At 44.8% G+C, this 72,089-nt stretch overlaps 2 long non-coding RNA genes across 2 annotated transcripts; one reads left to right on the top strand and one right to left on the bottom strand.

The window, feature by feature from the left end:
• Positions 1 to 18,452: 18,452 nt before the first annotated feature.
• On the bottom strand, positions 18,453 to 42,624 carry LOC309606060. Its single transcript, XR_014231635.1, has 2 exons — positions 42,544 to 42,624; positions 18,453 to 41,461 (listed from the first exon to the last, which is right to left on the bottom strand). It is a non-coding gene; the product is annotated as an uncharacterized lncRNA (long non-coding RNA).
• An 18-nt stretch (positions 42,625 to 42,642) lies between these two features.
• On the top strand, positions 42,643 to 55,424 carry LOC309606059. Its single transcript, XR_014231634.1, has 3 exons — positions 42,643 to 42,751; positions 43,530 to 47,268; positions 52,627 to 55,424. It is a non-coding gene; the product is annotated as an uncharacterized lncRNA (long non-coding RNA).
• Positions 55,425 to 72,089: the final 16,665 nt, after the last annotated feature.

Below are 72,089 nucleotides of genomic sequence, written 5' to 3'. Positions count from 1 at the left end.
CAATGAAGAAAACCTTCCCTGACATATTCCTGGCACCCACGAGACTAGTTACCCATTTGTAAATCTTGACTTAGGAATGCATGTCCTGTTTCCAAGCACCTACCCCCATACCCTAGGTTAACCAGAAAATTGTCCCAGTGGCCCCTTGGCAGTGCGGAGTGCAGCTGGGAATGCTTCTGGATCACTGTCTGCCTAATCCAGATCCCACCCTGTAAGTTACCCTATAATAAACTGATCCATTGACTTTATGGAGCTGCCTGCCTCATTTTTCGGTCTCAGTATGCTTTCTCAGTTCGGTGAGCAATTTTCCTTCTCTCTGTCCTCCAACACTTTCTCTTCCATGTTGCAAGTTTTTCTCTCTTTTCTCCCTGGGGGCTCACTTGTTTTTTAGGATGAAGCAATAAAAAGGTGATGGAGAGCTATGTACCTAACTCATTGACTGGTGAACCTGGTCTCACTGTCAAAGGGCAAGGAGCTAGTTTTTCCACCAGGAGGCTCTGAAATGACAGGTTGAGGAGCCCACGGACTTCATGAGTGGCCACAGCACAGGCCTGGGCAGCCAGCATATGCCATCCCCATGGCCACAGTGATTGCTTCAAAGTAGGCGCTTGGTCCAATGAGACTCAACTCTAGGAATTCTACTGAGACCAAAGGAGAAAGCAGCTCTTTCTACTGGGATTTATGACTGTTTAGAATAATGCAAATCAGTACTTGCCAGATGCCACCTTGTAGAGGGCGTCTGTTTGAGACACAAGCCCACAAAGGAAAGCAGAATCCAGAGGTGAGAGGAAATGCCAATTCCTGGATTCAGTTATGCCTGAAATCAGCCCAACCTTTGGTTACATGAGTCGCTGAATTTTTTTTTTCCTTGTCTTATCCAGTGTGAAAAAGAAATTCTATGACGTGCAACCAACAGAGTCCCAAATAACGTAACTAACCAGTTACCTACTGACCTTTGGCAAGTCCTTCCTCCTTTCAAAACTCAGTTTCCTCATCTGCAAAATGAGGGTGAGTATCCCTGCCTCCCTCGAGGACTGCAATGAGGGCCGAGTGAGAGGCCGAGCGTGATCACCCTTTAAAAACTGTAAAATGCTCTAAAGTGCAAGCAATTGACACTGCAGTGATTCATCCTTTCATTTCATCCCTTTGGTGGAGTAGGTTTTTCTTTTTTTTCCAGCCAAAAGCATCGCTAAATCTTTGTTTCTATGGAAAACTAAAACTAGCTAAACCAAACGAAGAGGACTTGGCCTTCCAGCTCCCACTGGAAGGAAGAAGGCTTGGGCTGGAGTATTAGGCAGACGTGCTTCTCCAGGAGGTAGCTGGAATGATGGGTTTCTTACTTAATATTTGTTCAGTGCTCTGGGCCTCTGAAGGGCCATGGAGTCTCTAACTGGGCTTGTTATTGATGTTTAGTGAGCCATAAAACTCCAATTTCCTGCCTGCGCCCCCCCAGCCATAAAATCACTATTTGCTGCAGCCTGTAAACACCCCACGGTCAGCGGGCCGCACTCCCGGTGCCACAGGGCTCGTTAACAAACATCCCGCAAAGGCCTGCTGACAGCACCTCCCGCCCCTCTGTTCGGCCTTGCAGGCTCCTCTGACTTGCTCCCCAGCTGTGGACTCGACAGGCCTGGTTCTGCCACTGACTCATGTCTCGAGCAGCAGCCTTGCCCCCCAGGACGGGCGGGACTGTGTGTTGGGAGCAGTGGTCTCGAGGGCCCGGTGTGTCTGACCCCGAACACGTAGCATCAACCCCCTCCGCTCGCCACACGGCGCTCGAGTCAGCCCATCTCAGGGCGAAGGGACGGCAGGAGCCGCCGACCCCAATAACGCCTCAGCCTTGATGACGCTTTGCTCAGGTCGCACCCCTTGGCCTCATGTTAGGAAGCCCCACTGGGGTGAAAGGTCTCAGAAGCCTGGCCCACACCTTCACCTTCTCTCTAAGGGCCCCTGTCTCCGGCAGCCCCTCTGCACACACCCCTCTACCCTGCAGCTTCTACAGCCTCCACTGGAGTCAATCCTGTTTTGTGCTTTCCCACCAGGTGGGGTGCTAACCGCCCACCTGAAACAAGAGGACAGGCCTAGGCGCCCGTGTGGGACCTGCCTTCCTCTGCCGGGTTGAGGGCGCTGTAAGGGCATCCAGCTTGTCTTATTTATCCCCGAGCCGCCAGTGTCGGGCTTCGGTTCAGGTACTCGATGACTTTCTGAGGGAGATAGAGATGGAGAAAAGGAAAAAGATAAAGGTAGAGTAGAAGCAAGGAAGATCCTGAGCCAGATAGAAGCCACTGGGTTTCTAAGACAGACCCACTGGGTATTCTATGGTGTCTTGAATATTGTTTAGTTCCTGGAATATATTTCTCTGGGGGATACGATTAAGAGAAAGTTTGGTGTACAGTTGAGGGCACACTAAACAGCGAGCCAGGAGTCTCTGGGTGAACTCTGGCAAGCCACCCTCTTTTTAGGGCCTCAGTTTCCCTGCCCGTCAAGGAAGAAGTTGGCATTTCTCTCTTGAGTCTTCTTTGCCTGACACTCTGAGAATGAATAAAAGGTGGCCAATGAGGCTAGTCTTTATTTGTTCATGTTTCGAGCTAATAATCATTTACGAAGCATCTTTATTTTCAGCAGCTCAAGTTCCATGAGCTCCGTTATCTGGCCAAGGCGGGTATTTGTGCGTGCATTTGCCATCAGCTCCATTTCACAGATTGGAGACACCCAGGCCTGGAAAGGCGGTGTATAGGCAGCCTCCTACCGCATCACTGACCACAGCCCAGGGGGGCAGTTTGGAGCACAGGCTCGGAGTCAAGCAGACCTGGGCAAATCCAGCTCCACCCCTTACTAACTACAGGACCCCTGGCAAGAAGCTTGTCTCAGAGCCTCAGTTTCCTTATCTGTAGAATGGATTAATAATACTTACCGCATAATTGTTGTCAGGATCAAAGGAGGCAATATATGAAATGTTCTTAGCACATGGCCTGGCACCTGGTTAGCAATCAGAAAATGGTAGCTAGCAATACTAGTAGTGGCGGTAACCGGTGGTGACAGTGGTGGCATTGGAATGGGGCAGGAGATGTGTGATTATCCTGTGGATCCTCTTATAGGGGGCAGCTGAGATGAGCAAAATTCTTGGACTTCTTGCAGACCCTCAGAGACCTGCCACCAGTGTCTTTTTGCACATGTGACACCAGGCAGTGTCCCGACAGTGATGAAGAAGCCACAGTCTGTGACGGGTATTGAGGACTCGGCATGTAAGGCAAGAAGAGGTGTCTGGGGTGAGCTAGAGGTCCAGACAGTTAGAGCCAGAGGGACCTTCCAGGGCACCGTCCACCAGGACGGCTCCCTACAGATGTCGGTAGGACTCTCCTGAGAGTGAGGATATTTGGTCCAATTCCCTCCAAAGACATTGGGAGAAGTGATGGTGGAGGCTGATTCTGGCTCATTCCAGCCTGAGGAGAAACTTCCCACATCTGAGCACCCGCCAACAGGACAGTCTGCCTTGTGGGCAGTGATTCCTCTGTAATTTTAAGAGACAAGGGACAGAAACCCATCTGAGCCTAGTTTAAGCAAAACAGGAAAACTGTTAACTCACCCACCCTACCCAACGAAAGGCAGGGGCAGAATTATCCTGAGGGTCTCTGGGATCCAGGGGTGCAAGCAGGATCAAGATCCTTTGTTTTCATCTCTCCATGTTTCATCTTGACCTCCCCTTCCTTCAGAATCCTCTGACAGGTCTGGAGGCCAATCCTGAAGCGCCTGGTTTAACAGGAAAGAACGGTCTTCTCTTTGCCAACACCCATGTGCAAAATCCTAGGGAAGGTGCCTGATTGGCCCAGCTTGGGTGGTGCACCGGCCCCTTGGACCAATCACAGGGCCTGAGGGAAGGACTGTGTGAGGGTCGGTCTCTTCATGAGAAACATGTGGAGAGGTGGCAGACCCGAGATCAAAGGAACGGCTGCATGCCTTTACCAGACAAGAGGGGACGCAAGCACTAGGCAAGTGCTCCAAGTACCTCTGGAAGCTGTGAGGGAATTTCTACCAGGGGGCAGTTGGCATAGACATGCTGTAAACCCCTTTCAGCTGCTCTCTGGACATCACATTTCATGCTCTGCGGATGGGCATGCTGTCCTCCTTGCTGTCACTCCAGAGACTGCAGAGGCAGTGTGGGGGTGGGGGATGGTGCCTGTGGATAGATGACCAGAGCGCTCTCCACAGTGGGAACCTCGGAGTTTTCACAGCAGCGAGTCTGGAGAAGTCCTCAGAGGTTAGTCTGTCCTGGCTGCAGTCACACACCCAGTCCCAGGGAGCTGTGAGCTCGGACTCGGTCATCCGTTCTGCGAAAGCAGAGATGCCTGTGGATGCAAGACCACCTCCCCGCACAGCTCCCGGGCACCGCCTTCACCTTGGAGTACAGGTATGAATGTGCCCTGGAGCTGTGCGTCACGGTCAGAGCCCATGCCGTTCTCTGCGTCGGCCCTGCTCAGTAGAGCCCTGGCCTTTTGGTTTCATTCTCAAGGACACTCAAGGTGACTCCTGTGGGGGTCCTGTAGGGCCTCCTTATGCTCTAAAGCCAACGGTGACAAATTAAATGAACTCTTTCTCTGGCTCGCTGTCCCTTATGCTGGCAAGTGGATGAGATTTTTACGAGACTGAGGTGGGGAGATAGATGGGTAATTAACATATACAGACAGGCAGTGGGTCATCCCAGGACACATTACCCTGTCTTCATCAAAAAGGTCATGTCATACACCCAAACCTTTAAGCTGCATTTGTGAGCCCTGGGGTCTGATACATGACTGCCCCTGCTAGCTGGAGGCATGGAGGGTACCTCATGGCACCTCACCAAGGAGCTGGTACAGCTTTCTCCCAACAGGATAGCGAACAGCTTGGGCAGGCTTTCTTTGTACACACCTTCTTTCTCCAAGTATAAGTCCCAGAGTGCTAGGACCATTCTAAATCTATGCTCTCCAATGGCTTCAGGTGGCACCAAGAGCTCCTGCAGGGCTGGGAGCAGGCAGTGAAGTCAGCTCCAGTTAACCTCCCAGACTTCTGGGACCTCCTTTGACTCTGGCACCTGGCACTTTCCCTTTCTTTGCTCTCAAGTTCAGCCCTGCAGTCCAGTGGAGGTAGGTATCCAGCACTCTGTGTGTTGAGGGGGAGGGGAGCTCCAATGGAAGTTCGAACCGCCATATGGACCAGAAGCCTCTCTAATCGCTTCCCCATGGGCAAGGTGGGTGGGGCTTTTCCCTCTTCTTTCCTTCCCTCCCTCCTTCCTTCCTTCCTTTCTTTTTATGGAAGCATAATTTACCTGCAGTAGAATCCACCCCCTTTTAGTGTGCAGTCTTATATGTTTTGATAAAAGCATATAATTGTGTAGATCCTCTCACAATCAAGATAGAGAACATCTCCATCACCCCAAAATGTTCCCCACCCTCTGCCCCTTTGTAATCAACAACATCCCCCTAACCCCAACACGTGGCAACCACTGGTCTATTTTCTGTCCTATAGTTTTGCCTTTCCCAGGATGCCATATGAATAGAATCATACAGAATGAAGCTCTTTGTGTCTGGCTTCTTTCACTTAGCAAAATACATTTGAGATGTATCCACGTTGTCGCGTATAGCAGTAGTTTGTTCCTTTGATTTATTTATTGTACCTGTATTCCACAGATGGTTTGATTGTTTATCCTTTCCCCGGATGAAGGACATTTGGGTTGTTTCCAGTTCTTAGCCATGATAAACAAAACATCCATGTACAGGTTTTTGTGTGAACATAAGCTTTCATTCCTCTTAGGTCATACGCTAAATATATGTTGAACAGCCAGGCTGTTTTCCAGAGCGGCTGTACCATTTTGCACTCCCACCATCAATGGAGGAAGGTTCTGGGTGCTCAGTATCCTGGCCAGCACTTGGTATTGTCAGCAGAGTGAACGTCTCAAGATGCAAGTCTGATTATGTCAGAATAATTTAATGTCGTTTTATTGCTTTTAGGCTAAAGATCTTTACATGTCCTAGGAGACCTTGCCTGACCTTGCTCTGTCCCCTCTCCTGCTTCCTCTGGCCTCGCCCCTCCGTGGCCTGTGCTCCAGGCCCGCTGCCCTTCCCCCAGCATCTATCTCCAGGTGCTTCTTCCTGCCTGGAACCCTTTACCCTGTTCTTTGTTGGGTTAATGCCTTCTCATCCTTCACACCTCAGCTCCAATGTCCCTCCCTCAGCTAACTTTTCTGACCCCCAAACTATATGTGGGTGACTTTGTGGGCTTTCTCATAGCACCCTGTGATTTCTCCATCATAGCACTTATCACAATCTGGAAACACATATTTATTTCTGTGACCATTAGATTAAGGCCCATCTCGGCCTCTAGCCTGTCATCTCAATGGCAGGAACTGTGTCCATTTCCCTTTCTATTGTTTCTCCACTTTCTTGGTCCCATAGTGACTAGTCAATAAATATTTGTCATAATTGCAAATAAATGACTGGTAAGATTCCCTATAGCCAGGATGGGCCTGGAAAGGACTTCAAACAGTTCATGACTTCTGGCAGGTGTCTGAGCTTTGTGATGTAACAGAAGTTTCCCACTATCCCAGGGCTCACCACTATCCTGTGCATCAGACACCTAAGCCAGATGAAGACTGTATTCTTCATTCTCCTTCCCGCCCCCATCCTGTCCAAGGTGGGACCAGTCATCTTGCAGTGTCCTCTCCATGCCCTTCAGGGTGGAGCCAGTCTCTGGCATTTACAAGTAGCTTTGTTCATTTTCTATCAGGTTCTGTGTTTTATTTTATGTTCTTTGTTTTTTTATTATGAAATATTTTGACATAGCAAAAATAGTACAGAGAAGAATATAATATGCTTCTGTGTTCCCACCCGCCAGGATAAGAGAGAAACCATTACTGACACAAATAAAGCCCTCTGTTCCCGCCAATCCTTATCTTCTCTCTAAAGGGAATCTGGAAAGTCTGGGATTTGATGGTTATTATTTTCATGTGTGTTGTTGTATTTTTCCTATATATGTGAGTATCCATAAACCATTTATAGTGTTTTTCAAATTTTAAAACTCCATATAAATATTATTAGACTGTATGCATTTTTTATTAACTCTGGCTTCTTCCCAATTTTATGTTTGTGAGATTTATTCATGCTGTATTTATAGCCTTGGTTCATTTATTTTTATTGGTGTGTAATCGTTTATTTTTCCAGTGTACCAAAAGTAGTTATTTGTTCTCCCGCTGATGAAGAGTGAACTTGTTTCCAGTTTTTGCTCTAATAAATAATGCTGACTTAAACATTCTTGTATGTCTTCCTTCTGCACACGTTTCTCTAGAATGTACCCGATAGTGGACGGCAACGTTGTAAGATATGCACCCCTTAAATTATTGAGAAATGCTGTCTGACAAGGTTGTACCCATGGTGGCAAATGAGATTTTCCATGGCTCTTCATCTTTGCCATCACAGAGTGTGATCTGACTCTACAGTTTTACTAATAATGAGAGGAAAATGGAAACTCATAATGCGATTTAATTTGTATTTCCCTAATGACCAATGAGATGATCATCTTTTTATCGGTGATTTTCATGCTTCTGAGAAATGTCTTTTCGTGGATTTTGCCCATTTGATGGTTGCTTGTCTTTTTCCTGCTGCTTCACAGAAGTTGTTCATGTGTCACTGACCCTCATTCTGTGTCTGTCATCTGTGTGACAGATTTCCTCCCCCAATTAGAGATCATCTTTTCACTTTGTTTGTGGTGACTTTTGGCACACAAACATTTTTAATGTTAAGATGGTCAAATTTTTTCTTTCATGGCTTGTACATTTTGTGAATTGCTTAAGAAAACCTCTCCTATTCTAAAGTAATGAATACATTACCATATTGTTATATTTTTAATATATAATTTATATATATTTATAAATATTTTATTCCAGAAGTTTTAAACTTTTTCCCCCACATTTAAGTCATGAGTTCACCAGGGTTTACTGATGTGCTTGATTGGAGGTGGGACCTGATTTTATCTTTTCCATCAAGATAATCGATTAATTGACTAGCCTGTCCTTTTCATATTGACTTGCCATGCCACCTCTGTCAAGTGTAAAGTTCCCATATTCAAATGAGAATATAGAGTTTCCATATGTGTTTCTGGGTTCACTATTCTGTTCCACTGGTTCTCGTTTCTATCCTTGCACCTAACACACTGCACTATCTTAATTATGCTGGCCTTATATTGTCTTAACACCTGCCAGGACAAACGCCACTAACTTCAAAATTGTCTTGTCTATTCTTGCTCTCCTATATGTATTTTTAGAATCCATTTGCCAAGTACAATGAAAAACCTTTTGGAGATTTTGATTGGAATTGAATCAAATTTAGAAATTAATTTGGAGGAAATTGACATATTTATGATGCTGAATCTTACCATCTCTGAAAAAAGCTTATCTCTCTGTTACTGTGGCCCTCTTTAATTTTTTTTTTTTTAATAAAGTCTCACTGGTTGCTACATAAAGCAACTTGTAAATCTTCTACTAGATTTATTTTTTGCTTACTTATTTTTGTTGCTATTATAAATGGAATCTTTTTTAAATTACTTTTTCTAGCTCTATAGTGCTAGGATATAGAAACGCATTTTATTTTTGCTGATTGATCTTATATGCAGCAATCATGGGCAAACTCTTAGTTCTAATAATTTGTCTGTAGAGTCTCGGGTTTTCTATGTAGATAATTTTGTTTCTTCCTGTTCAATCTTTATTTCATTTCTTTTTTCTTTTATTACTGAGTGACTAGAGCCTCCAATTCAATATTAAATAAAGACAAGGATAGCAGATATTCTGCTCTACTGATACAATTTATTTTCAGGTTATAACCATAAAAAGTCGATTTGGATTTTCTGTTCTTTTTTTCTTTCTTTATGTTTTATTTTACACATTTTCTATAACTGGTAGGCATTGCATTTGTCTTTCCTTTAACTAACTTTTGAAAAAAATTCAAGCTCCTAGAAAAGTTAAAAGAATAATTCAATGAGTACCCATGTACCTTCTCACCTAGATTCACCAGCTGTTAACATTTTGCCACACTGATGCCATCTCTCCATATATAAATACACACGCACGCGCACACACACACACACACAGACACACACACATTTCCCTTTTACCAAACCATTTAAAAGTGAGTTGCAAACATCATGGTATTCACCTCTAAACACCTCAGCCTGCATCTCCCAAGAATCTTCCTATTCAGCCTCATCACTTTTACCACACCTAAGAACATGAGTATTATATCAGTAACTTCATCCAACATACAGTCTATCCAAAAACTTCTCCAATTATCCTCAAAACGTATTTTATAGCTTTTTTAAAAATCTGAAATTCAATCGGATTTTACCCACTGCATTTACCCATTATGTCTCTCTAGTTTCCCCGAATCTAGAGCTGTTTTCCTATCTCTCCCAGTTCTGATTTGATTTGTTTCAACGTTCATCATGCTGCAAACTTCATCCAAGCTATTGCAGGTAGCTAGAGCTCATTTATTCTTATTGCTGTGTGATATTCCATAGTGGGTTAATGCTCCACAATTTATTTACCTATTTAAATGGTGGGCATTTGGGTAGTTTCTGGTATTTTGCTCTTATTAATAGTGTTGTTAATAATATGCTTGCACATGTCTCTTGGTGAACATGTGCATCTACCCAGGAAGGGATTTGGGGGTCACTGGATGGGTGCATGTCCAACTTCAGTAAATACTGCCAAACAGTTTTCCAAAGTAGTTCTACCAAATGCATTATCTTTATTGTCATTGTTTTAGTCAAGGTTCCCCAGAGAAACAGAACCAATAGGATATGTGTATGTTTATAAAGAGAGATTTATTTTAAGGAATTGCCTCAGGTGATTATGAAGACCTAGGGAAGAACTGGTGCTGCAGTTCAAGTCCAAAGGCTGTTTGCTAGCAGAATTCCCTCTTGCTTGGGGGAGGTTAGTCTTTGTTCTATTTAGGCCTTTAACTAAATGGTTGAAGTCTACCCACATTATGGAGGGTAATCTGCTTTACTCAAAGTCTACCAAGTTAAATGGAAATCTCATCCAAAAAGACCCTTTGCAGAAACATTCAGAATAATGTTTGACCAACTATCTGGGCACCATGGCTCAGTCAAGTTGACAGATAAGGTTAACCATCATACAATTTATTTCAAAATATTTTCTAATTTCTGTTGCTATTTCCTTTTTGACTTATGGATTATAAAAATATATTGTTTGATTACCAGGCAGTTGGTAATCTTCCAGTTATCTTTTTGTTATTGATTGCTAGTTTAATTCTATAGTAATCAGCAAATATACCTGTACCTTAAATGCTTTCAATCTTTTGAAAAAATCTGAGGCTTTTTTTAATGAACCAGCATAGGGTAAATTTTGGCAAATGTATCACATGCACTTGAACAATCTGCGGATTTGGTCACTGTCAGTTGCAGTGCTCTAAATAGATTAATTGGGTCATTTGTTAAGTGTATTTCTCAGATCTTTTATATTCTTAATTTTTTTTTTTTGGTCTGGTTGTTTTATCAGGAACTGAGCAAAGTATATTAAAGTCTCTTGCTATGATTGTGAGTTTGTTTCTTCCTATTATTTTTTGAAGTTCTATCAATTTGTGTTTTCTACATTTTAAAGTTAAGACACTGAGGACACATAGATCCAGGGCTGTAATACCTTTCTCGTATATTTACCCCTTCATCCTTACATAATGTCCCTCTATCTGGAAATGCTTCTTGTTGTAAAGTATACTTTCTTTGACCTATAGTCTTTGAGGTATAGTCACATCAGTCTTTATCTGGTTCAAATTTGCATACTGTATCATTTTCCACTCTTTTCATTTAAACGTTCTGTGTCTTTATGTTTAAGGTATATTCTAGTTCACACACTCTCTTGTGGAATTTGACTTCATGTGGGGTCTCTAATGTGACTTCCCTACCCCTTGTGTCCCAGGCTCTGTGTCCGTCCTTTGCACCTCCTGGCCTGTTAAAACTCAGGCTTTAACCACCAGGAATAAAAAAGATGTTTTTAAAAAAAATTATTTTATTTTTAGATCACTTTATTGAGGTATAGTTGACATTTAAAAAGCTGCACATATTTAACGTATACAACTTGATGAGTTTGGAAATAAGTATACCTCTGTGAAACCATCGCCACAATCTATTCTGTAAACATATCCATCACCTCCAAAAGTTTTCTTCCACCCTCTATATTATTATTACTATTTCTTTGTGAGAAGAACACAACAGTAGATGTGCCAAACTTTTAAGTATACAGTACACTATTGTTAACTACACACATTATGTAGTATAATAGAGCTCTAGGGATTATTCATTGTGTATAACTGAAACTTTATACCCTTTGACTAACACCTTCCCCCTGATAACCCCCAGCCCCTGGCAACCATTATTATATTCTCTGTTTCTATGAGTTTGACTATTTTTGATTTTCCAGATAAGTGGTATCATATAGTTTTTGTCCTTCTGTGTCTTATTTCACTTAGCATAATATCCTCCAGGTTTATGCCATGTTGTCATAAGTGGCAGGATTTCCCGCTTTTTAAAGACTGAATAATATTCCATTGTATGTATATACCGCATTTTCTTTATCCCTTTCTGTGTTGATGGATTTAGGTTGCTTCCATGCCTTGCCGACTGTGAACAATGCTGCAATGAACATGAAGTGCAGGCATCTCTTTGAGATCCTGACTTCAATTCTTGTGGATTTATACCCAGATACGAGATTGCTGGGTCATAGGGTAGTTCTAGTTTTCATTTTTTAAGAAATCTTTGAGTAAACACTGACTCCAGCACTTGCTTACCCTCTGGTCAGCATTTTCTTATAGTTTCTGCCCTCTCATTGCTTCCCTGACTTTACTGCCAGCTCAGTCATGCTTTTAAAAATATTTTGCTTACATTTGGTAGTGTATATATGTCAATGCTACTCTCTCACTTCTTCCCAGCTTACCCTTCCCCCTCCCCGTGTCCTCACATATATACACTACCAAATGTAAAATAGATAGCTAGTGGGAAGCAGCTGCATCGCGCAGGGAGATCAGCTCTGTGCTTTGCCACCACCTAGAGGGGTGGGATAAGGAGGGTGGGAGGGAGATGCAAGAGGGAGGGGACATGGGGATATACGTATATGTATAGCTGATTCACTTTGTTACACAGCAGCAACTAACACAACACTGTAAAGCAATTATACTCCAATAAAGATGTTAAATAAAAAAGAAAAAAAATTTTACTTATACTCTCTCACGCATTTTTAGATCTGTACATACTGAGAAGGGTTCCTCTGAATACTTGTTCCAAAATATTTCTGAAAATGGAAGTCTCTTCTTCATCTATTCTCTAACTGGGTTGTTTGTCATTTTCTTTCCAATATGTAGGAGATCTTTACAAGTACACTTTTATTTAGCATATGTGTTAGAAATACATCCTCCCAGTATAGTATTCATCTTTCAAATTTGTTAGTAGCATCATTTTTTATAGAGAAAAATCAAACACTAATAAAATTAAATCTGTCCCTCTTTTTCTTTATGGTTTCTGGGTGTCATACCTTATCCAATTAAGTACTTCCCACTCCTACATTTTATTTTAATTTTCTAAAGTTTAAGTTGTTACATTAAGTTTTTAATTCATCTGAAATTTATTATTGTAGACAGTGTACAGAAAGGACTTAACTTTATTCAATCCAGGTGTACTGCCAATTATGCTGGCACCATTTAGTAAATAAACTATTCAACCCGTTGAATTGAAATGTTACCTTTCTTTTGGTGGCAAAATCAGACTTATTTTCATTGTAGTGCCTTTAGGTCTAAGTTTTAATATTTCCTAGGGCAAGTTCCTCCTCACTATGACTTTCCAAAAATTTTCTTGGTAATTCTTGAATATTTATTCTTCCATCTAAACTTTTACATTATTTTTCCTGTTCCAGAGAATTATATTATTATATTTTTCATTGTATTTTATATTAATTTGGGAAGCTTTTTTCTTTCCATGCCCTTCTTTAAAAATTTTTTTCTGCTATACACATAGAGTTGAAATTGCAGAATTAATTTGCTTCTTTACATGTAATATGCCGACTCTTCTGTACCTCATTCCATTTAATTCTCACCACGATTTCTGTGAAGGGATTATTGATATCCCCATGTTAGGGTAAAAAAGAGAAGGATAGAGAAAGGGAGTAATGTGCCCAAGATGACTAGTTAGAGTGGGCAAGGGTCTAGCTCCGATATTCTATGTGACATGCCCAAGGTGACATGGGCATCTGAGAATTCATTTCCAGTGGTTTGGGATCCATTCTCAGGCCCACATCTTCTTGTTTGAGTGCTTGGCTTATTAAATGAGAAACAGTCAAAAATCCACTTTGTATAGACCAAAAGATCTACTCTGCCACCTCTTGGGACACTGATTTCATCTTATAGCCTAGACCAACTGTCTGCTGGGGTCTAGGCATTCATTCTTTCTTTCTCTCCCTTACTCAGCAGTTATGTGGGGAGATGCCTAGTGCACACAAGTGCTGATATGCATATGTCACCGTTGTGGGCACTGTCACATGTCTTTATATGTCACTGTTACCGGCACTGTCGGAGATCAAAGAAGAACAAGGCTTTGCCCCAGTGAACTTATAATATATCTGAGGACTTACAAATGTGCATAGACAGGTAAAGAGTAAAGTACAGACTAAAACAGCCAACACGGGACTAGCTGCTGGGGTTCCTGGTGAGTCCTCATGTCCAATGCAGGGCAGGTATAACATTTTGGAGAATGAAGGAATGAACCAAATCTACAACACAGGAGACTAAGGGACAAAGGGGATGAAAGGGGTCTATTTTACGTCAATGTAAAACAATTCTCTCAATTGGAAAAAGAAGCCCAATCAGGAACACATCCAACTGAGATCAGTTCTGTAAAATCATCTTTGAAATAAAGGAGGGGTCTTTTATAACAATGTTCTCATGAAGATGAAAGGAGGTGATGGTCTCTGGGCAGAAACAAAGGCAGCCCTTTCTCTCTCTCATTACCTTGTCCGGATTCCTGCCTGAGAAGAGGGCATTGCGTTGGGCCAGGGGCCCAGGAAAGGAGCTGGGACATGTGGGCTGGTTCTTGCCCTCCCCCAGCCAGGCTGGGTTTCCTCTTCCACCTGCTGGATGGCTCTGTTTTGGGGTCAGCAAACAGAGTTTCTTCTGGTTTATCAACTGCCCACTTGTCTTATAATGAGTTCATTTTTATACTGAGACAGTATCTCCTAACTTAGGACTCCTATTTTTCAAAAGTATGGTGAGTTTAAAGCTTAAAGCAAATTTAGCAATCAGCTCATTCATAATTTCCCAAATTAATCCATTGCAAATTATATTCTTTAAGATCTTAATTGATTTTCCACATAAAAGGAGGGGAACGCTCTGTGGTCGGTAAAGTTTGAAGATGTCGGATTGAAGAAAATTGGTTTCTTTACTGTAGGGCATTTTTAGGTCTCTTAACATCCTCATGTGCATTGGAATTGCAAAGAGGGGGTTACAGTCAAAATTACTTATTTGACCTTGGAACTTATTTTCCCCTAAGTTTCACCGTCTTCTTGGGATAGAGTGTTCCACAGGAAACTCTGGTCCAGTCCAATCCTTTTCACAGCTGTAAGATCTGAGCCTCAGAGCAGGGAATGATTTGCTCAAGGTTCCTCGTTCACGGGTGGCCAGTTCTGGAATGCTGACCCTGAATCTGGAGCTCTCTCGATGAAATTGACCATCCTTTCTTAGCCAGAGTGAGCTGAATGGTGGACACAGTTGACATCTAGATTTTATGTGAACTAAATAGAAAACCATGATGGCTTTACAAAAGAGAGTAGTCCAGAGAAGAATGGCGGGATCTGCTAGGTTGGATGGTGGGCTTGGGGCAGTGGGTTCACCTCCTTTCTGTGTCCCGCCCCCTCCGTCAAGAATGCTTTGTGATGGTGCCACAGCTCTGTGATGCAGGCCTAGAACTCAGCTCTCCAGTGCACATTCCCAGGGTCCAGCTGCCTGAGGCTGGCAAAGACTCTTTCCTGAGGGGGCGAGTGCCCCATGGCTGATTTCAAACCCGACTTCTGGGAGAATTGATTCTGTCTTCTACTTCCTGTGTGGCAGGGCTCCTCCGTCTATTTCTTGCTTCCTACAAAGGAACCCATTTTGACTAATATTGAAGAACAATGGAGACACAGATCGGGTAAGGAAAGCCTAGGCCCCGTTCCAGCAAAGACTGAGTCTTGTTTTCTCCCTGACTTTCTAAGTCAATTATTTGGTGTAGAGGGATACCTGGGATTGGAAAGATGAGACCAGCATCCACACTTCCAGGGAACAGACTGGGCAGAGCAGGGGTTAGAGGAGGGACTAGGGTTTCCATTCAGGGCTCACACACGGAGTGTGGCACGGAGCCTCAGGGGAAAAACCCAAATAGGGTGATTCAGTAAATCCGATCTGATTGGATTCTGATTTCTGATTGGATTCAGAAAATCCAGTCCATGGACTGGATTCTTAAGAGAGTTTGGAACAGAGTCTCCTGGACATCAGTGAACCTTGGGCATTGATTGACTTTTGTCTTGGCTATCTCTGAATACAGCTTTTCCTTTGCATTAGGGCTGATCTAGAGAGCAGCCCTGAGCCTCGGAAAGCCTCTAATCAGATATTCTAGCAAAGCCCCTGGAGGAGAGGCTCACGGGAGGAGAATCTGGCAATTACCCGCTCTGCCCAAGCAGGGGACTGAAGGAAGGGTGGAGCTGGGCAATGGGTCTCGCCACTGGGTGGCGCTGTGAGCTGCAGAGGTTGATTCTGGAGGACAAGTCTCAGGCTCCCCGCTCCGAGATGGCATCTGGTCTGCATCCCTCATCTGCCGTTGTGAGGCTCACAGGAGAGACCACAGTGCAAACGACTCCGCATTGTACGCGAGAGCCTCACTCTCACCAGTGGTCATTTTATCCCGTATGCGAATTCCTGGGGCTCTCGGGGTCTAATCTGAAAGGAACATTCTTCTAGGACTCCTATAAGACCCCTTTGCTCCTGCCTTCATCAGCTTGCCCGGAGGAAGCTGAGGTGGTGCGGGGCCCCCTTTCTCGTAGGAAAAGGTGGGTCATTGCTCCCCCTTCTTCCCTGATCCGTCCTCCTAGCAGGTGACACGGAAGGGGAGCCTCTAGAGAAGGGGATGTGAAAGGAAACCTTAGGATGAGGTATAGAAGGGTCCTGGGAAGTCACGGGTGTGGGGTATGTGACCTCGACCAGGCCCTCCTGTTCCCGTCCTGATTCTGGCCACAGCTGTGTATCCCGCAGACACACACATGGGGAGCAATGCCCCATGTGAGGGCAGCTTTCTGCAACAGTCGTGGCAAGATCCCTGCTGTGAGGCGTGCGACAGAGGGACCGGCTGTCCTTTGGGGGGCTCGTGATGGAGCTGATCCCGCTGTGCCCCTGTCGGCATCCCGGCTCCTCGGCCTGAGCCTTCGCCACCACAGGCCACTTCACCTCCAGCCTCCACCTTCTCCCGGGGCCTGAGCAGCCCTTCACGGAGCTTTGGTTCTCAGTCAGCAAGCGGGGCCTCTCTTCCACCAGCGCGCATCTGCCTCCGGACCTCACATTCTTCACCTCCACGCCTTGACTTTCCTCTTCACCGACCCCAGCACGCACTCAGCTCCTAGAGCCTAAACCCCGCCCAGACCCCACCCATCTCTGGGCTCCGCCTCCTCAGCTGACCCCACCCGCTGTCAGGGTCTCAACCTTTCACCGTAAGGAGCCTCGCCGTGGATCTGACTGATTGGTTTGCCTGTCATCACCCACCACCAACCCTCTCCCCACTGCCAGACCCCCACTTTGAGTCATTCAGGCTGACCTGGTCCCATCTGCTCTGTCCCAACAATCCCAGGCAGGGACCACTCACGTCTACTGTTATTAATTTTCTTATTTTCTCTAGTCTTGATGTATCTGTGTCCTTGCTGGCCTGGGAGAGTTTACCCCTCCTAAGGGTGGCCAATTCTTAGACACAGCAAATGACTCGCCTGTGAGAGACCGAGTTCCTTCATTTGCACCTGCTCAAATGTCCTATTTTTAAAACACAATACCTTCTCATAATACAGTCATTGAAAAAAAGACAAAAGAGAAAGCTAGCATAAAAACATTCATGGGCTTGTCAAAGTGAGAGCATCCAGTAGACCCAACCCCAAGACTGGCTTACCCAGTCCGTCCTCTCCAAAACTTTGTACAGCTGTACCGGTGGGTAGGGTTGCACAAGAAAAATATGAAGAACACTTTGTTGATAGTGAGAAATTTAGAGTATGCAATACTTCTTGGAATTCAATGTTAATAATATCCAGTTGACACAAGAGTTAGCAAATTTACTTAACTTGGCCAAAGTTTTGAAACCGATATGCTTTTGTTTTGAAGCCATATCATTCCTCTGAAAGATGTGAACCAGTTGTGTCAACATGGATGCATATAACAAAGGAAAGTTCTTTTAAGTACTAGTTTTAATTATTGGAAAACTTTTTTTGGTGGTAAAATAAATATAACAAAATTTTTAACCATTTAAAAAGTATACAGTTCAGTGGCATTGAGTACATTCACAATGTTGTGCAGCCTTCACCACGATCTAGTTCCCGAACATTTTATTTTCCCTAAAAGGAAACCTCACACCCATTAATCAGTGATTCCTCATTCCTCCCATTCCCATGACCCAGCATCTGACACCTACTACTCTGTTTTCTGTCTCTGTGGATTTTCCTATTCTGGATATTTCATATAAATGAAATTATAAATTATGTGACCTTTTGTGTTTGGCTTCTTTCACTTAGCATGATGCTTTCAATGTTATCCATGTTGTACCCTGTATCAGTGCTTCATTCCTTTTTATGGGTGAACAATTTTCCATTGTTTGGATAGCCTACATTTTTATTCATTCATCAGTTAATGGATATTGGGGTTGTTTCCACCTATTCGCTATTGTGAATAGTGCTGCTATGAATTTTGTATACAGGTTTTGTTTGAACACCTGTGTTGAAGAGGCTATTCTTTCCTCCATTGAATAGTCTTAGAACTCTTGTGGAAAATCAATTTACCATATATGTATTAGTTTATTTCTAGACTTTCAATTCTATCCCATTAATCTATATGTCATCCTTATGTAAGTACCACACTGCTTTTATTATTGAAGCTCTGTAGTAACTTTTGAAATCAGGAAGTATGAGTCCTCCAACTTTGTTCTTTAAAAAATTTTTTTGACTATTTGGGGGCCCAATTCCATATGAATTTTAGGATAAGCTTTTCCATTTCTGCCAAAAATGCACCTGGGATTTTGAAAGGGATTTCATTGAATCTGTAGATCATGTGGGATTATTGCCATCTTAATGATATTAATTCTTCCAATCCATAAACACAGGCTATTTTTCCATTTTTTTAGATTTCCTTTAATATCTTTCAGCAATCTTTTTCATTTTGGGTGTACAAGTCTTCCCAAAAATAGAAGAGATGGGAACCTTTTTAACTAATTACATGAGGCCAACATTATCCTGATATCAAATCCAGTCAAAGGCATCACAAGGAAAAAAACTACAGATCAATATCCCTTACAAATACAGATGCAAAATTCTCAACAAAATAGTAAACTGAATCCAATAGCATATTAAAAGGACTATACACCATCACCAAATGAGATTTATCCCAGCAATTCAAGGATGATTTAACATATTAAAATCAATATAATACACCACATTACTAGAATGAAGGAAAAAAACACATGAATTAATGCCAAAAAGCATTTGATAAAACCCAACACAACTTTCATAATAAAAACACCCAACAACCAGAAATGGAACTCCTCAACCTACTAAAAAAGAACCCCACAGCTAACGTCATCCTCAATAGTGAAAGACTGAAAGTTTTCCCTCTAAGATCAGGTATAAGACAAGGATGCCCGCTTTCATCACTGTTATTGAATATTGTACTGGAAATTCTAACCAGAGCAATTAAGCAAGAAAAATAAATAAAAGGTGCCCAAATTGGAAAGGGAGAAGTAAAAGTATTTGTATTCTTTTGGGGGAGGTCTGTTAGTAGCAAGTGCTCTGTTTTATATTTTGCTTTTGTGGTTGAAAGATCATTTCATTAGTTGTACAGCTCTAGGTTGACAGTTTCTCTCAGCACTTTTAAGACAATATTCTACTATCTTCTGACTTCCATTAGGGTTTTAGTGAGGTCCGATGTCTCTATAATTGTCTTTCCTGTATAACAATTTTTTCTCCCTTGTTGTTTTAAGATACTCTCTCTGTGTTTAGTGTTCTGCAGATTCACTGCCGTAGATCTAAGGGGTGGCTGTGAGGGTGATCTGTGCTTCTCAGCTTTAAAAGAAAATAATTACACTGGGGAAAGTGGGCAATTTTCCAGAAAAGAGAAAGACCACAGTCATTCTGAACCCATGCAACACAAGGAACACTTGCTAAAATTATACTTGCCTCTTAACTCAATATTCTCCCTTCAGCCAGGTGAGCAAACAGCTTCTAAAATAAAGCCCAGATCAGCTGAGGTGGGCCTCTGGCGGGCGAGGGTCCCAGAAGCTGGTGTGATAAGGAGAGGGGGTTGTGGACTTTTGCTCTCTGTAGTGCAGTTTTGTGCAGGTCTGGGGATACTAGGTAAACATGCTCCATCAGCCTGGGGACAATGACACCATACTGACATCATCGTTACACGAACAGCACTTCTGGCAAGGACCTCAAACACTAGTTATTGGCTGGGTGGGGTTGGGGTCTCTAGGGGTAAAAATAAGGTCACACAGCAGACATGAAATATTATTATTCTGATGTTACCTCCAGAAGGTGTTTTATGGGCTCAAGAACTAACCCTCTCAGCTGGCTCAGAGGGCTCCCCCTGTGCTTTCTGAATACTGTGAGGGCCCCCCTTCTGCATCATTTCCAGCCCAGACACAGGTCTAGCTCAGAGCTCAGGTCCTTGTCCTGTCCTGGATCTTCCCAGTACCCCAAAAGTGCCTTGTCACCCATTATTCTTTGTTCTGGTAGTGGTGGAAAAAACAATCAGCACCATTTAGTACCACCAGCGTGTCCACACATCACTGAGTCCCTAAGGGGTATTTCCTGTTATGACCCCATTTGTCAGATGAGAACACTGAGGCTCTGAGCAGTCACATGGCCCATCAGTGTTGAAACCAGTGTAGCTGTCCTTTGTTTTTCCACCTCTATGGACCTCCCCACCCTCCTCAGCCCTGGACCCATTCTTTTTTCTCTATTCTTCTTCAACCAGATGTACCCCTGACACTTGTACACACCCCACCTGGCTCAGCCATGGAACTGACTCTGAGGGTGAAACCAATCTCCTTTCTTTTCAGTGAAAAACTACCTTGACCTTTCAACCTGATGCCTGACATTACCTAATGAGGACAAGCTGGCTTGGGCCTGAAACCAAACAAGATGATGCTACATCCTGACTGCTTTGCTGGCTGTTTCTCCCACTCCTGCATGTGGGCTGTTGTGTAACTTGCACTCCTCAGCTCTGACCAGTGATCACCTCAAGCCTGATTTTAGTGAAGCAAAATGCGGACTTTGCGATAATTGGTGGTTTCTGCCAAAAGCCTGTTTATAACAGAGAGAATTGGGGGAATCTGAAAGCAGAAACAAGTTTGGTCAAGTTGGAGAATGCAGCGTGGCAAGTTGGGCCGCCAGCCCTAGAGGCCTGAGGGAAAGGGTGACTGATCTTTCTACACTGGGGTTTCTGTTCTTGTGTTGGATGCGTTTCCACAGTTTAACCTCAGACACAACCTCTAGATGCACAGCAGTAACAGCTCCTATCAACTGAGTGCTTACAATGTCCCTGGCTCTGTGTTGAGCATGTGACATGCATTCATTTTTTGGTTGTAGTGGGGTGAATGGTGGCCCCTAAAAGACGTGTTCACATCCTAACCTCCAGAACCTGTGAATATGACCATATTTGGAAAAGGGGCCTTGGCAGACATAATGAAGTTAAGGATCTCAAGATCATTCCTGATTATCCAGGTGGGCCCTATATCCAATTCCAAGAATTCATATAAAAGACACATAGACAGGTAAGGAAGCCGATTGAGAAGAGAGGGGCAGAAATTGGAGTGAGGCAGTCACAAGCCAAGGAACACCCAGACCCACCAGGAGCTGGAAGAGACAAGGAAGGATGTTCCCCTAGAGCCTTCAGAAGGAGCCCAGCCGTGCTCATACCTTGATTTTGGACTTCTGGTCTCCAGAACTGTGAGAGAATAAATTTCTGTTGTAAGCCACCGAGCTTATGGCAATTTGTTATGGCAGCCCTAGGAAATTAATGATTTCTTCAACAAGTCTGGGAAACGGGCATTGTTATTATCTCCCACTTTGGAGATGAGGAAGGTCAGGCACAGAGCTCAGATAACTTGTCCAGGGTCCCGAAGGTGGGAAAAGACAGCACCAAGGTGAAAATCAGACAATGATGTGCCCAAAGTCACAACCTGACCCCTGTGGGATTCCATTTTTTCCATCAGAAAAATGAGAATGTTGGAATAAAAGGCTGAAACATATTCTTCCCCCAAGTTTCCCATAAACTTGTATGAATGAATTCAATGGAACCAAAGAGAAAAGGCTACAAGCTGCTTCGGCACATGGCCTCTTGCTGCCCTCTAGTGGCCAAGGTAATGAATGTCATGGCATCATTTCTCTTGGTCTTGTTGCTAGCTCCACCTGGAAGAGGTAAAAAAAAACAGCCCACTTTAGCAGAATAAAACTTCAGAAAAGAAATGTCTCTCTGTGCTCTGTCAGGGTTCCTTTGCACATATTCAGTGGCTGAAGAAGAGGGGTCACGTCTACTTCATTAGGGCACACCAGCGCTGAGCCTTGAAGCATGAGAGGAGGTGAGTTGTGGCAGGAAGGGCTGGGTGGGACTGGTGCCCCCCTTCTACTCCTGGGTGAACCTGGGCATGGTGCAGCCCTCTCAGAGCCTCCATTTCCTCGTCTGTGGAATGGGAATAATATCTGCCTCACGCTTGTAAGATTAAATAATGTAAAGTGCCTGGCATGTGGTAGGTCCTCAATGAAGGTGAATACTCGATATATTTTGTGTGAGTGAAATGCAATCACCTACATAAAGGAAAATGTCACAGTCTAGAAGAAAGAGAGCTATAAATAGTGTGTGAATGAACAGGAAGCAGGACTGTATCCTGGGGAAAATCCTGGACTTGTCAAGAGCTTTGCAACCTAGATTTATTAGCCCTGACACACACTTGCTCTGTGTCACTTCTCTGGATGCTTTGTCATCTGTGAAATGGAAAGTTGAATAACAGAATCATCTAGAAGGCACTCAGCTTCCAGTAACTGAAAACCCACAGACAGTGACTTAACCCAGTGACCAAATCTGTCTTACCATTTGTTTTCATGCAGCCCATGAGCTAAGAATGATTTTTACAGCTTAAATGGCTCGAAAAAAAGTCAAAAGAAGGAACAGTTCGTGACATGTGAAAAATATATGAAATTCAAATATCCGTGTCTGTAAATCAAGTTCTGTTGGAATCCAGCCATGCTCATTCTTTTATGTGTCATCTATGGTTCCTTTCCTGCTACAACAGCAGAAATAAGGAGTTGGCTTGGAAAGCTGAAAATATCTGGCCATTTACAGAAAAAGTTAGCCAACCTCCAACTTAACCAATAAAGCTATTTAATTATCTCACATAAGTAGTTGAAATTGACAGCACTCTGGGTCTACACTCCCACAGTTCTCTTGGCCTTTCCTCCTGGTCACAAAGTGGGAACCTCGGTTCCGTGAATCACAATCTACATTCAAGACAGGAAGTAAGAAGCAGAGGGAAAGGATTTTCTCCTGCCATGTCACTTTTATCTGAGAAGAACATATTTCCCAGAGGCCCTACCATTTGATTATAAGAGGGCAAGAGCACGGGAGAACAGAGAGGCAGTAACTGCAAGAACCTCAGTGAGTGATGGGGGGAGGGGGTGGCTTGAACTCAGAAGATGAAGATGGCGAGATGTGGACAGATTCTGGATACATTTTTGGGGAATTGCTTCTGGGCTGATTGGGTGGGGGTGGGAGGCAGAGAAAGGGGGGACCAAGGGTGTTACCCACATATTTGGCTTAAACCCTTGGGGAGCTCCTGGGATGATTGGACAAGTTTTACAGAAAAGGTAATACTTAGGAATTAATCCAAATGCACTTTTTGTATAAGAGCTCTGAGTGCGTGTGTGTGTGTGTGTCTGTGTGTCTGTGTGTCTGTGTGTGTCTGTGTGTCTGTGTGTTGGCTTTAGCTGGCAGACCTCCTCCTCTCTCACTAGGATGCTCCTGTGCCCAGCAGGTTGGGCAGGAAGCAGAGGGGTGGAGTAGTACTCACCATTAGGAGGTTGGCACAGGCTTGCCCATTGCAGCTACTTATTCCTACCTGGTCTCACAGCGTGCTCACCACATGCCACGCACAGTGCAAAGCGCTACCAATATTAAAAGATGTCATCCTCGGAACAGCCCTATGAGATAAGTGCCATTATCAATCCTCATTTTATAGATGGGGAAATTTGGGGTTCAGAAAAGTGAGGTGACATGCCCAAGGTGAAACAGCTGGTGGGTGGCAAAGCCAAGATTTGAACTCGGGCCATCGGATTTCAGAGTCTAGGCTTATCAACCATCCTTTCCAGCCATGGTAAGGGAAAGCAGCGTAGAGGGCTGAGTAGTTTATCTTCCTTTCAGCATCTCTAAAAGTAAAGGCACTTGGCAAAGTGCTGGCACATAGTAAGTGCTCAATAAACTATGATAATTGCTGTTATTTTTATTAACACCCAGGAACCAGGCAGGCTATGGCCCTCCTGAGCTCCCATGTTCTGTAGGAGACAGAAGATGCAAGTTAGGGGGAAAATACTGATTTACATCAGATGCCAAATCTTCAAAAATAACTGGCAGGAGAGGAGAGAGCAGACAGAATGTGTAAGTTCTCTCTGTTTTTCTTTATTTGTTGTCACACTATTATAGTTGAAGAGTGGAAACTCAGCAAGAAAAAGAGCATACGTCTGCCCACATTTTTCTAGATTTACATTCTTTTTGCTTATTGGGAAACGAAAAAAATAGGACCAAATGTTAAAGGCATGAAAAAAAATTCAAAAGGCAAGAAATATGGAGGGGAAAAAATCAGACTGGCAGCTATGTGGAAATTGAAAAATGCAAATGACATGGAGCTTGTTTCAATTATCTGACACCCCCGTGTTGGAATTGATTCCTGCTGTTGGGAGGGAAAAAATCAGATGAGAAAATTCTGCAAGCGAGATCCTCAAAACTTTGGAAGGAAATTCAATCCCAGACACAAAAGTGAGCCTGAGGGGTGGGTTGGGAGGTGGAGAATGTGGGAATCCGTTTAGGAGGTGAGCTGGCAAGAGTTCCTGCCTCTAGGGCTGATGTCCCTGTAGTAATAAGGATTCACCTCCAGGGGGCCATGGACTTTCTGTACTGTAAAGACGCGGCCCCAGGGCCGGCCGTGGGAAAGTGAGAGGCACTTGTTGGACCCACACGGAGTGGGGAGAACAGATTTGGAACCCCAAAGGCAGGACAGCCCTGGCTGCCCCAGCAGTGGTCTCTCCATTCAGAACGGACTTCAGCAAGGCCTTCTGTAGTCAAAACCAAACCATGAAAGAGTAGCTGTACAAAAGAAAAAGAAAGTGGCCAGTTGGGCAGAAGGGAGCCACACACTTCAAGAAAGCCATTCCAGAAGGGAGTCTGTGGTCAGTAATGTTTGCTCATGAGAACTGCTTTTCTGGGAATGACAGGCTCATAAAGGAGGAAATGGAAATGATGCCATAAATCAGAGGTCAACAAAGTTTTCTGTCAAGGGACAGTTAGTAAATATTTTAGGCTTTGTGGGCTGTTGGGCTCTGTCGCAACAGTGCTGATATAGCATGAGATTAGCCGTAGACAATGAGTAAACGAATGACCATGGCTGTGTTCCAATAAATTTATTTATGAACATTAAAATTTGAATTTCATGTTAAGAGAATGAAAAGACACGCCACAGACTGGGAGAAAATATTTGCAAAATAAGTCTGATGGAGAAACTGATATCCAAAACATACAAAGAACTCTTAAAACTCAACAATAAGAAGATTAAGCAACCCAGTTAGAAAATAAGCAAAGGATCTGGACAGACACCTCAACAAAGAAGATATACAGAAGGCAGGTAAGCATATGAAAAGATGCTCAACATCATAAGTCGTTAAGGAACTGCAACAATGAGGTACCATCACATACCTACTAGAGAGGCTAAAATCCAAGACTCTTAACACCAAATGCTGACAAGGATGTGGAGCCACAGGAACTCTCATACATTGCTGGTGGAAATGCAAAATGGTACAGCTACTTTGGAAGACTGTTTGGCAGTTTCTAACAAAACCAAACATACTTTTACCATACAATCCAACAATTACACTCCTTGGTATTTACCCAGATGCGTTGAAAATTTATGTCCACACAAAACCTGCATGAAAATGTTTATAACAAACTTATTCTTATTTGCCAAAACTTGGAAATGACCAAGATGTCCTTCAGTAGGTGAATGGATAAGGAAGCTGTGGTCCATCCAGACATGGGATGTCAATGAGCAATAAAAAGAGATGAGCTAACAAGCCATGAATATACACAAAGGAAACTCAAATGCATATTACCAAGTGAAAGGAGCCAATCTGAAAAGGCTACAGACCGCATAATCCCAACTACATGACTTTCCAGAAAAGGCAAAACTATGCAGACAGTAAAAAGACCAGTGGATGCCAGGGATTTGGAGGGAAGGAGGAAGGATGAATAAGTGAAGGCTATGTACACGTGCAGATGACTTTTACAGCAATGAAACTATGCTGTATGATACTGTAATGGTGGATACATGTCATTATATATTTGTCAAAATCCATACAATATACATCACCAGGAGTGAACACTAATGTAAACAATGGACTTTAGCTAATTATAATGTATCAATATTGACTCATCCATTGTAAAAAATGTACCCCACTAACGCAAGATGATAATAGAAGAAACTGGTAAGGTTCCTTACTGGTGGTAAGGGGGTATGTGGAAACTGTACTTTATGCTCAATTTTTCCATAAACTTAAAACTAGTCCAAAAAAAAAGCATATTTAAAAAAAGAAAAATAATTTAGATTTCATACATTTTCATGTGTCAACATGTTCTTTTTTGATAGTTCTGGAACCATTTAAAAATGTAAAAAGCATTTTTAGCTTGTTCATACAAAAATAGGATCATACAAAAATAGGCAGTGGGTGCATTTGGCCCGCAGGAGGTATTTTGCCAACCCCTATCCCTGTGAAATCGTCTTTATAAAGGTGAGTCTCCTCTGAGAGCTCGAGGCTAGGAGGGGGGACAGAGGGCAAGGGAAGGAGCTGCTTCCTGACAACACACTTCATGCATGTTATTCCTGCCACAGTCACAGCCAGCCTACAGGCTGGAGTCACCCCCACACGTGAGGGTTTTGCTGACTCAGAGTGACCATGGGAAGCTGGGAGTAGAAGGAGCATGAGCAGGGATTCCTGAGTTGGTGGCCTGGGTTTCAATTCCAGCCCTGCCACTTGCTAGCTCTGTGGCCTCACACTGATGACTCAACTTCTCTGTGCAGTGTTTGCACATCTGTAGAACACAGATGACAGTGGTCAGATCTTTTACACAGGTGTGTTGTGCAAATCAGATGGTCTATACACTGTTATAGTATATCCAGCCCCTAGCCCAGTCCTGGCACATAGTCAAATATTTTTGGAAGGAAAGAAGAGGAAACTGTATAAGTCAGCTATTTCTTCAACAGTGCTGCATAACAACCACCCCCATACTCAGTGGCTTAAAACTAAAATCCTTTATTCTCATACTCATGATCAGCAGGTCAGCTGCAACTTGGCTGGGCTGGGCTGGACCCCTGACTCCAGGCTCCCGTTTCTCCAGGTTGCAGTGTGAGTTCAGATCTGCACTGTCTCTCTTTCATCTTCCTTGGCCCAGTGGCTACTTGGTGTGGGTGGTCTGCTCTCTGTGTCTCACCTTGGTGCCCAAGGGAAGGGGCCGTGGCTACTGGGGGCATGTTGTCTTGTGGCAAACAGTGGAGCATAAGAAGACATGCGCAGTGCACAAGCCCAGTTCAAGGGTGTGATCATGTCAAGCCCAGTTCAAGGGTGTGATCATGTCACATCCACTAATAGTGTCATGTCATGTCCATTGACCAGAGCAAGCCCTGTGGCCAGGCCCAAAGTCATGTTTCCCCATAGGTGACAGAAATCCATGATCCATATTCCAGAATTGATGCTGCCTGTGTCCCTGCAGGCCTGGAGTTCCTCAGGTTCAGAGATTGCCTTTTATCTTGAATTCTGCTTAGAAGAGGTTTCCTAAGACCAAGTCCAAGAGGCCAGACACCAAGGTGCTAGACTTCTTGTTGCAGGAGGAAAACGAAACTCAGATCTGTCTGGGCCAGGACTGAGCTGGCTGTTCTGTAATTTGCACTGAGCAAGAAGGAGGGTGTGGCTTTCTGCAGCCAAGAAGTAAAGCCCTAGGCAGGGCAGGAAGGGTCAGATGAGGGAGGACAGAGGTGACAGCAAAGCACAGACAGGACACCTGAGTGTCCACCAGAGTCCATCCTTCCTTCCTGCATAGACTGCTGCCCTATAATGGCCCACAGATGGATTCTTTAATTGATTTTGCATTAAAAATAAATTTTATAGGATTTTCTGATTTCTAAAGTAATACCTAATCTCTGGAGAAAAGTTAGAAAATGCTGGTAAGCAAAGTAAAAGCAAGAAAGTAAAAATGCACCTATGATCCTACCGCTCAACAATAACCACTCTTTACATTTGCTTAGTGTCCTGGTCTTTTCCCTATGAGCACAATATATTCATATGTTTGTTTACAAAAATGGAATCACACACTGCATCTCCACTGTAACCTTTTTTTCCTCATGTGGCAGTGTATAATCAACGTCCTTTCGTGTCAACAATCTATAGTCTCATTCTTAGTGGCTATATAATATTCTGCTGTATGGGCTGTCAAAAGTTCAGAAAGAATAGAAGCAAAACAAATGAATCACTGAAGTAGTAATTAGTAAAAGTTTATTGTGCATACACCAAACAGACAGTTTGCAAAGTGGGAGCACTCAAGCCAAAACGTGGAATGAGGGTCAAAGTTATATTGTTATAAAGCAGCTTATATAGGGACTTCCCTGGTGGTCCAGTGGTTAGGACTCTGCGCTTCCCCTGCAGGGGGCACGGGTTCGATCACTGGTCAGGGAACTAAGATCTCACATACCTAGCAGTGCAGCCAAAAAATAAAAATAAATAAAATAAAAATAAAGCAGCTTATATAGTGTGGAGGCAGTGAATGTTTATTCTTCACAGTGATTGGTTACAAGATTAGAGTTTTCCTAAGGGAAAGGGAATTGGTTAGTGGTTACCTCTTTTCAATTTGGGAGAAAAATTTAAGTTTCAATTATGATTTTCAGAGGCAGAAGCAAGAAGTGATCCAGGTCAAGTTAGCCTCTTTTGTCTTGCAAAATAAGCTAAATTAAGCTTTGCTTGTATGACTAAACTGGTTTTGTCTGCTCAGGGAATTTTCAAGTCTGGTCTCTGTGTGTGTTTTCTTTGAACAGAGCATACAGTTACCTTAATTATCAATCCCTTACTATTGAATATTTAGGCTATTTCCCACTTTTCATTATTTTAAACAACTGTGACGAACATCCTTTTGGTTAAGTATTAACCTGCATCTTCATTTACCTGCCTAAGTTACACTTCTAAAGACGGAGTTACCCAATCAAAGGATATGCATATTTTTAAGGCTTTGATGTACATTGCTTAATTAACCACAAGAAAAGTAGTAGTAAATTATACCTCAGGGAGGAATATTTTAGGGGACCATGCTGATCTTCATACTCAGGATTCAGAACAAAGCTTTGCATGTAGCAGGAGCTTAATAAATATGCATGGATTGTAATTTGAGCATAATCAATTCAGACTCTCCCAAGCACCCTCTCTGCAGTTCTGCTGCTATATTCTGTTAGCTCCCAGAGATAGAACAAAGATTTGCTCATAAAAATGAGAGAAAGGGAAGAGGTCATGAAGAGGAAGAGGGACAGTATCACGGGGGAGTGATGCCCTTGGTCATTACACAGCACTTTCATTGAAATACAGGTGTTAGTGGTCCAGTTATGAACGTATCTGTTCCAACAGAAATTAGAGTCTAAATTATTTAAAACAGCCTAATGTAACTATGCCAGGCAAAAATCATGCACATAAAAGTACCAGACTCAGAGGTTAAAGACCATGCACTAAAGAACTACTGCAATATCCAACCTCGGAACAAACAACATAGAATTTCCACTCAAGAATACACTCTCCCTTCAATAGCCAACATAACCAGCCTACGGAAAGCACTTCACAGAAGTGTGGGTGCAAAAATAAAGGAGCACTTAGATATAATCTGAGCTCCCCCTCTAAGCTTTGATTTCTATTTTTTAGACTCATTTTTTTTTACAAATCCTCAGACTAGACGGCTTGGTTTGTTTTGACAGAAAAAGATAATCATTGAAAAACAGAAGGAGGTTTGGTTCAGCAGTACAACGGTTTCTATGTTAAGCCTCACAAATGAAAATCATGTTAAACTGGATTTATACAAACCCTGACATCAAAGAGAGGAGAATGAAGGAGAAAACTGTATTAAAACATGCAAGAATAATCTTTCTATAAAACCTGACATTTATAAACATAGCTCAAAGAAATACCTTAAAATTAATCTGTGGATTACAGCAATTTGGGAAGAATACGAGAATGAACAGAGGGAGGAAAACAAACAAAATGAAATGTATTGATATTCTGAAGTCTCTTTTCATTTAACAACAAATATTTCCAAAGAACACAGGGCTCTCTCAGTTATTAACCATTCACTTTTTTTTAAAGCTACATTCAATTTCGATCATACACAATAATATGAAAAATCCTCTTTAGGATTATCTGCACAAAATTGCAAAGAAAAGAATTATAAGATCATATGACAGTTTCAAAGCTGAATGACTGGCGTGTGCACCTAGCAGCAGATAAAAATGAGGGAGAAGGAGGGAATGGTTAAGTTTTCAATTTCCCCACAAGGACTTGATGTTAATTTCAATTCACTCATGTGCCATTTTGTAAAGGATTATTAAAGAAAACAAATAACCTGATGGTTTGATGATATGAAGGGAGAGGGAAGTGATTTCCCTGAGGGATTGTCACTTAGAAGCTTGGTGAGTTTCTCAGTCACTTGGAGCCTCCCTTTCTCATCTGTAAACTGGGAAATGACACTGCCTCTCCCCAGTAGGGTTCATGTGAGGATTTCAATAGATGATGGAATGCAAGTGCTGGGCACATGGTGGGGACTCGCTGAAAACCAGTGATTTTTATTGACATGAGCGTTGCAAAAATTTATTCTCAAAGTGCCTGTAATAAAGATCATCAATAAGTCTAATTTAATATACTTTTCTAAAATTCCTTTAAAGTCTTTGATGTCTACAGTGCAACCAGGGGTAAATTCTGCTCAGAGTGTTTGAAGATGGAAGACATCAACAAATAAGAGTAATTTTTATTGAATACGTACCACATGCCAGGTGCTTTAGATTTTCCTGAATAATGTTCATAACAACCCTACAGCGTAGGTACTATTATTCATCTTAGTTTGCCAATGGAAAAAATTGAGATCTATAGAAGTTTCGCAGTTTTCCTAATGACTGGAAGAGGCAGAGAGGTTAAGAGTATGGGATCTGAAGCCAGGCTGCTCCCGTTCCCCCAGTGAGGGCAATTCGAAGAGGTGGGGGCTTCCCTGGTGGCACAGCGGTTAAGAATCCGCCTGCCAATGCAGGGCACACGGGTTCGAGCCCTGGTCCAGGAAGATACCACATGCCGCTGGAGCAACTAAGCCCGTGCGCCACAGGTACTGAGACTGTGCTCTAGAGCCCGTGGGCCGCAACTACTGAAGCCCGCACGCCTAGAGCCCATGCTCCGCAACAAGAGAAGCCACCGCGATGAGAAGCCCACGCACCACAACGAAGAGTAGCCCCTGCTCGACGCAACTAGAGAAAGCCCGCGTGCAGCAACGAAGACCCAACGCAGCCAAAAAAATTAATAAATTAATAAATTAATTTTTAAAAAAATGCACATGTTAATAAAAGGAAAAGAGAAGAGGTGGGGGTATTTGTAAGGGTTCTCCAGAGAAACAGAACCCATAGGATATATATCTTAAATACATAGTATATGTGTGTGTATATATACATATACATATATGTGCATACACACGTGCGTATGGGTGTGTATATATGGAGAGAGAGAGAGATTTTATTTTAAGGAATTTGCTCATGCGAATGTAGGGCTGAAAAATGCAAAATTTGCAGGGCTGGCTGGCAGGCTGGACCTTCCAGCAGGAGTTGATGTTTCCATCTAAGTCAAAAGGCACTCTGGAGGCAGAATTCCTTCCACTTTGGGGGACCTCAGTGTTCTTTCTTAAGGCCTTCATCTCATTACATGAAGACCATCCACATTGTGGAGCGTAATCTGCTTTAATCAGTCTACTGACTTCAATATTAATCATAGCTAAACAATACCTTCGCAGCAACATCTAGACTGGTGTTGGACCAAGCAGTTGGGCATTGGAGTCCAGCTAAGCTCACACATAAAATTAACCATCACAGGTGGTAAGAATATTACCCCCTCATCAGGTTTGGGCAGGATTAAATGAGATAATACATGTACAGTACTGGTATGCCTTAAGTACTCAGGATCTTTAGTTCTTATGGACAGAGCCTGGCATGGAGGAAGCAGTTCACAGAAGTCAGCTGTTGTTGTTAAGTGACAGAGCCATATTGGAACCTAGGTCATTTGCCTCCAGAGCTCCTTGTCAACCTCTCAACCTGTGTGATCTGCTGTGATAGCCACCAGACAGATATGGCTACCAAGCACTTGTCATGTGGCTGGTGTGACTAAAATTTAAATTGAAACACTAAAGCAGGGAAATTTTTCAAATATGAAAGTGACCTGGGTTCCAGAATATGTTGGCTTAAATAAAATATTCCACCAACACAAAGTTAATTTTGTTTGCTTTTTTACTTTTCTTAAGTGTGGCTACTAGAAAAATTTAAATGACCCATGTGGCTTGCCTTATATTTTTCTTGGGTAATACTGCTCTAAAGACCATGCTTTCCTAGCAAAACACAGGCCTCTCCTGTGTACCTAAGTCCTACATAGGACAGGCTAAGCAGACCAAACCCTGCATCAACGTATCTTCATTTCAGTGAGGCTACCCAAATGCATTCTTAAAAATTCCTAACAGCAGCAACAATCACAAAGGAAAAAAAAAAAAAAAAACTGGATTTTTTTCAATTAAGAGCTTTTGTTCATTAAAAGACACTGTTAAGGGAGTGAGAAGGCAAACCATATATTTGGAAGATACTTGCAATTCATATACCTGACAATGGAATATTATTGTATTGTTATCTATCCAGGATTGATAAAAAATTCCTGCAAATCAACAAGAGAAGGGAATACAAAGCAACAGAAAAATGTGTTAGAGATTTGAATAGGTACTTAAAAAAAGAGGATGCCAAATGACCAACAAACACATGAAATGCAAATGTCAACAAATGGCTAAAATGAAAGTGACAGAAGACACCAAATTCTGACAAAAAGGTAGAACTAAACTTCTCACATACTGCTGATGGGATATAAATGGATAGAACCATGTTGGAGGATTTTTTTTTCTTATCTGTGTTTTCCAATTTTCCTACCAAGAGCAAGTATTCTTCCCTCGTCCCCACCAAAAAGGCCGTAAAATTGATCTTTAACTTAAAAAGCCAGCTTTTCAAAATATATAAAATAATGAGGCAGAGAGAAGAGGGCCTTGGGTCCTGGCGCGCTGGAAGGAATTGTCAGCAGTTAATTGAGCCACAGGGAGACGGAGAGTTTCACAAATGACAAAACACAGGGCCTGATCTGTTTAAAGTAGAGCCTGTGTGCTCCCCGCAAACTGCAGGGCATTCTTTGAGGCCAGGAACCAGAAGGGCTCTGACAGGGGCTTTGGTGGAAGCAGCAGGGAGTAGGCTGGGTGGTTACTTTCCCATTAAGCCATAAAATAATTTTCTTTGGAAAAAAAATATGTCTGTAATAAATGTCCCACGGAATTAGACCAGATCACTGAAAATTGGAAATTTGCAAAGCTTTTGCTCAGGCCTTTGATATCACACTCTGCCCTGAATCTAAGAGTTAAAAGTTATTCTTGCCAGGCAGCTGATTTTGAAGTTCCTCGGAATGTTAAGCAGTGCGTGAAGCCCCGCTGTTGCTCTTGATCAGGGAAATGGAGAGATGATTGTCATGAACTTAAAACTGGGGCTCTGGGATCAGCTTTCTCTCTGCCTGCAAAACCTGCTGCTTCCAAGCTCCTCTGCTCCACGGTTCTGCTCTCAGGGCCTCTTATTCTGGGGTCCACAGGCCCCTAACATGGTCGTGAAGGGGATACAAGGGGTCTGTGAACATGGATGGGGGAAGATATATTGATGTTCACTAACTTCTAACTGAAATTTGGCACTTTTGCAAAGTAGGCGACAAAGCATAGTAATATTATCAGTCTCTACTGTCTTCCATAGAAATCACAGATATTTTCCTATCATATTATACTTGTTGTAGATAGCTTGAAATTAAGTTTCTGCTCATCTGCCCTTCAAAACTGGTTAGAAAACCCACTGCTAGGACAGGAATAAAGATGCAGACATAGAGAATGGACTTGAGGACATGGGGAGGGGGAAGGGTAAGCTGGGACGAAGTGAGAGAGTGGCATGGACATATATATACTACTAAATGTAAAATAGATAGCTAGTGGGAAGCAGCCGCATAGCACAGGGAGATCTGCTCGGTGCTTTGTGTCCACCTAGAGGGGTGGGATAGGGAGGGTGGGAGGGAGACGCAAGAGGGAGGAGATATGGGGATATATGTATATGTATAGCTGATTCACTTTGTTATAAAGCAGAAACTAACACACCATTGGAAAGCAATTATACTCCAACAAAGATGTTAAAAACAAAAACAAAACCCACTGTTAAAACTTGTTATTTAAGATATTAATAGAGAAGCATACATACTATTCTATCACAATTTTAAAACAGATTTTGATAATAGTATTTCAGTATAACTGTAATCTTAGGTATCAAAAGCATTTAAAAGTATGATTCTGAAGTGCTAATGAGCTTTGCCGGATGGACAAAGGGGTCCCTGCAACAAAAGAGGTCAAGAACCCCTATCAGGATAAGAAGAGGCGAGATTGATTAGGACAGGGAGAACCAAGTCATAGGAGCAAGGCAGGGTGCAGGGGCTGGGCTTCAGCTCTGGCACAAAGTTGGATATGGCAAGGAGAAGCATGAAACAATCTGGGAGAGCCAGGCAAACCAGAGAGGTCCAGAAGAGCAAATAACCTGGAAGAAGGCCGCTCCTGGCAGCACAATGAAGCACAACTAAGGCAGCCCAGAGGGAAATCTCCCTGCCCTTTAAGGGGCCCTGTGGTCACTTTTTGAAGCTCCAACTTTGACTTAGGTCAGCTCTGGTTGAATCGTGGTAAACCTCAATTTCTCCATCTGTAAAATGGTAATAATAATACTTGCCCCAACATTTTGTTAATTTATTCATAAATATGTTGAACAAAGAAAGCAGTGTTCTCTTGCCTTCAGCGATTATAATTAGAGGACACTTGGAATCTTTGTAAAAATTTAGGCAGATGGTGAAATGAATTTGGTTAAGGGATCCTATAAAATGCCTCTTGAAAGCTTCCACATCTAATTCAGCATCTCAAACAAGAAATTCAAACCTGAACCTGCAAAGAACTATATAATCCAAAACTTCTTTAATTTTCAAATATTTTCCTCTGATAAATAGTGCTAAACTCATTAGACTGAGATTTTCATAATAAAAAATCTTGATTGTGGTGTAGCACTATCTCATTGTGGTTTTAATTTGCATGTCCCTAATAGTTAATGATGTTGAATTTTTTTCATGTGCCATCAGTATATCCTCTTTGGTGAAATGTCTCATGTCCTTTGCCCATTTTCTAGTTGAATTTTTTTTTTTTTTTTTTTTTTTTAATGTTCAGTTCTGAGAGTTCTTTATTCTAGATACTAGTTCTTTATCACATATATAGTTTGAAGATATTTTCTTCCAGTCTGTAGCTTGTCTTTTTATCCACTTCACAAGGTCTTTTGCAGAGCAAAAGTTTTTAATTTTAATGAAGTTCAATTTATCCTTTCATAGATCATGATTTTGGTATCAAGTCTAAGAACTCTTTGCTTAGCCCTAGATCCTGAAGATTTTCTCCTGTTTACTTTTCCCTAAATGTTTCATAGTTTTATGTTTTACATTTAGGTTTGTAATCCATTATGAGTGAATTTTTTGTGTGTAAGACTTAAATTGAGGGTTTAGGGGTCTTGTTTTGTTTTTATTCATTTGTTCGTTTCCTGTGGATGACCAATTACTCCAGCACTATTCATTGAAAAGGTTATCCTTCCATTGATTTACTTTTGTACCTTTCTCTAAAATCAGTTGAGCATATTTGTGTGGGTCTATTTCTGGGTTTTTTATTCTGTTCCATTGATCTCTGTGTCTTTCCCGCTGCCAATACCACTTTGCTTTGATAGTGTGGTCTTGAAATCAAGTAGACTGATTTTCCCCACTTTATTCTTCTTTTTCCAAAATTGTTTTAGCTATTCTAGTTTGTTCTTCCATATAATTTTTAGAATAATCTTGTTCATATGTACAAAAAACCTGTCTGAGATTTTGGTAAGAACTGTTAAAGTTGTATATCAGTTTAGGGGAGAACTGATGTCTTAGGTATGTTGACTCTTCCAATCCATGAACATGCTATGTCTTTCCACTTATTTAGATCTTTGATTTCTTTCATCAACATTCTGTAATTTTTAGCTTAGAAATCCTCCAAGTTTTATTAGATTTATACCTATTTCATATTTTTGAGTGATTATAAGTGGTATTGTATTTTTAATTTTAATGTCCAAGTGTTCATTGCTAGTATATAGAAGTATAATTGATTTTTGTATGTTTCATTTGACTTTGCAGAACCTCACTTATTAGTTCTATGAAAATTTGGGGTTCTTTTCCTTGTAGATTCCTTGGGATTTTCTATGTAGACAATCATTTCATCTGCAAATAGTGAGTTTTATTTCTTCCTTTCTGATCTGTGCACCTTTTATTTTCTTTTTGTGCCTTATTACACTGGTTAGAACTTCCAGCATTATGTTGAATAAGAAGGGTAAGAGTGGACATCCTTGCCTTGTTCTGACCTCAGAAGGAAAGCATTCAGTGTTTCACCATTAAATATGATGCTAGCTATTGGGTTTTGTCAATGCTCCTTATCAAGTTGAAGTTTCCCTCCATTTCTATTTTTCTGAAGCTTTTTTCCATGAATGGTTGTTGAATTTTTTTCAAATGCTTTTCCTGCATTAATTGGTGTGATCATGCGATTTTTCTTTTTTAGCATGGCAATATGTTGAATTACATTGATTTTACAATATTGAACCAGCCTTACATCCTTAGAATAAACCCCTCTTGTTCATGGCACATAATTCTCCTTACATATTGCTGAATTGTATTTGCTAATATTTTGTGAAGGATTTGTGTGTGTGTGTATTCATGAGGGATGTTGGTCTGTGGTGTTCTTTTTTATTTGTATGGTTTTTGTATTAGAGCAATGTTCGATTCATAAGAAGAATAGAGAAGTATTCCCTCCTCTTCTATTTTCTAGAAAAGATTGTATAGAATTGGTGTGAATTATTCTTTAAATACTTAATAGAATTCTCCAGTGAAATCATTTGGGCCTGGAGATTTCATTGTTGGGAGATTTAAAATTGCAAATTCAACTTCTTTAATAGTTATAGAGCATTCAAATGATCTATTTTATATTGCGTGAGTTGTGGTAGTTTGCATTTTTTGAGGAATTGGTCCATTTCGCTTAAGTTATCAAATTTATGTGTGTAAAGTTGTTTGTAGTGTTCCCTTATTATCTTTTTTATGTCTGCAGAAGCTGTAGTAATATTCTGTTTCATTCCTATATTGGTAATTTGTATCTCCTCTCCCTCTCTCTCTGTATGTCTTGCTAGAGGTTTGTTCATTTTAAAAAATCTTCTCAAAGAACCGGTTCTTTCTTTAGTTGCTTTTCTCTATTGATTTTCTGTTTTCTATTTTACTGATTTTTGTTCTTTATTATTTCCTTCCTTCTGCTTGTGATGGGCTTATTTTTCTCTTCCTTTTCTAGGTTCTTGAGGTGAGAGCTTAGGTTATTAATTGGGGAGTTTTCCTCTTTTCTAATGTTTGCATTTAGAACTATAAATTTCTTTCAACACTGTTTAACTCTGTCCCACATATTTTGACATGTGTACTTTCATTTTCCTTTAGTTCAATGCATTCTTTTGTTTCTCTTGAGACTTCCTCTTTGACTCATGTTATTTAGAAGTGTGTTGCTTACTTTTAAGTGTTTGGAGATTTTGCTGTCATCTTTCAGTTACTGATCTCTAGTTTGATTCCTTTGTGGTCAGAGAACACACTCTGAATGATTTTTAATGTTTAAAAATTGGTTGGAGTGTGTTTTACAGCCAGGATATGGTCTATTTCGATATATTTCCCATGGGCATTTGAAAAAAATGTACATTCTGCTGTTGTTGGCTGGAGCGTTCTATAAATGCTGATTAGATTCTAGTTGTCCTATTGATTGTTGACAGAGAAGTTTTTAATTGTGTATTTGTCTATTTCTTTTTTGGCATTTGTCTATTTCTCATTTCAGCTTTTGTTTAATATATTTTGTAGCTCTATTGTTTGATGCATGCACATTTAGGATTGCAATGTCTTCTTGGTGGATTGACCTTTTGCCATATTCTGCTCTATCTCTGGTCATTTTCTTTGCTCTGAAATCTACTTCATCTGATGTTAATATAACCACTCCTGCTTCCTTTTGATTGTTTGTATGATATATATGTTTCCATCATTTTACTTTCAATCTGCCTGTATTGTTATATTTGAAGTGAGTTTCTTACAGACAGCATATAGTTAGGTCATGTTTTTTAACGCATGCTGCAATCTATGTTTTAGTTGGTAGATTTAAATGTAAATTTAGACCATTTACATTCAATGTAATCATTGATATGTTAGGGCTTAACATATCGTTTTATTTGCCAGTTTTTGTTTGTTCTTTGTTTTTAATTTCTGTTTCTTTTTCCTGAACTTTTTCCTGAACTTTCCTGAAGTTACCTGAACTTTTAAGAATAATTCCATTTTGATTTTTCTATAGTATTTTTGATGTCTCTCTGTATAGCTCTTTTTGTGGTTGCTTTAGGTATTAAACTTTATATTTACATAATATTAGATTCAACTGGTGTTATAGTTTTATCTGTTTAAGTGGAATAAACTTATCATCCTCTGATTTCCTTTACCCTCTCGTTTATAATTGTCTTAAACATTTCCTCTACATACATTTAGACATAGGCATGCCTTGTTTTATTGCACTTCAGATACTGCATTTTTTTAAAATTGAAGGTTTCTGGCAACCCTGTGTTGTCAGATCATGGTTAGCATTTTTTAGCAATGAAGGTTTTTTTTCCAGTTCAAACTCAATATATTTTGCCAATTAATTTTCCCCCTTACATCATCCAGACCCACATGCAGAGGAGATAAGAAGTAAGGTCAGCACCGAAATATCCACTTCTCTTAAATGTTGTTCCTTGTGGTATTCCTGTTTTCTCCTTCTTTGGGATTCTTAGAGCTATTACTGTCCACATTCTTCTGAGAAGGGGAAAGGCCAGCAATAAAGTATTTTTAAATTAAGGTATGTACACCTTTTTTTAAGACATAATGCTATTGCACACTTAACAGATTACAGTATAGTGTAAACATAACTTTTATATGCACTGGGAAGCCAAAAAATTTGTGACTCATTTTATTGCAATACAAACTTTATTGCAATAGTCTGGAACCAAACCTGCAGTATCGCCGAGGTATGCCTGGGTGAGCAGGCATGGGTGAGAGGGCACTGTTTTTTGTTTGTTTCATGGTGTTGGTGTTTGTTTGTTTCATGGTGTTTGGCTGGAGTAGAGCAGTTACTGTCAAAAGTTTTTCTGTCTTGCCAGGCTGTCCCTTTCCTGGTCCTTTAGTTAGAGAGAGCAGGCTTTTGCTGGGGCTTTATTCTTGGTCTGAATCCCTTAGCACTTCTGGGCCACTGGTTTCTTCAGCTCCAATTCTAGGATATGGAGGGAAAACAAAACAAAACAAAAAAACCCAGGTACCTTGTCCCCATGTTGCTTCTTGGGTCTCATGGTTCCTAGTCATTGTGTTTTCTTTCCACATTTCAGAGTCTTCTTAGACTTGTTTTCTATATAATGTCCAGGGTTCCTAGTTGTACTTTGTGGGAGAAAGAGGGGAAAGTGCATCTACTCCATCTGCCTTGAAGCAGAAGTCCTGATGCATTTTTAAAAAGCTGGTCTATGGTTCCACTTTCACAAAAACATTTCCCTGTGAAATAGGGGCAGTATCCCAGTGTCCTTCAAAAGAAATGGAAAACAAGCTTGCCGTAGGAGACAAGATGATTAGCAAGGTTTAGACCATCCCAACCTGCCTGCCAAGATGTTACACCACTGGCAAAAAGCTAACTCTCTTTGCTAGAAGTGCCTCAAGAAAATGAGATAATGTGAACGTTGGTGATTTCATCCATTGCCCATACAGACGTCACTTGTCTGGGATCTGCATGGCTATAATCTGCCTTCCCCTGACTCCAGCAACTACCCACACCTTCTCTACTGTCCCCAAACCTCTCAGAGACTCCATTCTCTTCCTTCAGTGATCTCACCTCCTTTCCCCAGGTGAACACACACCCTGAGACCAGAAGTACCTCAACTTTCAGTACTAAACTCCCACTACCCATGGCTGCTATGGCCACTTTGTGTGAATTAGAAAGAAGCACTCTTTCCTTAATAGTCATAGTTCCCATTCAAAATTAGGATGACCTTGCAGTCAGTAGTACCTTCTGGACTTATGAAATGCATAGCTTGCTCAACAGCACAAATCCTACAAACCTCCATGTGCCTGCCGCCTTCCATCTTCCTTTCCCGGTTACTGCTTGAGATCAGCCCCTCCACCTGTGCTCTGCATACCCCCTTCTCCTCTCATCCTGCCTTATTAAGGCTCTTCCTCATAAACTACTCTTGGGAATGGGTCAGTTTGGCCACATGATCATCACCACCAAAAGTTCTTGGCTCCTTCTCATTGTCAGCAAAAAAATTAATCAATTGTCAAACTTAGAAAGAAATGGAAACATTTATTTGAGCCAACCTGAGGATTACAGCCCGGGAGACAGTCTTTGAGAAAGCTCTGAGGGCTGTTCCAAACAGGTAAGTGGGGAGGCCAGTATATATGTGATTTTGGTGAAGGGATACATGCAATCAAGCACACATCTTGGTAGAAGGTTACTGCTGGTTGTGAAGAACAGATATCACAGTTAATGGTTTTAGTGCTTTTCTAAGTATGGGAAGATGCAAGAAACTGTGTTCATAAAATTTTCTCATGAAAATATCTAACTATCTGAGGGCCAATTCCTCCAGTTTTCCCAGAGCACAAAATGCCTCATCCTGACCTCTGCCCTGAATTCCTTTCAGGGTGTATTGTAGGTCAGTGACTGCAGTCGCTATAACTTGATTCTTGTAGAACTTGATGGTGGGAAACACTCTTTTACAATCCCCTCCCTTTTAGTCTTAATTTCGACCAAGGTTTGGGAGGCATTTTGTGACCAATTTGTCCCACAGAGCTAGGAATGCTCACACCCAGGTCAGGCAAGGATTTCATTGATAGGCCACTCAATGGCTATTACTGGACTAGGCCCTACTGACAGTAGCCAAAAGCCTCTAGATCACCTGCCTTACTAGTCTGTCATGGTTCAGGAATGGTTCCCTCTTCTTGCTTCTTCCCATATCTAGAGTTACACATTACGATCACTGACCTTATAGGACTACATATTTGGCCAATTGTTTCAAGTTGCCTAGTCTTAATATTTTTATCAAAGTTTCAGTCATGTATTTGGTAATGCATGAAACAATAATCTTGTAAAATAGGCAGAATACAAGTAATATACCTAATAATATTAATAAGGTCATAGGTAAGTAATGTTATCTTCTGAAGAGTTACATAGCTGGTGCCAGAAGAAGAAAAACTGAACGTTATGGTTGAGCAGCTATTTCTGCCATTGGGGAGGTGTGCTTAATGCATAACGCAGATGCACAATGCACACTAGCTGGGAGGAAGAAGGCCCAAGTGAGGAGAAAAAAATGTCATTAAAATTTTTCTTACCTTGCCTTAAAATATGAATTTTATTTCATCATCATCAAAATTTAAACAAGGTTATGTCTCTCCAATCTTAAGAGAAAGAGAGAGAGAGAGAGAGAGAAGAAAAGAAAAACATTAATATCTTTCCTCCAGTATCCTTCTCATTTCTTCAAAGGCAACTTCTTGGAAGGCCTGTCTGTGCTGTTTGTCTCCATTTGCTCACCATCACCCTCACCCCTCAACTCACTCTAAACTGGTCTCCTCCCACCATTCCAATGAACCTGCTCTAGCTAATGGCAATGCCTATTTAGTCATAGCATCTCTCAATCTTCATCTCACTAACTTCTCGAGAAAAATGGCCCAGTCTACTACACTTCTTTGAAGCGCTCTTCTCTTGCTTCTGCAATGTCATATTCCCTGGGTGTTTCTCCTAACGCTACCTGATCCTCCTCTTCTTCTCCTTTAAGTAGAGAAGCTCTTGCAGGGGAAGGCTGGGCCTCTTTCCCAAATAGTATTTTCTCCACCAGGCAATCTCTTCCATGCTCCTGCTCCATCCCTACCCCCATGTACAACCTAAGACACAGACTTCCAGCTCAGGTCTCTTGTCTAGAAGATGCAAACGGGCACACCCCATGGCTGCTGAGCTTCTGCACTGGTGGGTCCCACAGGCTCAACACATCTAAAACCAAACTATTCCCACAAATCTGCTTCTCCACCTGTGTTCCCTTCCTGTGTGTGTAACTCCAATATTCACCCAGCTATCAGCCCAGAAGCCTGGCAGTCACCCAACTCTCCACATTCCACACATCCAATCCACCACTGCCACAGCATACATCCCAACTACCTCTCCAAACCTCCCTCCCTCTATTCTCTACCTTGTGGCCCTAGCCCAAGTAACCAAAGTCCAAAGAGCCTCCAAAGATGCCCCTAGACCAACTGGGGCCTCGTGCTTCAAAACCTCCGCCGGCACCACGTGGGTAGTCCTTCCGTGTCTGTCTTAGGAGTTTTGTCAGGAAGGAAAGCACCCTGTGGGTCCCGTTCACTGGGTTCTGGAGAACAGCACACTGCCCTGCACCCAGTGAGGTCAGTAAACACTCGTTAGAAGGACAGAACGAGAGAATGAGCGTGAGAGGCGGCGCTGCCTCCCCGGCCCCGCAGCAGGAGCTCAGTACCTCGCGGCAATCCCATCCGCCACACGCAACGAGGCGGCGACCGAGCCCCACGCCCGACTTCCGTTTCCGGTGCTGAGCCGGTACCACTGCCTCTCCGGTTGCCCGGGAGACCCTCGGAAGCTAACAATGCGAGGAGTCTCCGTTCCTTTTCGCTTCTATTGTTGCCTAAGCTCCAGCTCTGCCTGACCCAGCGGCCAGCGGCCTGTCGGTGAGAGGAGGGGCCGAGGGGAGGGAGGACAGGGGAGGGACGGAGGCGGGGCGAGGTGGCCGGGAGACAAGTAAGAGTAAGTTGAAAACTGACCCCGGCACAGGTTATTATCGGGCTGTTGGAAGTGGCAGATGCAATATGCGGGCAGAGATAGTGATGCTTAGTAACCAGGACTTATCTCCATAAAATGTGTGTGTACACAGGCCTTAGCAGCCTGAAAACCATTTTCTTCTCCTTTAAGATTTATTCATGAAATGGGCCAGCCACCACTCACACCTGCTGGTAAACTTTCCTCGTGTTTCTGGGGTCATGTCCAGCAAAAGAAGGGGTCTGTATTGGTTTTCATTAGTGACCGGCACCATTCTTCACTTTTCTCACCCTTTGTTGAAATGGCAGTGAAAACCCAAGGGGAGAAAGCACTGTAAAGGGGGCTGAAAAGACTGCAGGAGACCAGAGCCACTGACTTTTATTTTTAAAATGATCTCTTTTACTTGAAGAAACGTAAGGATTTTGGCTCCTGAGAGATGCTGTGGGACTTGAAAGCAGTAGACGTTTTGCTATAGATGATAAGAAAGATGGTCACCAAATGAATATCCCCCGACTTGCAGATCTAGTGAGCAGAGCCATGGTCCATCGTCCTCAGCAATGACCTTGACATTGGAACGGGCTGCAAAATCCACCCTTTCTCAACTACTCATCACATCCCCACATTCAGTTTTGCTTAGTTGTTTTATGTGGTTCATGGCCTGATTGTTTGTTTGTTTGTTTGTTTTGTCAGGGTACAGCAGAAGCTCCCAAGTAGCTGAGAAGTTCATGGAATCTTCCTATTGGCACAACTTTCGCTATTGCTTGTGTTATAGTGTGGGGTAAGGATGAGCAGACATTTCTCAAGCGCACTGTTTACGTACACAGCACGCTGTGACTTGACTTTAGAAAGTCAAGAGAAATAGGTTTGAACAATTGATGAATGTAACATAGAAAGGACATTTCGTTTGATAGCAGGAATATAGCTTTTGCGCTAATAAAGTGCTTTAAAAATTAGTGTGCAATTTTTAGTAATTAGCATGTAATTTTAGTTATCAATTGGTTCATAACAAACAGACTAATTAGATACCCCTGTCAGTCATTTATCTAAATGAAAAGTGCTGCTAAATTTTATTTGTGGGCATTGATCAAAGCTATGGGAAAAAGAGATTAAGATGAAAATCATGGGATTAAATTTTTAATTAGTTTGCCCCCTGAACAATTGCTTGCTGTGACACCATGATTGATTGGCTACTTATGCCTGCCCAGGAAGGATGTGGCTCTACTACCAGATCTCTGAACATAAAAGTGTTTTACAAAAGACTGAATATTTTATTCAGTTATCTTTCACTTTATTCCTGCTTAACAAGGAATTGAAAAGGAAGGCAACGTCTGGGATCTCATGGTCCTGTGTCTGGTAATACATATAAAGTATGAGATGGAAGCTTCAGTTAGTTCATTAATATCAAAAACTTAATGTGTCTAAAATAAAACTCTCCATTTCCGTTTTCCACCCTCTTCCCCTCCCAGAGTTCCTTATTTTAACCAGTGGTAACACCACACATCAATGTGCTCAAGGCAAAAATCCAAGAGTAATCTTGAATCCCTTTTCCTCTCATTCCACAGCTTGTCCATCAACAAGTTCAATCAGCTTTTCTTCCAAAACATATCCAAAAACCATCTGCTGTTCACATCTCTACCTTCTAACCCAGGCACCATCATCCTTTACCTGGTAAACTGCAAGCCCCCTTAATCTGGTCTCCCTGTTTCTAATCTCATGACTCATTTCCTCCAACGCTCCCCCCTCCCCAGTCCATTCTCCACATAACAGCCAAAATGTTTGTTTAAAGCATATATTAGATTCTGTAACTTCTCTACCTAGACCCACCATTATTGTCTTCCCACACTAATTGCTGAGCCCTATAAGACCCTACCTGATCTGGATTCATCTGTGACCATTCTCCACCTCTCCGCTCACTGTGATTCACCACACTGTCTGTCTTTCTTCAGTCTGCCAAGTTTGGACCTGCCTTAGGGCCCTTGCACTAGTTATTCCCTTTGCCTGGAACCCCAGGTATTTGCAGAGCTGAATCTCTCAGCTTAAATGCTGCCTCCTCAAATAGGCCTTCCTTCACCACCCAAACTAGTCTCCTATTACTTCCTATCACATCATCCTGATTCACTTTCATCCCAACACTCCTCATGATAGCTATTCTTGTATCTTTCATCCTTTGTTAATTGACTAACTCCTGCTACTAATATGTAAACTTAATGGAAGTAAAGATCTGGTCTTTCTTGTGTGTTACTCTATCTCCAGGGCCCCAAATAGTCTCCAATACATGAATGAAAGAATATATGAATGAATGGATTCTGTTGGCACCAAGCTGTTACCATCTCATCATAGGAAGGCTGGGAAAGGTCAGGGGACCAAATACCACTAGAGTAGACCTTAAGACACGAGACGGGCAAGGACACAGAATGGAGAGAGGCAAGAGGAACGTTGTCCGAGGTGGGGAGGCAGGGGATCAGTGAAGGAACATGGAAATGATAGAGTGCAGCTCTTCAGATATAGCCTAGAAATCCTAAAATGTGCGTGTGCCTACACACATACCCACACACGGTCCAGCTTGAAGAACAGCGGCTCTCAGCATCTGCTATGTTGTACCTGTATCTTCCAGAACATTTTCCTGCTAGAGATGCTTTGGCTACAGTGTCAAAAGAGTCTGAATCAGAGGTCTGGGTGGGGCCCACATGTCTGCTGCTGTGTAATGCTTGTAAGCTAGTCTCCTTCTTAGTCAGGACAATAAGGCTGCAGTAAATGCTAGCAGCTTGGAGAAGGCAGCGTGCCATCCTGCAGTGGTTCTATTAAACCACCCCGTCAGGTGAACCTGAGCAACTTTCCCTCCATGGACGCCGGTTTTCCTCAAATATAAAATGAAAGCCTTAGTTGGACTCCTGTGTAACTTTACAACTCAGACTTAACTGAAATTAAGTATGTGGGGTCTCCTCCTCCCTGAGGAGCAAGGGGGGCTACTTCTTAGAAAACCTCGAGCCGAAGGCTACATCCTAATTTGGTGATTCCACCTAAATGACATATTTTGTCTAAGAAGCACTTTACCACATTATGCCATCTAATATTTATATCGAGAACTGATGAAAATGTCAGGAGCAAATTATGCTGCTATGAAACTATGTGGAAGTGGCTCAGATTTATTCTCTGACTCAGGTGGATGGGAGGGGCTAGGAATGAAGGAGAGAAAGTGACTATCATTGGCGCTCAGGTGTAGAAAAATGAGGGAAAAATGGAGCTTGGACTTTAATCCTTTGATAAAACTTTCTCACCCCCAGCTGGTCACCAAATTCCTGGGATTAGCCTTCTCTCTTCCATTCACCCCTCGGTTGAACCTTTTGTCAGTCCTTTTCCCCTTCAAGGCTGCCCTCAACATTAAAAACAAACAAACAAACAAAAAACTGAACTGCAAACTTTATTCAGATCCAATCCAGGGCCCTACATTGCATTTCATTTTCCATGTCTCCTATTTTCCAACCTGTGCCAATTCCTCTTTGTTTCGTTGTCTTTCATGACCTTGACACTTTTGAAGAGTTCTTGTCCATTATTTTGTAGACTGTCCCTCAATTTGGACTTGCCTGATGTTTTCTCATGATTAGACTGGGGCTTTGTAGTTTCTGCAAGAAACCTTCATAGAAATGCTGTGTCCTTCTCAGTGTACCATATTGGGCTCCATGCCGCCAGTATGTTTCTTTACTGGTGATAACCTTGATCACTTGGTTTAGGTGGTGCCTGTCAGGTCTTTCACTGTAAAGCGGAGAATTCCATTTGTAATTAATGTATTTGGAAGGGGGAGAGGTTGTGAGACTCCCTCAGCATTATCTGTAACCAGATTTTCCTTCTATGTGCACATTGGGATGGAGGCGGGGCAGGTGGTGTGTTTTGCAGAAATCTTTGTTACTGTAAGAAAGACCTGTGGCTACATCTTGAGAGACATAAAGGAAAATGTGATATGGCATGTTCCTACTATGTCTGGGGTGGGGAGTGTGTACATTGTTAACTGAATGAAGTTCAGTTCTTTTTATCCATGAGTTCATTCAGCAAATGTCTGTTAATAAAGGCTAACTCTTTTTCTAGTATCTACAAATTGCCAGGCACTGGTATTAGGCTCTACCTCTGTTATCTCAGTTCATACAACACTTTAAAGTAGCTATTATCACCCATGTTACAGATAAGGATCCTGAGGTTTAAGGAAGCAAGTTGCTCAAAGGCATGTGGCAGAACTGTGACTCGAGCCCAGACCTATCTAACTCAAAAGTGTGCTATTTCCACGACACCAAGCTTGCTCCCCTCCTATGGGCCAAGCACTTTAATCAGCACTGAGGATACTGAAGCGTTAAGACACGTGTTCAGGAAGAGCTCATACTCCAGCAGAGGAGGTCTTCGGAAGAAGCACAGAAGGCCTGGGGAAGAACCATTTCTGGTGGGTATAGTCCTTTTTTTCTGAGAATCACTGAGCTGGTTTTCTCAGGTCTTTACTGAGTCACAGATTTGCCAGGCTGCCTTCAGCACAAATAGTTAACTAGAGAAGGGAGCTAAGATCGATGGCGTGCTTGCTCTGCTTGTTGCGGGCCGTGATTTATCTCAGCCACCCTATGAAGTGGGTATATTTTCTCCACTTAGCTCATGAGGAAACCAAGGCTCAAAGGGGCTAAATAACATACTGAAAGTCACCAGCTAGTAAGTGGCTAAACTGAAGTGTGATCCCAGATCCGATGGATTCCAAGGTCTTCAGGACCCCTTGATCCGCCAGGGGGGCTGGATTTCAGCATCCTCACCGCCAGTGGAACTGTGTGTCTGTTGACTTCTCCTTTGTAGAAAGGATGCTCGTGATCACATCATGCCTGATGGTCACTGACAGCATTGCATTTGTAACAAGCATTTTTGCTCAAACCAAAAGATCTTTGTGCAGCTTTTGCTTTTTTAAACCACCTCCTCCCACAGTCGATCCATGTCAACAGAAGGGAAATGGAAAGTGATGATTCTGAATCATTTGTGACATATAAAATGCGACTTTACAAACAAGCATGCTTCCCCAGGAGGTATGGCATACGGCAAGTCAGGTCTCCCTGCTCCCTGGCTTTTGATGAGAGACTTTAGTTCCTCCTGGAGTCAATGCTCAATAAATAGCATTTGCTGCTGCTGCTAATAGTTTGTGGTCTTCATGTCACAGGGCATTTGCTGAACTGTCCAGTGAAGGAGGGGCAGAAAAGGTCTGTCATTCTCCTGCCTCTTCCATTTTGACATCTCCCTAAATGGTCTTAAAGCATTGTGCTTTCTATTTTTTATTGGTTTTGAAAATGCAAAAGCAAGGTGGAGTAGCTGAACTTAGTGGTTGGAGAAGAAAAGGCCAGGGATCAGGATGGGGAGATCAGTTGGCGAGCTGACTTATTAAAATTACTTCATTTTATCTCTACCACGTATGGTTCACTGATTATCTTGACTCTGCTACTACTGTTCTAGTAGAGATGATGAGAAAGAATAACCAAAAGATGAGATGGTCAGTGGCTGTGAAAAAATACAGGGTATAAGGAATTAGAAGATGCTTTTGTTTTCCCCATCTTAGTTTGGAATCGCCAGACCAGACCCAGAGTCAAGGATTCAAGTGTAGGTAATTTATTTGGAAGCTGCAGGGACCATTGGTATGGAATTGGGGAGAATGAGCTGGAAAGGGGAAAAGGCCAATAAAGGGATGTGTTATCAAGCAAGTTGATACTGTGGTGACTGGAGCTTAATCCCACTGGTGAACCCTGAGAAATAGTGGTGTAGAGCACATGTGTCAGATTTATCCACCGTTCCCCCATCGCACCAGGGGAGGAAGTGGGGATATTTATGCACTACTTTCTGAGTGTCAGTGATTGAGGGCTGCTCCCATAAAGTGTGCTGGGCACACAGAGTGGATTCTTCAGCTTGGGAGAAAGCTCTCAGGCAAAGAGATGCAAATGCTGGCAGTCGGAAGTCCACCAGTGTGCACTGAGGTGGAAAGGCTTACGGATGTGGGCTGGGTACCAACAACATCCACTATGTTCCCGTAGAACAAAACAAAACATCCAGTCCTCCCCCAGGGTTCCCATATCATTAAACGTACCGCCATTTACTCAGCTTCTCATGCTAAAGACCTTACAATTTTCCTTGATATGTTTTTTGGTTTTGTTTTGTTTTGTGTGTTTGTTCTTGCCGCACATTCAGTCTATCCCCAAGTCCTGTGAATTCCATTTTCAAAATATATCTGAATCCTACTACTTCTCACCATCTCCATCATCATCTTTCACTAGATTTCTGCTATAGCTTTCTAGTCTGAATTTTTATTTATATTCTCATCCCCCATGTGGTAGCCAGAATAATCTTTTTAAACTTAGATCACTTTACTCCCCATCACAAAACCATGCAGGGGCCCTTTTTACTCTTAGAATAAAATCTGAAGTCCTTACCATGTTCTACATGATCTGGCTCCTGGCTATATCCCTGACTTCAGTTTCTATCCACTCTCCTCCTCACTCACAGTGCTCCAGCCAGATTGGTTTTCCGACTGCGTTCCTACCTCAGGGCCTTTGCACTTGTTCTTTCAACATAGCAAACTACTCCGTATGTTCATGTCGCTCAATCAGTTTATTCAGATAGTTGCTCAAATGTCACCTTTGTAGGGAGCACTTTTTAAAATACCCTATCCAGAAAATAGACTTTTCTCACTCTATTCTCATAACCTGGTTTTATTTATTTTTTTCCATAGCAGTGATCATGACCTGGCTGATTGTAGTTTATGTTTTTATTTATTGCCTATTCCTGAATTAGAATGTAAGTGCTATCAGTGGGGCAGACTCTGATTTGTTGCATTACCCCCAGCTCCTGGAGTAGCACCAGCACATAGTAGGTATTCAATAAATATTTGCTGAATGAATGGATTAATAACTGTTTAATGGTCCTGCTGAGATCAGTCAAGAATTTCCAGAACAGACAGCAGAAATTGCAAACCTTAGTTTGATAACTGCCTGCCTGCATCTTTTCCCTGAGCTGTCTCTAATGAAAAACACACACTCTTAGCAGAGTCAGTTGAAGGTCCTGGGGCTACTTCCAATATGTTCTTTCTTGAATCCATTGCAAATCACAACTTGTTCATTTTTCTTTTTGTTTGCCTCTCTGAGAACAACAGAGAGAAAATCAAGATGATCAGTGTGCTACATGTATGGTGATGGGGACCAAGCGTAGTCTTGTTCTTTAATAAACTAGAATGCGAAGTTGGTCATTTCCCCAAGTTCCTGGCATGTAGTAGATGCACAGTACATGTTGAGTGAATTGACAGTATCATCCCTTTGACATTTCTGCTGCTTGTTCTGCAGAAAATATTTCATTTTAAGACCCACACTCTTAAAGATGCCAGAAAGTAGGGGAACTTTCTTCATCACTGCCCCCCATCCCAGAAAACCCTTAACTTTAGCCACACCCATCTCTTCTCATACATACCACCCCGTGATCCCCAAAATAGTAGAGTCAGTTCTATCTTTTGTGTGTAGTTTAAGACTATTTAATTTAGTCCATTTTAAAAATAATGCAGGCTCATTTTAGAAAAGTTTATAAATTTTTTATAAAAGAAAAAGAGAAGAGGGAGAAAAATAACACATCGTTCTATCACCGAGGGATAACCAGTGTTAATAGGTGGATGTATTTCCTTCCAGTGTTTTCTATGTATATTTTTGCACAGTTTTAATATACAGTTTATCCCTCTTTTTTACTTAACATCATAACATAAGCATTTATTCGTAATATTCAACCCTTTGTACACATCTTTTTAAATAGCTGTGCAGTATTACGTTTCCCTGTTGTAGACCATTTTGCTTGTTTTCTATTTTTCATTATAAGTAATGCTGAGATAAACATCCTTTGACTTGTATCTTTGCTGGCATTGCTGATTATTTCTTTGGGATAGAGTCCCAGAAAAAAAAAAAATCACTAGTTCTAAGGATACAAACTCTTAAGACATTTTGTGAGATTTCATTTTGATTTCTAAAACTGTTTGAATGTGACGTCCGTAAAAGAGCTCCAGAAAAGCAGTTTGCCTCTGAGAATTTACTTCCAGTTTTGAAGCGTTTCAGACCCAGGCTGTTTTAGCATTCAGTTTCAATGAGCACAGAAATCTTCTGTAGCCTTCTCCACTGCAGGACTCTTCCCGCTCTAATAAAATGCAGCAAGAGCATTATAAAAATCGTTCTTTGGTAAACAGCCTCTTTTTGTGTTCTCAAGGATTGTTTTCTGAAGTCTTTCTGGTGGGTATTGTAGTCATGTCTAGGACTACATGTAGTATTTTTGCATGCCTGCTCGTGACATCTTAAAGGTTTAGTTATACTTTTATGTTTTTTTCATTGACGAAAGGAAGTCCAGATTTCATGGCAGTGAAACCCGCTTTTATAAGTCTGTCTGAGTCCAGCCTGAAAGGCCAGGACTCCCTTGGCAGGGACTGCTTTTGGTAACATCATATGAGTAAGGAGTTCTCTCCCTAAGGCTGGGCCAGCCTGGAAAGGGCCTTGCCAAAGATGGACAGTTTATAGATGGAGGGAAGCCATGGCTTTCATAGATAGGATGGGTAGGCATGATATAATATCACGATATCCAGGAGACATAATATCTGGATGAGCCAAGGGTTCTAGGATGGCTTGGAAAGTTATGGTACAGCCATCTACGTAATCTCATGCATGCAACCTTATTAAAAAGAATGAACCCAGCATCTCTGTATTGACCTGAAAAGATGTCCAGTCTCTTTTGTTAATTCTAAATAGTAAGTTGTAGAGAAATATATATGGTTTAATCCCATATTTGCAAAAAAGGCAAAAATTGGGTTCAGGGTAATCTTTAACATCTACATGAACGAAAAGAAATATGTGGAGGGACACACATAAGTCTGTTGGTAACTGGCTACTCAGGAATGTGGAACTGGGTCATAGAAGAATGAGGAAACCTCTGCTTTACACAACTCAACTGAATAATGTATTACAAAGAGCAGGTATTACTTTTATAACTTAAGAAAAAATGATGAAAGCTAAAGAAAGAAAAAAAACACTGGAGAGGAATGGAATGAGAAGGGAAGTTCATTCAGGAGCTAGTTGACAGGTAGGCACTGTGCAGGGTTGGGACCCCCCTCTTGGCGAGGCAGGTGCAGCCCCAGAAAGGCCAAGCTTCCCAGAAAACTGGGGCTGGGTGGGCCGTGTCCTTCCCCTGGCAGCTGTTAGAGAATCGACGGTGTTGGCATTCACCTGCGATGTCACACTTGGAAAGGCTTCTGGAAAAAATAATCGGAATGATCCAGACAGAGGCAGGAGTTGCTATCCTTCCTCTGGAGGCTTGAGGGAGGGTATCTGGGAGCAGAGAGGCAAACAGCCATTAAAAGCCCCAGAATGGAAAAGACTGATTCAGCCTCAGCCTCCTAGCGCACTTCCTAGCCATCTGTGAGACGGGCCCCAGGCTTTGAACTGGAGACAGTGCCCAAGCCTTTTATTAACCTTCTTCCCTCGGGAGCCGGGGACGAGGTGTGTGTGGCTCAGAAGCGACACAGCTTTCAAACATGATTTGTTTTATATTCTATTTGTGAATTAGGGTGTGTTTACAGTGAAAGAATGATTGAGACGACGACCAGCCTGCTGGAAATATAAAGGGATGATTGAATCTCCAAGTCTATTAAAGACTCTTGTCTTGCATCTTGTGGGATGACATTTATTGCAGAGACCAACTTGGCTGTTGTTTTTCAGTTTCTTTTCTTCCCTTTCTCCCTTTCTGATCTTTCAAAAATTAGATTTTCCCTTCCCCCAATCAGAAACTTTTTGAAAAGCCTCTGAGGAGAGTCAGGACGCCTGAAAGGAGCACATCGAGGCGGCATCGAGTGGCAGTTTGGCGCGGGGACTCTGGGAGTTGGCAAGTGCCTGGCACCCTGCAGTAAGTGCCTGGTCAATTGTTACCATCAGAACCTCTGTCATCCCCAGTTCTGCCACCAACTTGCTCTGTTTCCTTGGGCAAATCAGTTCATTTCTGTGGTCCCCCTGTTCCTCCCATGCCAGCGGAGCCCTCGACAGTTAGTAACTCCAGCGAAGCCCAAAAACGCAACTCAAGCAGTGCAAAGGCAATGCCAGTGATCAAAATAACCCACCCTGATTGCTCTGTAGAAGGATAATATCATTTCGCTGGGGACTGCTCTCAGTAAGTGGGCTTTTTCTTCTCTGAAGAGCCTGGAATCTGTTCCTCAGGGCTGCTAAAACTGGCCTTGTTCTGCGGTCTGATCCGCTGGCCGACCTGTGTCTACATTACTAAAACTGGCCGGGGGCCCTGGCACCGTCCCGCCACGTGGGCCGCCAAATCGCAAGGCCCTTTCTTTTGAGCAAATAGCATCGCACATGTTGCCATCAAGAAAATGAAAGCATTCACAGTGGCCCAGCGTCCAGCTTCTCTCTGTGGCCTTTTGAAACAATTTTGTGACCAGGGAGTGGCAGGAAACAAAGGTCTTTCTATCCGATCTGCTCACCAGGCCCGCGTCAGATCGTGCGGGAGCCTGCACCCCTCTTTCCCTGGTACCATCGGATTGTTATCGCCGCGCTTGTCTCCTCTCTTTGAGTAGGACGAGGCAGGCAGGCAGGCAGAGGAATATATTTCAACTGCCCTTGACTCTGTTTATAATCACCAACATGAAAGGAAGGGAAAGAGATTGAGTTTATAGGACTGGCTCTTTGTGTAGCCTAATTTATCTCTCTCCAGCAGCAGTGGGCTGAGCAGGTTTCCTTTTTGTTTCCAATGCGGGAAACTGAAATATGAATCTATGTTGATGAGAGAATAAAGGAATTGAAAGAGGCATAAATCTTATCTTCTCTCAACCCTAGAAGATCAGCTCTTTGTGACGAAGGGGATTATACTTCTGTAATTAACTGCTTTGCAGCTCCTGGTGAGGGCTGAATAATAGCACCCAGAGAAGTTGGATAAAAGGCGGGCAGGCGGGTGCAGCCGCCGATCGTGAACAATGGTCTCAGGGCTTGACATCCTTTCCCAGTGCCCAGCTCGCAGAGAGTCAAGCCAGGAGATATTTGTCCCCTGTCTAGCAACATTCACAGCAGAGAGAATAGAATTCCAGAACAAATATTTAAAGCTCATAGAGACCTGTTCCTCTGTAGGCTGGTAGCTGCCATGAGGTACCTTGAAGACCTAAGCCAGGTTTTACACCCTTTGTGCCCCAGCTGGACCTGTTAGGTGCTGACTAAAGCTTGGTGACGGTGACTGCCCCTTTCCAGCTGTGGGATTTGGGGAAAGTTGTCTAATTTCTCTGATCTTCAGTATACCATCCACAAAATGCAAGGGGTCTTGTAGAGTTTGGGGGAAGCAGAGTTCAGATCATGATAAACAGATTACTTATCACATCGCCTGGCACATATGGCAGGTGATCAATAAATGCTAGCTATTATTATTACACTGTGGAACAAGTGGGTGGCGAACTCATCACTGTGTACGAGTGCCTTATCATGCAAAGCACCATACGTACCTTGGTGCCTGAAAGCCCCACATCGTCCTTGTCAGGTAAGCAGGATTCTTTCCCCCATTTCACTGATGACAAAACAGGCTCAGACTGGAACAGTGACCTGCTCAAGGTAAAGAGCAGTAGAGGAGACTGGAAACTGGGTCTTCTGTCCTGGGCTCCTCCCCCTCCCCTCAGCACCAGCCTCCCAGGCCCTCATCCTGTTCCTCGACAGGTTTGTCTGCCCATCACTCTCCAGACCTCACCACCCCAGGATCAAACCTCTGGGCCATCTTTTTGCTTCCTTTTTTCCTCCCTGCTGCATGCTGGTGTCACTGGGTCCTAGAGATTCTTGAGATGTTTCCAGAATTTCTCCCTACTCAATCCTGCTGCCACTTATGCTGGCCCAGCACCTGGTCTCTTGACAACCAGGCTTCCTACAGCGAGCAGCCTCTTGAGTGGTGACTAAGGGAGGGCGAAGCTCCCTTCCCATCACCCCCCACACCAGTGCCAGCTGAGTGGTCCCAACCTCCACCTCCCTGTCCTTGCCTGCGAGGGGCCAGCACCCACAGCATCAGTTCCACCTTCCTTTCCTGGGACGCAAGGCCCTTCAGCAGGCCCACCCGAATTTGTCTTTTCTCACTCGCAGTGAGAACCCCCTGCTCCGGCTGAGCCTGCCTTCGTCTCCATCAGGTAGGCACCCCATGGCCTCTCTGAGGGCTCAATGGATTACATCCTTGATAAGGATGCAGATGCCCCAGAGGGGATGCTCCATTCAATGCACAGTCAGTGCTTGACAGAGCCATGGAACAGAGAGATCATCTCTTCCATCCACCCACGCGTTCTACAGATGGAGCTTGAGGCCCAGTGGCTCAGCCAAAGCCGCATGGTGAATGAGTTTCAGAGCCAAGTCTCACACCTAGGTCTTCTAGCTTAGAATTCAGTGCTCCTCCATTAGACCTCCAATGGACTGCATTGCCCTCAATGGTGACGGCAGCCGCTGGCCAGGGTGGTGGCGGGGGCACCTGAACTCAGTCTACACGTGGGCGGTGGAACTTGTGATTCACCAAAGGGACAGCCTGATGAGGGAAAAAGACTGAGTTCGGCCCTGGGGCAGGGCTGTGGTGGGCAGGATCTGGGGGGTGGGGGGGATGGGGTTGGAGACTGAGATTTAGGGAGATTGTCATGGAAATCAGCGATTATAAGGCAGATGAAAATGCAGCTGTATACTAGTCTGGCAATGTGCTATGGGAAGGTAGCAATTAACTTCTCTACTCTGATGGGAGATGGGATCCAGGAGGGCTTTGGGGAAGAAGTGGCCTGTGACTTGGGTCTGAAGAAGCAGGAGGGTGATGGTCAGTGGCTGTCGGGGGCAAGGAGTTCTGGATTGGGGGAGCAGCATGGACAGAGGCAGGGAGGCCAGACAGCCTGGGCTGTACGTGGGGAGTAACACAGCTGGCAGCAAGGGAACCTGGAAGAAAGCAGAGGAACCTGAATTGAAGTTCTGACTCTGCAACTAGTCTGACCAGCTCAGGATCTGGGCAAGTCACTTTATCTTTCTGGATCTTAGTTTCCTCATATGTGAAACTGGCATAACGATATTATCTGTTTCCTGAGGGTTACTGTGAGGATGAACCAAAACAGTAAGGCACCAAATATAGGGCCTGGCACATAGTAGGTGCTCAACAAAAGGCCCAGTATGGCCAGAGAGTAGGTCCTGTTGGAACACAGGAACAAGCAGGGGTTTGGGCGATGCTGTATGTTTTCTTTTGCCTTCCAATGGGCCCTTTCCCCTCCTTCCGGGAGCTCCCCAGCTGGCCTGGGAGAGCTGCTTGCCCACTTAGAGTTGCCAGGATGTTTGGCCATTCCCGTGTCCAGAACGATCTTCTGGTTCTGTCATCATGCTTAAGCTCTTCCCAGCCTGAACACAACTGGGGCTAGCGTGCCAGGTCTGGGCATGTTTGCTGGCAGAGCCCGTGTTTGGGAGTGACAGCTCTGTTTAGGTAGAAACAGACACTGAAAGCAGCTGCTGGCTTCTCTGCCTTGGTAAACACGGGGTAAACCCTGCCACTCTGGGCTTTGCGTGGGGACGGAGCACAAGGCAGGCCCTACTCACGGCGGCCTGTGGGGTAGGGGAAGGCCATCCTTTCAGCGAGTGTCCAGCCTCCTCAGGCTGGGGCCAGGTTTAGGGGTGGGGGTGGGAGGAGTTAGAGGCCCTTCCTTCCCTCTTGGCCTCTAGGTGTCAGAGGACTCACCAGGCACTTCGTGCCATTTAATATCTGTGGGACTTCAGGTCAATTTTTCAACCCCTCTGGATGGGCCAGTCAGCAAAGGCAATTCCTGGCATGTCCCTGTATGCTGTTCCTCTTTAGTGAGTGGTGGCCAAACTTACCTATGCATCAGAATCACCTGGGTGAGGCTAATTAAACATTCAGATACCCAGGCCCTGCCCCAGACTTACTGAGTCAGAATCCCTGAGGGCAGGGCCCAGGAACCTGCATTTTAATGACCTCTCCAGGTGATTCTGGTACAGGCATTCCAGGAACTATACCTCCATAATCTCTGTCTGAATTCCACCAGGTTCCCTGGGGAACCAGGAGAAAGAGATAGTTAGAAGGAGGGGTTAACAGGTGATGTCAACACACCACTCCTCTTCACATGTACATCTGCAGTTATGCTTTTTTGGCGTTGGCGTAGAAACAGAAGCTCTTAGATGTGTGTCTCCTTAGAACAGATGCCATTACTGTTCTAGGATATAAAAGAGTGATACCCCATCCATTAGACTTACCCCATTTCCAGTCCATCCACCCATCCTCCATCCATCCATCCATCCATCCTCCATCCATCCATTCATCCATCCATCATCCATCACTTTTTTAGTACCTGCCTGTTCTGTGCCTGGCTCTGGCTGGGCTTTGGAGACACAGGGAAGAATAAGATCTGGCTCCTGGCCAGAATTCCCCATCTAGATAAATAGACACACAAATCGTCCTAATATAGGGGGATCCCTCCAATGAGCAATGTCTCAGGTAGGTACAGGGGTGGCACAAGGCAGGAATGATGGCTTCCACTGGCATGGAGAATGGGTCAGAGAAGGCCTCACAAGACAGCAGTTTGTGAGTAGGTCATGAAAGGGAGTGGGAGTTTGCCAGATGGAGAGGCTGCGTGTGAGGGTGTGTAGGAAGGTAGGTGACTCCTATGAGTGAAACCCCTTCACATCCATTATGAGAGCAGAGGCCTCTCTTCGGGCTCCATGGAGCCCACATTCTGATGTTTATCTGAAGCTGCATCCTCAGCCTCGTCTTCTGGTCCTTCAGAGTGGAAGAAACCGCTCTGTAGTGTGTGTTGCAGGCTCATGGCAGCTATCTCTTACACGGCGAAGTTGTTGTGGAATTAACAGGTAAACAGCCATCCGAGTTGAGAGGCATGGGATGCTTAAGAGCCTGTGTTCAGGTCCTAGCTCTGCCTGCAACTCACCAGGTAACTGAGGGCAGGTCTCTGAGCCTCAGTTTCCCTGTCTCTAAGATGGAAGGTTGGCTTCCAGTTCCGCCAGTTTCTGCCTGGAGCACGGCCCCGACACCCTGGCATCAATATACTTGTTAGCAATGACCTTTCTTCCCACTCCAAGCTCATCTGTCTCAGCATATCAGCAACACAACATCTTGCAGGATTAGTGTATTGGATTTGCGCCCCCAGCATATTCCCTGCAGCCCAGAAGTGGTTTTGCAGGGAAAATGCAAGGTGGATGTATGCCTGAAGGTGGCGCTGTGGCTCCAGTTGCGGAGCTGCTCCCTGGAGCGGGTCTGTGTTTTCAGAACATCTGTGCAACTATGCCCGGTTGATGGCAGGTTCTCTTCTTTCATGGAGCCCTTACGGTCCAGTATACCCTGCGCATTTGAAAGACGCAGCCAGGCCAGCTCACTCGGGCCTCCCCACCTCCTGGGCCCCTTCACATATCTTCACATCTCTCTGTTTCCCTGTGGGTCCTCCCTTCAGGAGAGGAGGAGGAAAGCCTATTGTGAATGGCTTGGGGGCGGAGCAGGGGTCTGCGCCGGTGTTTTTCTGGTGCTCATCGCAGGCAGGAGGCCCTTGGTGTGGAGCTGCTGTGGGGTCTGTGACATGATTTGTTGTGTTTGGGTCACAGCCTCCTTGACCCGCATCCTGACCCCCGACAGTGGACTTCCCCCCCGGGGTGATGATATTTTGAAAGCACTCCGTACTCTTCCCACTGCTGCCTTCTCTCCATTCATTTGGGTTCGCTTTTTAGCTGAGCCACTGAATAACGAATCCAGCGGGAGAAAATGATGGGGGCAAGAGGAAGGAAAGAGGAAAGCGCTAACATTTATAAAGTGCTCGCTGGGTGCCCAGCACCTCCACGAAATAACTACAGCCGCGAATTTTATACTTTCAGCTGCATCACCCTTTCCTCCAACCAAATTCACAAGCCAAACCTGCCACTTAAACCAGACACACCAGGGGAGCTGCTCCGGTGGGATGGGTGGGGCGCCAATGGGCCCTGCCCCTCACCCCCGTATCCTCTCCCTTCCTCCCTCCCAGCAGCCCCTCTGGTGCTTCCACCAAAGCTGGATCTAAAGCACTGTGCACCTTAATCTGTATATCACTCTTAAGAGGCAATAGTCCCCTCATTTTTCAAACGTAAAAGCTGCGGCCCAGAAGAGTGAGGTGATTTGCCAGAATCCCATGATCAATAAAAGGCAGACAGCCAGGCTGTGGGCCCAGGCGTGCCTGACTCCAAAGCCCCTAACTCTGCCTGGAAGACACTGGGTGCTCTGCTGCCCAAGGAGGGGCAGGAAGGGGCGGTGGCTCCCCCCCACCCCCACCGGTGGACGGAGGACCAGGCCAGATACACCGGACGCGGTTGATGCGGATATCTGGTAAACTGCCTGCAAAGAAGGAACCCAGATAAGACAGGAGGACCGTGGAAGATGGGAAACACATGGGGGTGGGTTCTGCGACACCAGGGACATGATCGTTCAGCCCCCAGGCACGCTCCAGCTTGGCTGACTTCAGAAGACACCAACCGGCCATGTGCTAGACATTCAGACTCAAGCTTTCCAGGCCCTGATCAGACTGTTTTGTTCCAGGGCAGCCAGGATTGGGGGCGGTAAAATATGAACTGGATCTCGGTTCCTGCTTTGCAGGTGGAGGGGAGATTGTGGAAGAATAGCAAGATGCTTAAAAAAGAACAAAAAAGTGAAGTCATGTGTTTGCTTGCAAGTTTTGGTTTGCTTGGAATCTTGTAAGGAGCAAGGATTTGGAGTCAGAAATCTATGGGTTCAAAGGTCATCTCTACTGGTTTGATCTGACTTCTCTGAGTCTCAGTTGCCTGCTTTGTAAAACGACATCACCAACAGTGCCTGTGTCTCCGGGCTGCAGTGGGGGGATTACATGAGCTCTCGAGTGGGGAAGCATCAAATCCGGGGTGTACAAAGTAAGCAGTGGTTCTCTCCCTGCTCTCCTAACTCTTCCCAAAGCCCATTGAATTGATGGTATGTCCTAAATGGATGTGCTTCCAAGGGGCACTTAACAGATGGGTTATCTGATTGTGGTCAACTGTCTGAAGCACTCACTTTTTCATCTTATTATGTGAGATGTGACACTGATCCTCAAAAGTGTAAACATAGAGTCTCAGAGAGCTCAGGATGGTTGAATCCAACTCCTTCATTTTAGGGAGGGGGAAAGTGACTTACCCAAGGTCACCCATTGGGTTAGTGGCAGAGCTGGGGCTGGAACCCAAATCTGTTGACTCTCAGCCCACTGCTCTGTCATCCCAGGTGAGAAGGAAGGTCCGCAGGATGCTCTCTTGATCCCTTCTGGTCCATGATTCCTACATCTGTGAGGAGAATAGAGGGAGGGGTTCACCAAGGAAGACCCATTGTGTTCCACGAACCCCATCATGTGGGGTCATGTGTTGGGGGTGAATGGGGCCTCCGTTATGGGACTGAGATCTCGGGAGCCGGGACCAGTCCTGTCATCAACCAGAGTCAGCGGTGGAGCAGGCTCCTACCACAGGTGTAAGGAGGTTGTCCAACTTGGAGTTGGTTCCATCTCTGCCTCTTACCAGCTGTGTGACCTGGGCAGGGAATTTCTCTCTCTGAGCCTGTCCTGATCTGAGAACCAAGGAGAATAAAAGCATATACCTCATAGGTTACGGTTAAGATTAAACAAGTTAATATAATAATAATAGCCTACAGTTAGGGAACACGTACTATGTGCCAGGTTGAGTTCTAAACTCTTTATATGTATTTGCTCATTTAATCTTCATAACAACATGTATTTCACTACTGAGGAAAAAGACTCAGAATGGTTAAGCAGAGTCCAAGGACAGACACACAGTTGGAGAGGACAGAGCCAGATTTTGAGCCCAGATGGACTGGCTCTGGCATCCCAGTATCTTAACCACTCTGCCCCTTGGCCTCTCAATTTAGGCAAAGCCCGGTGCTTAGCATGTAGGTCTCCAGAAAAGTCCATCCCTCCCTCCCTCTCTTTTCCCTTCCTCTTCACCCACCCCCTTCTTGTTCCCAAGAGTGGGTGGGTTCCAAAAGCAGCATGCTCTGGTTTCTCAGACATCGGAAGTCCCCCCAACTTAACCATTTCACCTTGAATAACTTTTCTTCTCTGTTTTGTTGTTGGTTTTGCTTTTTACATTTTTTTTTTGTTGCTTAATCAAAAGCACAGCTGAACTGCCAGCAAAGCAAATCTCTTGATCCTGTGCTCCTGGGCACCAGGTGAGCCTCTGCTCAGCTAAGCTCCCAGTGCCAGTCAGCCAAGGGGCATGATTGCCTGGCTTCGACTTGCACGCATGTGTGCTAACTCCCAGCCCACAGCCAGCTTCCTGAATACGAACAACCAATTGGGGAAAAAATACGCCTTCTTGTTTGTGGGTTTCTGGTGACACTCGTTCAAGTTCCTGGTTAATATAGAGACCTTGTCAAGATGTCCAAATACTCTTCTTAGCACAGAAACTTGTCTTACCACCCGTATCCACATAGCCCCAAAGAGCAGAGGGTCCCAAGCGACAGGAAAGGCTCAGCCACTGAGTCTTCCTGAACCCCGACTGCCCTGAGGCTCTGGTTCCCTTCCAGCCACTTGCAGGCCATGGGCCCATAGAGGATATAACAAGGAAATAGAAAAGAGTGCTGAGTGAGACCAAGCTGCATTGTGAATAAAGGCAAATCAGGACAATGGAGAATCTGGCCAAGCTGTTTAAAGGCCCAAATGTATTGCTTTTTCCAGTGGCCCAAAGGAAAAGCAGTCCGCCTTGGGGATCCGGATCCCCTACTGTCACGGCTGGAAGGGCGAGGTCAGAGACTCCTGTGGACTGGATGCTAAGGTTGGGTCTCGGACCTGCCTCTGAGCCTGCAATGCCAGCATCGACATTTGTGTTTATACAAACGGTTAGCAGAGCCCCCAGTTCCCTCTTGTCTTCCCATCTCTGCTTGTTGAAACCCTGCCTGTGCTTTGGGACCCCTCTCCAATGCCAGCACTTCCAGAAAGACTTAGAATCAACCCCTTTTTCTCCCTTGTACCTCTCATCATAACCTCATCTCTGACCACCTTCTCCCTGGCACTATGGCGTCTTATACACCTGCCTTCATTTCGGAGATGCTCGTCGAACTCTAATTACATGGCAGAACCAGAGCTAGTCACTGGTGATGAGAAAGATACAATCCCTGTATTACTTAAAGAGCTCACATGCTCGCAGTCTAGCTGAGACAGACAAGTCAACGCATAATTAAAAACGGTGTGGAGGCACATGCAGACTGCCTTCAATGCCGAGAGGCCAGGCCATCTGCCTGGTGTAGGGGCAGGGGCGGGGGGGTCCCGGAGGACTTCCCAGAAGCCATGATGCCTGGCTTACCTCTTAAACGGTGGGCTCCACAAAAGGGCAAGGGGATGGGGAAGAGGGAGAAACCTAGGGGGTGGAACAGCACGTGCAAAAGCAGGGAGGTGCAGGAGAGCAGGTGAGGGAACCCCAGTGAGCTTAGATGGCTGGAGTGGAGAGTGTCCTGGGCAGTGGCAGGAGGTGGGATCAGGCAAGTGGGTAGCTGTCAGATAACAGAGGACCTAGTAAGCGCTGTTCAGCAGTCTGGGCTTTATCCTGCAGATAGCGGAGCACCATGGAAAGGGTTTTAGGAGGCAGGGACCTGGACAGATCTGTGTTTTAAAAAGACCACTTGGGCTATTGAGTGAAAATGGATGGGTGCAAGGCAACAGGTGAAGCAGGGAGACCAGGTAGCAGGTGGTAGCATTAGTCCGGCTAAGAAGTGATGGCTTAGACTAGGTGGTAGCAGTGGAGGGATGAGAAGTAGGATTCTACGTCAGTCTAGGAGGTAGAATCGGCAGGACACAGTTGTTGGCGGGATGGGGGAGGGAGAGAAGCAAATCGGGGATGACTCCCAGAATCTCAGCGCCGTCGGCCAGGTAGAAGATGAGGTCTGGGGAGGAAGGATGGCATTTAGTTTAGGGAATGCAGATCTGAGGAGCCAGGGGATACCACCAGGCGCCTGTGACAGCCCCTTCCTGCTACTTCTCCTTCTCCCCAGGCTGCCCTCTCTGTGGATCTTCCTCTGACTTACTGCCTACGCTTACGTTCAAGGGGTAGCCTGAAGTTGGGCTAATTTTTTTCACCTCCGGGCGCCAGAGACATTTGTAAAAAGTTACCAGATAGATGCACCCCTGCTGAAGGTGTTCGAGCTGGACCCCAAAGTGCCATGCCTCTCTGGGGTGTTTGTATCAATACTTCAAAAAGAAATCCAGGAGAAGAAGGACACAAAAGGTAGAATGCCAGCGTTGTCAGGAGGGAGATTTGGCAGGAGTCCTTCTCCGGGGTCTGAGAACACACTTGCTGGGCTTGGTGGACCAGCCAGGCCTGGGGCCCTCCTTCCCGCATCTTTTCCTATTTGGCCCCTTGTCCAGCTCTGCAACCTTCACATCAAGCCTGCACCACCAGCTTCGAGACCCCAGGAAGGTTCTTTGTCCTTTCTGGGCCTGCGCCCTTATTCATAAAGTGTCAGAATTCCGCTCTTTTTCTTCCCCTCCACCCATTTTTCTTCTTCCTTCCTTGGTGGTTAAGAACAAGGGCTTTGGAATCAGGCTGATCTGGGTGTGAATTTCAGTTCTTTCACTTTCTACCTTGGTGTTACTTTACCAGGGCCTTAGTATCCTCATCTGTAAAATGGGCACAGGAATAGTACATACTGTGTATTATTACTGTCCATATTCAACAGGATGGTGCTTGGAGAGCTCTGAGCTCAGTGCCTGGGACCCACTGGGTGCTCAAAACCTGCTAAGGTCATGGTCACCATGTCATCACGATTCCCCTCTTTCCTCTCTTCCTCCCTGATATTCTTTGCAAATACTCCCAATATAGGGGTCCCACTGGCCTGGGCTGCCACCTGTCCAGTCTGGAGGCAGAGGGCTGGACTGGATGACCCCCTAGGTCTTTTTCATTTGGGAGTCTGGGATCTCAAAGACTTGGGAACATTCTCTGTGAACTTTCCTCACCTCGATTCTCGGGGTGATTTGGGAGCTGGCCTCTGTGGGTCTCTGTCTCTATCTAGTTTTTCCAAGTTCTCTGGAGGCTCCCTCCCCCATCCCCCACTTTTTGCATCCCCTCCTGTGTCTGGACAGGTTAAGGCATGCGCTCTCAATCAGCTGTCCCAGCCCACCTGCCGGCTCCCCAATTACTGGGTTTCTGGCTTGGCTTCACTCTGCATTTCCCGAGAATGTTCTGAGGAACTTCATATAATCTCCCTGCCTGCCAGCGCTCTGCGTTTCTGAAACCGACTTCAGAGCAGAGGGAAATGGTTTTGGCAGAATGAGCTTTCGCATTCTCTGTGCCGCCTCTATGCCTGGCAGTTCCTGGTGCCCAGGGAGCTCGGCTCTGTGGGATGCCTCTGTTGATTGCCTTGGTCTGTCGCCCTGTGTTTCAGTCATGATTCTCCAGAGAAATAGTGCCAACAGGGTGTGTGTGAATGTGTGTATGTGTGTATATATATATTACACCACCAGGTATCATGGTTGGGGTGTGTGTGTGTGTGTGTGTGTATACACATATACGTACGTACATATACTAGATTTATTTAAAGGAATTGGCTCACACGATTATGAAGGCTGGCAAGTCCAAAACCTACAGGATGGGTTAATAGGCTAGAGACCAAGAGAAGAGCCAATGATGTGATTCAAGTTGGAAGGCTGTCTGCTACAGAATTCCCTCTGGCTTGGGGGAGGTCAGTCTTTTGTTCTATTCAGGTCTTCACCTGATTGGATGAGGCCCACCCACATTATGGAGGGCAATCTGCTCAAAATCCACCAACTTAAAAAACATGAATATCATCTGAAAATACCTTCGCAGAAACATCCAGAATGATGTTGGACCCCATATCTGGGCACCATGGCCCAGCCAAGTTGACACATATAATCAACCACCACCCCCTATTATTGGCAAACATACCAGAGAAATAGTCCAGGCCTCAGGGATGCCTCTCCCCACCCTGTATATATTACAGACCAGGTTCCTGCTTTCCTAGAGGATCATGATGGAAAGGGACCAGCAACCAGGCGTAAACTCTGCCTCAGCCAGTCAATGCCCCTTGGCCTGCAGCAGATCAGGCCTGGGGCTGAAGGCCTGAGGGGCTGAGGGGCTGAGTGGGAGACACTGAGCATCTCTATAATGTGAATTGGGGGAGGGGGTTGAGGGATGTTGCTGCCCCCATGACCTCATAGACATACCTTCAAACCTGGTTGTATATCAGAATCACCTTAAATGCAGATTCCCAGACCTCACTATCAAGGGAAATGCCTGGTTCAAAATACCAGGGCCTCTGACTTTTTAGCAAGTACTTAATGTATTGCCATAGAAAATATCATAATGAGAGTAAAGTTATGAGCATCTCCTGAGGCCAGACATTCTCATCATCTGTGGTGAGGCACCTGGTCCAACTCATAATTTCATGCTGACTCAACTTTTTGCCATGTCACTTGAATGACTCCTGTGATAGAGATCTTATTCCCATCAAGGGAGCCCCTTGTGTTTTAATAGGAAACACGTGAAGTCTGGCTTCCCATACCTTCCAGCTGCTGGTCCTCGCTCCAGCTCTTAGAACCAGAAGGAATCTGTCTAATTGCTCATCCACTGGAGAGCCCTTGAGGTATTGATGACAGTTCTCATTTCCTGCTGTGTCTTCTCTGGGTGAAAAATACCCAGCTCCCTCACCAGGCAGTGTCTCTCTCAGTGTGAGGTCCCAGGAGTGGACCCTGCTCAGACCATTGTTTGGCCCCGGCAAGGCCTAGCAGAATAATCACCTCCCTCCTTCTGGACACTACACCCCCATTAATGTGACCTCTGTGTTAGCCTCTCGTGTTGGCCCCATCATGCTGTGGGTGGAATCCTCCAAGTTTGTGCCCCTAGCCTATATCCTTACCCTCCTCCACTTGACTTAACTGCCCCAGTGGAAAAAAGAGCTTCCTCAAGGGCCTGAGGACCCCAGAACCTTCTCTTCCATTTTGAAAAACCCAAATTACAAGATGTTCTCCAGGCATCTGAGAACATAGGGTTTGCTGCCCCTTTGGACCGGCCATCTCTGAAGCCAATTCTAGTGCCCTTCATAGAGGAGACAACACAGTGTAGTAGGAAGCTCATAGCTTTGGGCCAGGTGGGCTTAGGTTCAAATCCCAGCTCTACCAGCTGTGGGACTTGGGGCAACTGAGCCTCAGTTCCTTCATCTGCAAATAGTACCTGCCTCTTAGGGCTGTGCTGAGAATTCCAGATAAAGTGTCAAAGCAGCTCACCCAGGGCCTGGCACGTGTAGGTGTTGTAAGTCTGAGTTCTCATCTCCTCTTGAAGGACTTAAGTTCTCTTCTCCTTCCTTCTTTTCCCCATCAGATCCCCCAGTTCTAGCCCCTAATGCTGAAGAGTCTTATTAAGTAAGCACACCAGAGGCTCCAGGCAAATCTTGGGGCTTTGGGCACATGGCCCCATGGGCAGGGACAAGCCTCCTCCTTTCCTCTGATCTCGCTCCCTCATCTCAGACCTGAGAAGGGCGACCAGGAAGCCACTCTAGAGCTCCTTCCAGCTCTGCCCATCAGGTCTCCCCACAAGCCTCCCAGTCCTTTAGGACCCCAAGCCCTGGAAGGGAGTGGGGCAGATGTGAAAATCATCTCACAAGCTCCCTAAGACAAGGGAGGACCATTCCTCTTGCCACTCAGCCCAGATTCATACCCTCATTGAGCCCTCAGGCACCCACCAGCCCCTCTGTGGGAAGGCACAGGGACACGGAGATGGGAAATAAAGGATCTTTCACCTCAAAATACTAACAGGCCAGCAGGATGGACAGACAAGGAAACAGGTAACTGTAACCCAGGTTGAAAGGAGCTATCCTAGAGACAGAACACACAGAAAGTGCAGGGGAGCTTGAAAGATGGGTGGGGCTTTTCCTGGTGGATGGCGGGTTGTGGGGGGAGGGGGCAGCCACTCTAGGCCAAGGGCACGGCATGGGCAAAGGCCCAGAGACTGGAAAGACCAATCAGTTTGGAATGACCTAAGAGTTCAGCGAAGCTGGAGGAAGTGGCTGGACGACAAGAGTGGAGGCAGGGAGGCCGGTTGGGAGTCTACTGTGGTGACCCAGACTGGAGGCCACAGGGACATGAAGTAGGCCAGTACCTTGGTCCATACGAGGCATTTGGGAACACAAAGACCAGCCAGATGTGGATCCTCCTCTCCAGAGAGACATCCATCCAACCATTCACTCATCAGTCAGTGTTAATTGAGCACGGATACTGTGCCACGCTGTGTTACAGTAGGGAACTTTCCAGGAGAAAGAAAAGGCCTATACCCCAGGGTATTAGTTTTCTAGGACTACTATAAGAAAGTAACATGAACTGAATGGATTAAAACAACATAAATTTATCCTCTCACTGTGCATGAGGCTGGAAATCTAAAATCAACGTGTACACTGGAGTCCTTGTAAATCAACCATAATTCAATTAAAAATAATATAAAATAAAATAAAATAAAATCAAGGTGTCAGCAGAGCCATGATCCCTCCGAGACTCTGGGTAGAATCCTACCCTGCCTCTTCCTAGCTTCCGGTGGAGGCTGTGAAATCCTTGGCTTGCAGCTGTATCGGTCCAGTCTCTGCGTCTGTTGTTACATGGCGCTCTCCGTGTGAGTCTGTCTCTGTGTCTCTCCTCTTTTTCTTATAAAGATGCCAGTCATACTAGATTAGGCCCTCCCCCCAAACTGAATATGACCTCTTCTTAACTAGCTCCATCTGCCAAGACCCAATTTCCAAATAAGGTCACATTTACAGGAACCAGGGGTTAGGACTTCAATATGCATCTTTTTGAGAGGGGACACAGTTCAACCCACAGCACCAAGTAACCACAATGTACTGTGACAGCTGCCTTAGATGAGTTGAGGACGGGCTGTGGGAAATCAGGCTAAAGACAGCTCTCAGCAAGCAAGGGAATCCAGGATGGCTTCCCAGAGGAGGCAGCCTTTCATCCATGTATTGATAGGTAGGAATTTTTTTTTTTTTGTCTTCATTGGGTCTTCGTTGCTGCGTGCGGGCATTCTCTAGTTGTGGCGAGCGGGGGCTACTCTTTGTTGCGGTGCGCGGGCTTCTCATTGCGGTGGCTTCTCTTGTTGCGGCGCACGGGCTCTAGGGCATGCGGGCTTCAGTAGTTGTGGCACGTGAGCTCAGTAGTTGTGGCTTGCGGGCTCTAGAGCTCAGGCTCAGTGGTTGTGGAGCACGGGCTTAGTTGCTCCGCGGCATGTGGGATCTTCCCCAGCCAGGGCTGGAACCCGTGTCCCCTGCATTGGCAGGCAGATTCTTCACCACTGCGCCACCAGGGAAGTCCTGATCGGTAGGATTTAGACATGCAGCTATGGAGAAAGAAAGGCATTCCAGGCAGAGGGGGATGCAGGAGTGAAAGCACAGAGGAGGGAATTGCAGGGCAGTAATGATGTCACTCCAGTTACACCCAGGCCTCTTTCTGACCCTTCTGCCTGCCCCCCACATCTTGTTTACCCCAAACTGACTCCAGCTCCATCCCATCTCGCTCTTGGCTTTGCTGGGGTTTGGAAGAAAACTGCTGCCCAGGATCATCATGACATCCCTATTCAAGTCCAAACCTGGATTTGTTTTTCCTGAGCTGCAGTTAAGGAAAAAATAAAATAAAATAAACTCTGTATTTACCAAGCAGCAAACCGGTAGGAAATTATAACCTTTTAAAATAAATATGTATCTAATTATAGGAAAGCAGAGTTTACTTTTGCAGCACTATCAGGTTTCCCCTGCGAGCCGAGTCTGCAGATAATGTTCCAACCCCCATGCCCCTGCCCACATCTCGCTGGGCATCAGCCTCAGAAATACCATCTCGGCTCGCCTCTCAGCAAACAGTGAGCCACGCGGTGCTGAAATGTCCTGAGCAGGCTTGAGAGGAACCCGGGTCCCATTTCAGAGCCAGGGGCCTGGCCCCTTGATCAGCTCCCAACCACAAAGCCACAGTCACCTACTCCGCCACCCCAGCCCGTCTGGCCTGCCCACAGGTCTCTGCCAGCACGCAGGTCTGTGGTTGGCAGTTTTCCCCCTTACAGAAAAGTCAGGAGTCGCAGAGAGCGCAGGATTGAGCCGTCTTGGGGGAGGAGCTCACACCAGAGCTGGTCCCAGGCGATGCACTAGGCATTCCCTCCGGGCCTGCATGCCTTTCATCTTTAAGTCCACAAACAGTTAGTGAGCATAGAATGCCATGCCGCGTCCACACACGCCATAAATAAAGTCTGCAGAATCCGAGGGGAGCAGCATGTTAGCTGATGTGTCGTAACTGTTACTATTTATGAATAGCTTGCAACTACCCCTCCACCTGTGGATCCTGGGATTTGTTCCTTCTTTCAGCAAATATTTACTAAGCACCTATTATGTACCAGGTGCGGCTATACACCTGGCTCACTTCCTCAACTCTTTCAAGCCTTTGCTAACGTGTCACCTTCTCACTGGGGTCTCCTCTGTCTGCTGTCTTTAATACTGTCCCCCTCCTACCCAACTCCGGGCTCACCCACCCGCCCTTACTCTGCTCGACTTTCTCCCCAGCACTTACCACCTTCTAATATATTAGGTGATTTACCTTTTTCTATTGTTTTTGTCTGTTCTCCCACTTAGAAAGTAAGCTCCCCGGGGCGGGGGTGGGGTGGGCTGGGGTGTCTTGTTTTTGTTTACTGCCATAGCCCCACTAGGTCTAGGCTGGACACATAGTAGATGCTTAATTAGCATTGGTTGAATTGAACTAAGATCATTGTTTTTGGAGGTGGACAAATCAGGTTCAATTCCCACTCCAGGCTGTGTGACGCTGGGCTCTAAAGTAGAGCATCCATGGGGATCTAAGGAGTTGTGAGGCCTGCGGAGCCCGGAACGCTGCCTGGCACACAGACACATCTCAGTTACTGGTAGGCAGGCTTCTGAGGGTCAGGTTCGGAGTGGGAAGTTCACGGAGGCCTCATATATCAGGGAGGCCTGGGTTTGAATTCTGCTGCTGCCACTTCCTAGCTCCGTGACCTTAAGCAAATCACTTAACCTCTCTGAGCCTCAGTTTCCTGTTTGTAAAATGGGGCTCAGACAGCACTCCTGCCACCTCAGAGAGTCACTGTGACATGGCATGGGGCTGTGTCCATAAAGCAAGGCACAGTAACTGGCACAGAGCAGGCGTTCAGGCCCGCTGGCTCCCCTTTAACTTCTTCCAGAGGGGCTGAGGGGAGCCGGGGAGCAGGGGCCTGGGGCTGGGGCAGGGCCACTCGGTCAGGCAGAAGAGGGGCCACTGGCCCTCTGCCCGCTGCCCATCCGTTCCCTCTTGTCCCCCCGCGGTTACCCAGCCTGGACCTGCAGGATGCACTCCCCACGGATGTTTCCACCCCCCCATCTCAGCCCCACAACCACAGCTCCCCCAAGGCACCCTCTCTCTGCTCACTTTGGCACTAATGGGCCCTATGTGCCTGCAAAATGAGAGGATGGCTTCCGCCGCAGGGCCCACAGCAAGTCCCAGAGGAAGAGGGGTCTCCTGGGGAATGGAGGGTTCCCCCAGGATCGGGGATGGGGGGGTTCCCTTCCAGAGGGCTCTGGAGGCCTTTGCACCTAAGAGCAGAGGAGGACGTGGAGGGGCTGTTGTTCAGCTCTGCAGCTGCCAGTCAAGGAAGGGGGTGGGGCTTGGGCTGGATGGGATTCAGAACAGGCAGGTAGCCATGGCAACCTTCCCTGACACTCCAAAACAGGAGATGCCCCTCTACCTTCTGTGTCTAGGCAGAGGCCCAGAGAGGGCCAGGGGGCCGAGGTCAGCCACTGCTCCCACCTTACTGACCTAAAGGGGTTGTCTGTTTGGAGGACGGTCCGGCCTCCCCATTACTAGCACAGAGTCGGGGTGAGGCCTGCTGCTCGAACATGAGGCCCCTCAGCAGGCACGGGGAGCGGGAGGGGAGGTGACATCACTGCACATGCCGTGGGAGAGCTGGGAACTTATTTACAATCCTAAAGGTGGCACTTCCACCCAAGGCAGGGTCGTGCCAGTCACCACATGGGCCTGTCTGGCTTCTCCATCACAGCTACCTGCTGGGTACTGACTTGAAAATGTCCCAGAGCAACCCTACTCTGGAGATGATGTGTTCCAGAGTTCAGGACCCTCTTTGGGCGATGGCAGGAAGCAACAGAGGCCAGGACAGTAGATGCACATGGGACAGTAGATTGAAAGTATTGAGCATTCGAGGTCTGGTGGGGGAGACACGGGCTTCCCATCTGCCTCTGGGCAGCCTGGGTTGAACGTCAAAGCACCAGGTTCACCCTGGGGTTGTTACCACGTACTGAGCTCCTCTGCTGGGCACTTTGCCTGCACTATCTCGGCCAGCCCCAGAGCAGCCTGAGGACAGTACTGCCAGGAGCCCCACTCTGCAGCCAGTGAGGCTTAGTGAGGCCCGGCCACTTCCCCAGGCACACCCAAGTGGCAGAGCAGTTTTTAAAGCCTGCTCAGCCCACCTCCCAAACCCACTTTACAAGTGAAGAAACCAAGGCCAGGGGAGGCCAAGGCCACCCACTAGTAAATAGCAGAGCTATCAGGCTCTGAAGCCAGGATCCCTAACTTGGGGTCTGTGAACTTGGGTGGGAAAGAAATACAAATTTATGTTCACTCACCTCTAACTGAAATTTAGCATTTCCTTCAAGGAGACAGGGAAGCAGGCAAAACGGGGCCAGTGTTACCGTCAGCCCCATCTGGCAGCTCTGTCTCTGCTGGATCATGAGACCCTCCTTGGAGGGTCCTGAGGAAGCTTGTCCAGTCTCACGGACAATACCCGTATAAGCGGGGGAAGTCTTTCCGCTTCACAAAGAGCCAGTGTCTTTACTCGTCCCCAGGACGACCCTGAGGGATTGAGACCAGGAGCCCCTACTACAGGCAAGGGGACTGAAGCTGACAGACCTTAACAGCCAGTCACTGAGCTAGAAAGTGGTCAAGTCTGGTCATGCATTCATTCCACAAACATTTCATCAACGCTCACTTCGTGCCATCGACGTCCCACTCCTGGTAGCTGAAGAGCCCAGGTCACCTGCTTCGGGAGCCAGAGCCCCTTGAGAGAAGCTCCTGCAGGCAGGAACTCTTTCCAAAGCCTCTCCCATTTGCTCTGCTGTGTACTTCCCACCGCGGCTATGTGAGGTGTACCGGGTGGGGCTGTTTCCTTCCATTTACAGATGATGACACAG

The sequence above is a fragment of the Balaenoptera borealis genome (assembly GCF_965194805.1).
Source record: "Balaenoptera borealis genome assembly, chromosome: 11".
NCBI classification, from domain to species: Eukaryota; Metazoa; Chordata; class Mammalia; order Artiodactyla; family Balaenopteridae; genus Balaenoptera; species Balaenoptera borealis.
This window is presented reverse-complemented; position numbering and strand designations above follow the sequence as displayed.